The following is a 72,089-nucleotide window of genomic DNA, read 5'->3' on the forward strand; positions in this document are numbered from 1 at the left end:
AACCTGGAGTGACAGTGATGATTCATCATCATCTGAAGCTGATGCCACTGAGTCAGCAAAGATTTGTTTCATGGCTGATGAACTTGCTGAGCCATGTGTTTCTGAGCATGCTGACCCCTCCATTGCATCTGACGATGAGGAACATTCAACTGAGCTAATATCACTACCCTTGCTCATAAATGAAATGGTTAATGCCCTGAGTGACCTCTACACACTTGTCAAAAAGTGTAATAAAAAGGTTAGAGCACTCAGCAGGCGATGTGACGAGGTTGAGGAGGTCAAACTGAGTGACCTTCGATATCTTCTTCAGGGCAACTCAGATTTGCATAGTAACATTGGAATTATGCAAAAGTTTGTCTCTGAGGTCCAATCAGATTCTAAGAAACTGAGAAAGGACGTCACATCTATTCAGAACCAACTAAAGGTTCCAAACAAAAGAAATATTCCTCTAAATACTCAGTACCGAAGTACTGGTCAGCAGAGATGGAATCCTCAATAGAATGTCCAGTGTGGCGTCTGTGGGAAGAAAGGACACACCACAAAGGTGTGCTGGCACGCTCAGCACCCCAGTGCTGACCAGTCAGTGAGACATCCTAAACGGAAGGTCAGATGTGACTTCTGTGGAAAGAATGGCCATACTATCCAAGTATGTCGCCATAAAATGAAATATGATGCTTTACCTGTTGAACCTAACAAGTCAGGACCCAAAAAGAATTGGGTACCTAAAAGTAACTAGTTACATTGTAGGTAAGCCTGAGGTGTGCTGAGAAGTAAAAAATGTGGTATATTAACAGCGCATGCTCGAGGCATATGACTGGTGATGAAACTCAGTTCATCACATTTGAGCGTAAACGAGGAGGAAGCGTAAGTTTTGGAGACAACAAAAAGGGTAAGATAGTAGGGTCAGGAACCGTTGGAGGTAATCCTACTATTGAGTCTGTCTCCCTAGTCAGCGGACTCAAATATAACTTACTCAGCGTAGCTCAGCTATGTGACAATGGGAGAAAAGTTATATTTGATGACACTGGATGTAAAATATTCGAGGGTAAAACAAATGAGTTAATTTTAACTGCCCCTCGTATTGATAATGTCTTCATGCTGAACTTAGAGAAAAAGTTTTCAAAAACTGTATGCTTAGTGTCAAAGGAAGAAAATTCCTGGCTATGGCACAAGAGACTTGGTCATGTAAGCATGGACCTCCTGACCAAATTAGCAAGAAAGCAATTGGTTGAGGGACTGCCAGAACTTAAATTTGAAAAAGATCAATTATGCCACGCTTGCCAAGATGGAAAACAAACCAAACAATCTTTTCATAGTAAAAACATTGTCTCAACTAAGCGTCCATTAGAGTTACTACACTTGGATCTCTTCGGTCCAGTCCAGCCGCTGAGCTTGGGTGGAAGAAGATTTTCCTTGGTCATTGTAGATGACTTTTCTCGGTACACTTGGATCATCTTGCTGAGTAGCAAGGATGAGACCTTTGAGACATTTTCAAATTTGGTAAGAAAACTTGAAAATGACAAAGACCTAAAATTGGCTCACATCCGAAGTGATAATGGTGGAGAATTCAAGAACCAACAGTTTGTTGAATTCTGTGAAACCAACGGCATTGACCATAATTTTTCTGCTCCTAGAACGCCTCAACAAAATGGGGTTGTTGAAAGGAAGAACAGAACCTTGGTTGAAATAGCCAGGACAATGCTGAGTGAGCATAGGCTTCCAAAGTACTTTTGGGGAGAAGCTGTCAACACAGCGTGCTATATTCTTAATAGGGCTCTTGTTAGACCTATACTAAAGAAAACTCCCTACGAACTTTGGAAAGGACGAAAGCCCAATATTGGATACTTTCGTGCCTTTGGCTGTAAATGTTTTATATTAAATACCAAAGATAGCCTAGCTAAGTTTGACTCAAAAGCTGATGAAGCTATCTTTTTAGGCTACTCAACAAACAGCAAAGCATACAGAGTTTTCAATAAACGAACTCAAGTTTTAGAAGAGTCAGTACATGTTGAGTTCGACGAAACTAACCCTGCAGGAAGATATCAGCCGCTGACTGAGGATGATCCCCACTCAGTACCCGCTGATCAAGATACAGCCGCTGAATCATTTCCTCAAGGGTTGACCAAAGGTAAAAGTGAACCTCAAATTGTTTTCACTGACCAGTCTACACCTGCAGAGATTGTTGAAACACAGACAGCACAAGACATCAACCTACCAAAGGAGATAAGGATACCAAGAGGACACTCAGAGAGTGCTATTCTTGATGCCGCTGAGAATACCATGATGACAAGAAATCAACTCAGGAGACACCTCAGCAACGTAGCCTTCGTCTCAGTTCAGGAACCAAAAAACTTCGCTGAAGCTGAGGACGATGAATTCTGGATGAGCGCCATGCAAGAAGAACTTGATCAATTCAGAAGAAATGATGTATAGGAGCTAGTACCACATCCAAAGAGTCAGAAGACCATTGGAACAAGATGGGTCTTCCGCAACAAGCTGGATGAACAAGGGAACGTAGTCAGGAACAAAGCGCGACTTGTAGCTCAGGGCTACAGTCAGCAAGAAGGTATTGACTATGGTGAGACCTTTGCCCCAGTGGCAAGGCTAGAGGCTATTAGAATCTTATATGCATATGCATCTTATATGAACTTAAAATTATTTCAAATGGATGTTAAGAGTGCATTTCTTAATGGAGTTATAAACGAGGAAGTTTATGTTAACCAACCTCCAGGGTTTGAGGACCCTAAGTTCCCAAACCACATTTATAAACTCAAAAAGGCTTTGTACGGCCTCAAGCAAGCACCACGTGCTTGGTATGAAAGGCTTACCAGTTTCCTGCTGACTAGAAATTATGTCAGAGGCAAAGCTGATACAACCTTATTCATTAAGAGAAAGGGGAAAGATACCCTGCTGGCTCAAATTTATGTTGATGATATTATTTTTGGTGCAACTAACGAGTCAATGTGTAAGGAATTTAGCAAAAAAATGCAGACTGAGTTTGAAATGTCAATGATAGGAGAACTCAACTTCTTCCTTGGACTTCAAATTAAACAAGGAAAGAATGACATCTTCATCAGTCAAGCTAAATATGCCAAGGAGATATTGCAGAAATATGATCTTGAAAATTGCAAGCCAATATCTACTCCTATGGGCACTGACACTGTCCTATGCACTGACGAGAATGGTAAGTCAGTAGATAGCAAATTGTACCGAGGTATGATTGGCTCTCTACTTTACTTAACAGCGAGTAGACCAGACATTCAGTTCTCGGTATGCTACTATGCTAGATATCAATCTAACCCTAAGGAATCTCATTACATAGCTGTAAAAAGAATCCTTAGATATTTGCAAAGCTCAGTGAACGCAGGTTTATGGTATCCCAACACGCATGATTTCACACTCGTTGGATACACTGATGCTGACTATGGACAAGACAAGCTTGAACGAAAAAGCACCTCTGGAGGATGCCACTTCCTAGGGAGCTGTCTTGTATCCTGGTTCAGCAAGAAGCAGGCGTCAGTAGCCTTGTCTACCACTGAAGCTGAGTACATTGCTGCTAGAAACTGTGTTGCTCAAGTCCTATGGATTAAGCAACAACTTGAAGACTATGGTGTTCAAACAAACACAATTGAGGTCAAATGTGACAACAAAAGTGCAATTGATCTATCAAAGAACCCAATTCAGCACAACAGGATGAAGCATGTCAGCATCAGACATCACTTCATTAGAGACCATGTACTCAAGGGTGAGATCAAGCTGACCTATGTCCCAACGGATGAGCAGCTTGCGGATATCTTCACGAAGCCACTGGCTCGTGAGCAGTTCAGCATACTGAGAGAATCCATTGGTATGTTCAATCCTCTTCAGTAAATTCCAGTTCTAAATATATATTTATGCTGAGTGTTTAATATTAAATGAATAAATATCACATACTGAGCAAATATGCGCACTGAGTAGTTATCTCAAACTGAGCAACCAATTACTTAAACCATCCGTTTGTATAAAACTGACTACTCAGAATATAGAACGATTAGGATTCTTACACTGAGTAAATTGATCCGTTGCATTGAATGCAAAAGCATGCATATAGCCACCTAGGATGACGTATGAGCCGAATGTGTCATAAATGCCAGGATTCTTGTTGGTTGAATATCCCGAGGGCAAAACTGACACATGGATTCGATAAGATCCATCTCTCACCTCTATAAATAGTGGGCAAATCCCCACCTTTATTTCTTTACGCTTACAGAACTCTCTGCCATTAATACTTCTCTCTCAAAAACTTCAAAACCTTCAAATCTTCTCTGCGAAAATAACGAACGTCTCTGTAAACATCTCCGATGCCGGTCACCAATCTGCTGGAAACCCTAAACCTCCTACCCAGCATAACCAAACCAAAGCTACCACACCGAGCAAGAAAACCCAGACTGAACAAGGTACCTCCTCCAAAGGGAAGAAACCTAAGCAACGAACATATATCAGGGTCTATGAGAACGTCAGGGAATACAAAATTGACTACTCAAGGTGGTTCTCGAACGAATTTGTCGAAAAAGAGCAACCATTCTGTGAGTGGATCTCAAAGAATGGCTGGACCGAGCTATTCTCAATAAGAGATCCTACCTACCCTGACTTGGTGAGGGAATTCTACCACCACCTTCGTGTCGCTGATGACAACCAGGACCACTTAGTCACCAAGGTGAAGGACAAAACCATCTTCATCAATCCCACCTACCTAGCCAGCCTTATGAAACTCAAGAATGAAGGAGCCATTCTGGAGATCAGGACATCACTGGGTATTCCACTACGTTCTGCAAACCTACTGGCCATGCTGGAGAAATCTCCAGTACTTCAATGGGCCAACACCAAAAGATGGCACACTACCTGCTGACCAATTATATCTACCCGAAGATAAATTGCACCAGCTCAGCAACAAACTTTGAGCAATGCTTCATATGGCATATGCTGACCTACAAGCCCATCAACATACCAGTATTCTTAATCGCCAGCTTTCAAAGGAGCACTGGAACTCTAAGGCTGGGCTCACTCATCACCAAAATCCTCCTGGACCACCAAGTGGACCTATCGGGGGAAACTAAGGCCCAAGGATCAGAGATTACTGCCGCTGCCCTTTTTTCTTTGAAGTTTAATCAGCCAATCAAGAAAGCAAAAGGTGCTGCTGATCCGATCGCTGAGGGAACAGTGGTTAAAAAGAGCAAAAGAACTAAGGCCCCCACTGACATGAAGAGGAAAGCTGTGCTAAGCACCTCTAAGGGAGCTGTTCCCCCTCCAAAGAAACTGAGGGTTGTATCCAAAGGAACAGATGCTCATTCCCAACAAGGTCAAGCTGAGCCCAAGTCAGCTGAGAAAAGACCTAGGCAAGATGTGCCCGAGGCAGAAGAAAGAGCAGACACTGATGAGGAATCTCTGCGTAAGAAACAGAAGAACTCTTCGGAGTTAAGTCCAATTGATGCTCTACCTACTACCTTCTTCGTACCCATCAACTCACATTATGCCCAGAGTCAAGGCGTTGACCCTGAGCAACAGAATGATGAAGTTGAACTGGATGATCAGTTCATAGAACAGCTTAAAGAAGAATTAGAGGAAGAAGAGCAGGATGATGAGCAAGAACAATCTGACGAAGAAAGTGGTCAGGATGACACTGAGTCAGAATGTGAAGAGGAAGATGCTGAGCCAACTAACACTGAGTTGGCTGCAGACGAAGAAGCTGAGCACATAGAACAACTCAATACTGATCAAGGAGAACCTTCTCCATCTCATTTAATTCCCGCTGATCCCACTCCTCCAAGGACTCAAGGAAAAAGAAGAAGACTTGTAAAGGCACATCAGACTACAGTCTTGGACTTTACTGACAACCAACCTGAGCTGACCCCTGATCCTTCACGTATCAAGCTAAAGTTCTTCAGAAAAACTTCTACTTCTCTACCAGAGCAAACCGAAAAGCAAGCCTCTATTTCTCTTCCACAGGAACAAGCCGACTTAAATGCTTCTGACAATTCGACCAACACCGAGCAAGTTCTCGATGCCACTGCTAAACCTAGTCCTCAGCTGAATACTAAAATTCCTGCTCCAAGTAGCACTGAAACCATCCCACCTTCACCAACAAGTCAGCTTCAGCCTGACTCTGAACCTATCATCAATACTGTTGTTCAATCACTTCCCAAACCAATAGAACAAGTGCAGGTTGACACACCAAGACCATTCACTAAACCCGCCGGCACTTCAAATGTTGAATTAAACCTAACACCTCCACCAACTGGTGAAACTGATGAAAGATCATTCAACTATCTCACTGCCACTGAGTCTGGTAGAAGGATCATTAACTTGGCGCAGGCTTTGATCCAAGACCTTCATCAGACCTCAGAAATTGTTGCTGGATCTGCCGATAATGAGTCCACTCAGCTCTCACAAGTCACTCAACTTCTCAACGAGGTTCGAGGTCTAAAAGACCTGTTGAGTGTGGTGACCAATATCAAGCTCAACAACCAAGGCAGGATTCCATAACAAAGCTGGCTGAACTCCAGCTGACCATGGTTCAACATATCAACTCCCTTCAGGGACAATTCCAAACCTTGTCAGCTGCAAACTTCGGGTATGCAACTTCTGCCGAAGTTCAGCAATTATTCACCCAGCTTAAGACTGAGCAAGAAAAGACCAATCATCAGCTTTCTTCTTACTCTCAATGCTCAGTTGAGCAGATTGGCGAAGCTGTTCGCTTGCTGAATCTAAACAAGGAAGAGATGGAAACTGACCAACTAAAGCAGAATGAAATTCTCCAGTACTCACAACGTACCTTCACCCATATACATCATTCCAACGTCCAATGTTAGTACTATGACACAGCATTGCTAAGAATGTTTCATCAAGCATTTGCTGCGCTAACGGACACTATCACTTGGGTAGGTAAATCGCAAGAATATGTGCTGAGCATGCTCAGCTCATCCAACATCGAGGTTGATAAAGATGTACTGGAAGAGGGTGTCATTATTTTTGATGGCATAAATGCAAGCACTCTCAAGCTTAAGAACATGTCAGCTAAAATTACTGAAGCTGTCCAAACAAGCTCCTTCAGGCCTCCTCCTCCTCCCGATGCTGCCAAAACGGGGGAGAAAGAACAAGCTAGAAGAACTCAGCAAGAGGATGCTGTTGGGAGTAGTCAGCAAAAGCCTAAGAGTAAAAAGAAATAGAACTAGCTAGACTCAACTTCTTAGTTTTATCTTCTATGTTCTTTTTTATGTATGCTGACTACTTTAACTCAATACAATGCCTGCATTATTATTCAACTTGATTACAATCTTATGTGATGCCGAGTTATTATGTTGTATGTTTTGCATCTTCAAATACAACAACTGTTTATCATTTACAATATCTGTTGATTGTATGCTGTTAACACTGTCTTGCATGCTATAAAACACTGTCTTATAAGACTCATTGAACAACAATATACTCAGCGCTCTCTGATAGTTAAATCTTCCGCTTAAAACTGAGTTAATAGAATATGTTCCATGAGCTGACCTTTATCTGAAAAACTGACATAGGGCTTACTCAATTAAACCTTAAAATGTTTAGAGTAAAACTGAGTTAGTAGCTCAACCCTTACGGGGGAGTTTATTAAGTTATAAAAGGTCAACTATCATGGGGGAGCTCAACACTGAGTTCTTCACTAAATAGTTTTGCCAATATCAAAATGGGGGAGTTTGTTGAAACACCTTTCCACAGGATTTTGATTTGACAAAATTATTTAAGTATATGATTAAAAAATATTCTAAACACACTAAGTTTAAATGCTTTGATTTATTACACTAATGTGTTTGTTCAATGTTAAGTAACTTGTTTATAAGACACAAATATTAAAAGGCTAAAGGCCCAAAAGAAAGTCAAAGGCCCAAGTCAAAACAGATCAAGACCACTCGGCCCGTGCAAGCAAAACGCTGTCGTTGTTGATAAAACGCAGCTCAGCATGAGAAGGATCGAGAAGACCTTCCTTGACTACTTCGGAACGAAGCTGCTGAGTTGAACGACAAAGAGTACAAGACAGCAGCTGAGCAAGAGCAACTTCCAGACAAAGTATTTCCACTTCGGGTAAAGTTCAGAAGACACAGAAAGCTGTCTGGTTGACTTTGCCATAAAAGGAGAGACATTCTGCTGGACTGACTAAAAGCTGCTCAAAACTGACCGAAGACAGAAGATGCAAGAATCTGATTGGCCAACGGCACTGAAGCAGACTGAGTGACAATGACATGAAGTCGTTTCCCTCCAACGGTTATTTCGAAATTTGAAATCACCGAATGCCTCATGTGTCACTATAAATAGGCCTTTCAGTTGCTTCATTCGATGCAGATCTTCAACTAGCCATTACGCTGACCAAATTCACACTTGAAGTTCTGTGAGAAAAAGCAAAGCAAATACTTACACCAATTTCCAGATTATTGTGTAAAAGTCTAGAGTGATTTCCAATCATCTAAAGTGTCTTAGCAATTGTTGTTTAGGACAATCTTATTATCAATTCTAAAAATAGAAAGGAGAGGCTGAGTACTCGGTTATAGTACTCACCGGTAGAATAGGAGTGAGTAGAGGTATGGAGGAAGGTACTCTTGTTATACTCAGCTTCTAGTTGTAAAAGGTTTGGTGCTCTACCTTTAAAGAGCTCAGTAGAGAATTCGAAAGCTCGGAACGTGTTCCGGGGACAGGACGTAGGCATAGAGGCCGAACCTGGATAAATCTGCTGAGTAACATCTTTCTAACCTTAAACTCATTTGATATATATATTGCTTGCTTAAAAACTGACTAAGTAAAGAGGTCACGCTGAGTTGTGTGCATTGAGTATCTGAGTTCAGGAATAGACTCAAGTGCTATCTCCTGACTCAAAGAAAGAAGCTGACTTAGTCACCAGTTGACTAAGCTAGTGTCTTAAGTTCACTCAGCGCGCTGTGTAAACCTTCTTCTAAGAAAAAGAAGTCAGCCTCAATGTACAAAATTTTAAATAGTTCCTATCCCCCCCTTGGAACTAACTTGTTACGTTATAAGGGACCAACAAGTAGGGCATGAAGCTATCTTGACAAATGAAAACAGGGTCCGTCGTCATATCAGTTCGGACGCCAGCTGCATATCGTGCGGTGACATGGAGGATATTGTTCATCTGCTTCGTGACTGTAGAGAAGCTAGGAGGATTTGGCTTTTCATTATCCCGATTGCTTGGCAGAGTGCGTTTCTTCTCAGGGGATTTCAAGACTTGGTTGCAGATAAATCTTAGGTCGAATGAGAGATGGTGTGGTAAGTCGTGGTCCGCGGTTTTCGCTACAAGCTGCTGGTTCATCTGGAGGTGGCGTAATGAATTGATTTTTAAAGGCTTGGATCGTGGGGCTCATGAGAAACTTGAAAGCATCTTGCATTCTGTTGAGGAAATGACGGTGTTGTCTCAGACCGTGGGTGAGAGGCATCAGGGCCAGGATCGGTTGGTGCAGTGGGTTACGCCGGCGGAGGAGTGGGTCAAGATCAATTGTGATGGGGCGGCGAAGGGCGATCCAGGCTGGGCGGCGTGTGGAGGCCTGGCTCGCGACAGTACAGGCAATTGGTTAAGGGGTTTTGCGTGTAATCTGGGGATCTGTACTGCCCTTCTTGCTGAGCTTTGGGGTATTTATTACGGGATGGAATTAGCCTGGAGGATGGGTTGGAAGAAAGTCATCTTTGAAACTGACTCACAGCTGGCAGTGAACATGATTAATGAGGTAACCCCGAGTTCTCATAGATTTTATTGGCTGATAGATAAATGTCGGAAGAGATCAGGTTAGGATTGGGAGGTCAAAGTCGTCCATACCCTTCGTGAAGGGAATAGGGCGGCGGATTTTTTGGTAAATTTCGCAGGATCATTGAGCTTAGGGCATTACGAGTGTGAAGAGCCCCCTGTAGGCCTTAAGGACATCCTTATGTCGGACAAATCTGGTTCTAGTGTTATCAGGAGAGCTCGGGATCCCCCTGAGCCTTTTTTCTTGTCTTTTCTTTTTTGGGATGCCCTTCCCTATGTTCAAAAAAAAAATTATTAAAAAAATACTCATATAATTAATATGTAGAATTAAGATTACTGTATTATTATATATATATTTTTATTAATAATATTTTTGTTATTATTTAATTTAAGAATATTTGAAGTAATTTCTATTTAATTTAAGAATATTTAATAAATTAATATATATTCCATTCAATTTGTATTATTTAGATTATTGTTTTATTATTGAAATTATTATTAAATTTATTCTTATTTATTTATTTATATTTCTATTAATACTTTATATACCTAATTTAATCGGTTTTATGATTAATAGAAAAATTTGATTAATATTTGAATTTATATATATATATATATATATATATATATATATATATAAAAGAATTTGAATAATTGTAATATTTACATTTTTTATCAGTCTATAAAAAAAACATAAATTTTAATATATAAATAAGTTAATAATTGGTGTAAGTTGTTTTTATAGGCACTTACCCTAATGATATATTATTAGCATCATTCCTAGGTAAAAAGAAAGGATGCTAAAGACCCTTTCAAAGGTCTCGAGGATCTTTGGCAGTTGTTTATTACTTGTAAACGAGGCCAATGAGGTTATTTAACATTAGCCTTTTACAAAACCGTCACAAATATTGTTATTGTCGTCGATTATCACAATGACGTCGTTAATAAAGCGTCATTAAAGACCATTTTTTTTCTAGTGTTTAAAATTTGTTCTTTTCCTTAATCAATTTATCTCTTAATAATTTATTAATTCATATACATTGACAGATGTATAACATCGTAAGTTAGAAAAGAAATTGGGAGTTGCTAGTGAATTGGCTTGGGATAACTTTTTTATTAATAGACTATGTATTTTTTTTCTCCAATTCACTATCTCATTTTCTCTTTCACATGACAGAAGATACATGACAGAGATTTGTTTTCGTATTGTCTGATTATTTTTCGTGACAGTATATTAAAATTCTGTCATCTGAAAGCGTAAGTTTAAATCAGTTCAATTCAAATGTGGTCTTCCGATGGCACAACTTTGTCATCTATAAAAAGTGCACGTTTAAGTCAAAATTTATTTAATCATTAGATGACAGTAGTTAATAAATAACTATCATTGTTTGCGGAAAACAAAAAAAGCGACAATGAAATTTTCACTGACGCGGCCGACGAAAATTATCGCACTCAATATGTTTGACTGAAATTTCAGCTCATATATAAACCCCTCTCTCATTCCAAATCCCCATCTAGGTTTTGCGCAGCTCGTCTTCATCTCTCTCACCCCTCTCTTTGGCTATCTCCAGTCGGTTGCTTTCTCATTGGATCGAAACAAGGTAATGGTAAGCCATATTTACTTCGTTCCTGGATGTATTAGAGTTTCATTGTTCCTTACTATTTCTTTTCCTCATCCGATTTACTCTTGTGTATGTTGATTTCAGCAGCTGGAAACGATATCTATTATATCGTTGAAAATGTTAGATCTCTGGTCTTTATCTTTTTTAACCTAGGGCAATATATACTTCGTGATGCTATTGTGGGTGATGCTGACATAGGTAAATATTGCTCTTTTTATTTGCAGGGATAATTCTATCAAGCTTCCTACGTATCCTAAACGTCTTTTAATCATTAAATCGGGAATCAAAGCCACGTAGTTCTACCTATTTTAGGTAGTTCTAATACGTAGTTCTCTTAACTTATTAACTCGTTTTAACTTTGTCCCAACCGGAATTTTTCCGAGCGCGGACGTCGGGCGATGAAAATCGAAGTTAGTTAATAGTTTTGTCATTTTTAAACTGTTTTTTAGAGCCGCCACCAATCAAAATTAAGGCGTGATTGGACACCGAAATTGGGTATATTTTAATAGATAAGGGGGTCTACGAAATAGAGATTTTTGGTTCGTTTGTCGGTTACGTGTAGGGAAGAAAACTTTGAGTAATCACCCTACCCCGTCCAAAATTGGTACTAAAAGATGTGATTTTTATATTAAACTTACTTGATTTATCTGATTCATTTCTCTTTATTTTTATATATTTTTTATAATAAAGGTGTATAATTTTGGACCGTTTAATTCAACCGAATTCATACCCCTATAGCATAGATGTATGAATTGAGCTGTTTTAGTTTAATTAACTTTATTTTGACTGTTTTCCATACTCCTATGACATAGGCGTAGGAATTGAGTTGTTTCATTTCGATTAGTTTTATTTTGACCGCTTTCATACCCCTATAGCATAGATGTATGAATTGAGCCGATTTATTTTTTTTTATTTCCTTTTTAACTATTAAATAATGAATTTTGAATTATTACATTTGATGTATAAATATATTAATATAGTTGACATCAAAACAGAATTAATAATCAGATAGACACAGAAGGCACTTGGCTGTATCTGGTGCCTGTAGCAGATGCAGCGGCCATGTGGAAACCTTGTGCCATGCTTTGAGGGATTGCCCGAATAGTAGAAAGGTTTGGGAAGGGGTCCTTCCTCACCACATCCTTCCTTCCTTTATGGGGTTCTCTGATATTGACTGGTTCTCTGAAGGCGTTAATGGGAATTTGTTGGCCAGTATGGAGCACGGGGCTATTCTCTTCGCTATTATTTGTCACCAAATGTGGAAATGGAGGAATGAAGAGTTATTTGCTGAGAAGACTGTCTTTATTCCTGACCTCCGGTTTTACTTCTCGAAAAAACTCTCTGTTATTACAAAGAGTTTTGAAGGAGAGCCCCTGGTTCACCCCTCCTCGGTTAAAGATGTCCAGTTAGTTGGTTGGAGGAAGCCCAGGGAAGGGGTTGTCAAGTTGAATACGGATGGCTCCTGCCTTAGTAATGACAGAATTGCTGCTGGTGGAGTTCTTCGGGATGCTGGTGGCGCCTGGCTGGCTGGGTTTACCCATAACTTAGGTACGGGCTCCTCCTTTACTGCGGAGCTCTGGGGGATCTTGTCTGGCATTAAACTCGCCATTCGCATGGGTGTTAAAAGACTTTCGGTGGAGTCTGACAATTTGGAGGCTATCAACAGGATTTCGGATAGACAGGCTGTTTGTCTTAAGAGTCAGAATCTCATTAAAGCCATCTTGAGGCTTCGTCCTGCCTTCGATTCTCTTACCTTCTCCTATATTTATAGGGAGCAAAATCGCGTCGCGGATCGCTTGGCAACTGCTGGGCATGGGGGGATGTTAGGTGTTTCTACCCTTTCCGTTCCTCCTTCTTTTCTGTTACCTTCTCTTCTCGAGGATATGATTGGGGTCAGTCTTCCTAAATTGATCCCGGGTTAGGTTTTTGTTTGTTTGTTTTTTTCTCCCCTTCTTACCAAAAAAAAAAAAAAAAAAAGATAATCAAACTCTCCACTTAATATATTTACATAGTATTTTAATTAATCAGAACAATGAGAAAGGATAAAAAATGACAAGCAAATTCTAATTCGGATTGGGCTTAAGCCTAAGTAAAAGCCTTTTTCCTAACCAATTGCGACCCTATTTCCAATCTAAGTTATCAAAAGAATTCATCCTAATCTACTTTCTAACCCTAACCTTCCTTTCATTGTTTCAGCAGCCCTTTTCTATCTCCGGAAAACAAGAACTCTAGGGTTCTCCCATGGCGGACGATTTCCTCTCTACGACAGCCTCTCAAGACACTCGATTCTCTCACGATGGTGGTTCGTCCATTTTCTCTCGTCACCTCACTACTAGCAGGCCCCTATTCCAATGACCCTCTCTCTCTCTAGTCTAGCGATTCAGCTATATCTATAACCAAACGACGACCTTGAATCTGGAATGAGTAAAGGAGACAGCGGCGCCGGACCTCCAAAGGAATCGTAAAAAGGAAAGGATGGGCAGGATGACGGTTCGACGGAGTTCAGGAAACAAGTGCGGGATTTTCTTTAGGTATATTTCGATCTTTCCATCCGATTTTTCTCTATTTTTTCTAATTCTGCAATTTGTTTGATAAAATCAATTGCATGTTCCCATAAAATTGATCAACTGCATGTTCCGAATCTGGGGAAAAGGTTTCATCCTGTTTGGGTTTCTCTGAGTTTTTATGATTTTACTGTTTTATGTGACGTATATGGGTCTTGAAGTCACAAGACTTTGAACTTATTCACTTTTGTGAGGGACAGAGTTTAAAGGGGGACTTAAAGGATTTCTAATTTAACTATCCTGCTTACTCATTGAACCTTAATTTCTTCTTAGTTCTGTTTTCTGATTATATAAAAGAACCGTTTGATCTATAAGTATGAGTTTTTTCTTTAAGATTCCTGTTTTACCCTTACTCGTTTTAAGAACAACGAAACCTAAGAAGATCAATGGAGCTGAAAGATAATTTCCCTTTTATTGTGTGGAATGGTTGGGTCCATCTATATTGTGTTCATTTGGGCATATGGAAATGTCAGCACCTCTGTTTAGCTATAGCTTGTTTTAATTATTGAAGGGAGTCCTGCTTTATTGTCTAATAACTACATATTTGATTAATTAGTGTTAGATAGATAATTGATAGGATTCAGGGCTTAATGATGCATCTTGATCAGCCAACAGTTTAGGAATCAGCCAACTATTTCATGTTAGATAGAAATAAATCTATGAAGGAATTACAAGTGTTTAGATTGCACAGTCGGATGCCTTTAGATGATGTGAAAGAATGTAGCACATCCTTCCATTCATTTACAGGCCTCCTAGAAGAGAAAACTCAGTTGTCCCTATAGCATAGGCACCCCTCAAAATCCTCTATATCGTGTTTTCTTGAAGATAGGTGATGAACAAATGTTACAAAGACTTGAAAATAGAGTTGTATATTAGGAAGAAATTCTACCTGAGGAGACGTTTTCCTGTGCTTTCAACCTTCTTTTTTATTCTTTGTTTGTACCCTAGCTTGCTTCTGTCTATTATTTTCTGTTTGATGCATCTGGTTGGATTTTCTCTGCTTAGTTATTGATGGTCTTTGCCTGTTGATGTTGAAAAATGGTTTTCTTTGACAGGGTGAAGTTTAGTGAAGTAAAACTTTGATGAAAGGAAATTTAAGAAGAGGGAAGAAGAAAGGTATTCCAACTTCATCTATGACTGAGTAATTTTGAGTCTCTGCTCCTCAAAACCATAACATGGCCTAAAGAACAAAAGACCAAAACCTCCTCAAAACCATAACATGGCATGAAGAAGTCATTAATGAAGAAGAGGAAGAGAAGAGTGGGACTGTTTTTATTCCGTTGGCTCCTGTTTGCAGTCTTGGAACTTAGAAGAAGTGAAGAGGGTAAAGGTGAAGGTGAAAAGTGAGAGGGCTACATTGGAGAAGTGTCCAAAAAAATCCCCCCTTGCTGTCTGTTTGTGGCTCTCTAAATAGAGAGCCAACAGACCTGGTGGCAGTGTGGCGTGGCTCTCTAAATAGAGAGCCAACAAACTCAGTGACTGCCGACCAAACAGTGTGGCGTGGACACTGCCTTGGCCACCATGATTTTTCTAGTTTTATTTATATTCTGTATTTCTAATTGCATTTTTGTTGTAGTATTATTTAGTTGTTTGTATTTCAGATTTTAGGGGCCTACTGGAATGGGTTTAGGCCTCTTCAGATTTTATTTTGTAATTGCTGAAATTTATTAATAAAAATTATATTTTTCCCTTATCTTAAACATTACTACTTGTTACCAATGTTTCTATTATTTCGAATTATTTATTTAATGTCTCTTTTTAACATAACTTAATTTACTAAAATTTAATATCATTTCATACATATTTAACCAAGGACATAAAATAATATGTTTTTAAAATTAATAATTAATATTCTAATCCATTACACTATAAACATTTAACTAATTCTACAAAGTAATTCATGACAATCTATAGTGAAATATCAATATATCTAGTAAATATAACAAAATATCAGTATATTTAACGAAACATCTGCAATATAAATATTTACGATATTTATTGTCTAAAAAGGTAAAATTATAAAAAAATAAAAATTTACCCCGGACAAAATGGGTATCTACAAACTTATTGACACGTTGAATAACACACTAATATACTTAAATTGTATATTTCACTTTGTTATAGTTTTTATATACATAAAAATCATTTTATCAAAACGAATCGGATTAAATAACCATTTTATCAAACCAACTCATAAACAAATAAACGTTTTATCAAACTAGTTCGTAATCAAATAAACGTTTTATCAAACCAACTCGTAATCAATTAAACGCTTTATCAAACCAATTCGTGGTAAAGATAAATTGTAGCTGTCATTTGCGATGTGCATTAAGAAAGTGTGTTGCAATGACAATTTATTTATCACTTGCGTCGTGCTTTCATCATTTCAGTCCACAAATGATAAATGGCATTTGCGATGAGCATAAAGATAACTCACCACAAATGTACGTGAATTTTTCATTTACCACGCTAGTTAATCATGAATTTGGTTTTAATACTATGTCAAACCACAAAGTTTATTTTTGTGGGAAAAGATGAGACGCCCTAGCCGCCGAAGCTTCTGAAATCACAATTCTTCCGCCATGGCCACCGTGGTGGATTCTATTTCTCCTTCTATGTTCCCTCTGGACGATTTCCTCAGTATAAGAACTTTCTTCAATTCAAAATTGAGGTTCGCCTTTTCTGAACGACCTCCCAAACATGTCTCCTATTGACAAGACCATTTTAGTCTTGTTGTTTTCTATCTTATTTTATGTAATTTGGAAACATTTGGTGTTTAATTGATGTTTTTGTTTCATATTTTGTTTTGGGAGAAAGTTTAGATGTTTGGTGAAAAATCTGGAAATTAGTGGCCTTTTGGAGCATTTTGGAGTGTTTGCAAATCAGAGGCCAATTTCAGTTAAGGCGTGGGCACGTCCTGTCTCAGCTGTAATTGAAAAACAGTAGCCAACTTCAGTTAAGGCGTGGGCACGTGGCTGGACGAATTTGGAAGAGATAAGAAGATATTTTCAGATTTGATTTTGGGCTATTATCTTATTTAATTGTATTCTATTTTAGTTAGGATTTGAATATTTCCTATTATCTCTATTTAATCATTAATTAATTAGAGATTTAGTTTCTTTCCTTATCTCTTCAGGATATTTTAGTCTTTCTTCTTAGGGGTTCCCCCCTATAAATAGAGGTTTAACATTCCTTAAAGAAGAGAGCTAGGTTTTACAGATTTTCAATTGTATTGATGAATTGTTTTCATTATGAGTAGCTCAGTTCCATTTTCTGATTCAAGAGGGATTTCATTAGGTTGAAAGTTGTGAGGTTTCATGTACTAATTTCTTCAAGTATAAATTCAAGTTCTGATTTTCTTCTTCAATTCTTTTTATGATTATTGAATCGTATTCGATCTTCTATTGCTAAGTATTTATTCTTGATTCGTAATTGTCTTGAATGAATTACAACAAGTAGCAAAAATCGATCTTGAGTAATTGAGTTTTTGCTTGAGATTGATTGGGAAGCAAATTCAGTCAATCTCTATTGTTTGTCGACGTTCCTCTCAATAGGAATTGATTTGATAAACTTTTTTAATCCTAATGCAGTTATTGAGAAATTGGATATGGTTCATTCCCTTTTCTTAATAACTAGGTTGATTTAGATGCTTCATTTAAATTAATAAATTAAGGGAAAGTGAAAGAGTGAATTAGGTAATCCTTATACTCTTTAATCAAAGATTTGAATTTTAATTTGTTTATCATTTAAACCAAGGATCAACGAACACCCAATGAACCCAATCTTTTGAATTAGGTTTTTTCTCATTATTGAATTCCAATTTACTTGTTTAATTTGATTTAATCAATCTATCAAAAATCAAAACCCCCCTTTTTATTTTATTTGATCATTTGAATTAAGAGGTTAATTGTTCTCTTGGGATTCGACCTGGTCTTACTATTACTACAAATCAAATTGTAGTCCAATAGGGAAATCAGTAAAAAACTATTAATCAATTCTGTCGGGCTTCGACAAACCCGTCAAAATTTGGCGCCGTTGCCGGGGAACAATTTAGTTTCTTGATTCATTTTCCTTTGTTTTTGATACTTTTTATGACCCGCACCTCCCGTGGAAGTGAACGAATATTTATTTCTGAAATAGAAAAGAAATACGGAGGTTAAGAAAAGAAACAAAACAAAGGAGTGTTTGTTCATCGTCTTTAGAAAATTTTGAAGAAATCGGAGAAAATTTTGTTTTTCAAAGTGAGGAAGAGACGATGGCTGGAAATAGAACATTAAGGGATTTTGCAGCACCTAATTTAATCGCCAATCATTTTGCATTGAGTTTCCAAATCCAGAGGTACCTTTTGAACTTAAATCTGGATTAATTCACTTACTCCCTTCTTTTCATGGTCTTACAGGTGAAGATCCTCATAAACATTTGAAGGAATTTCATGTCGTTTGTTCCGGTTTGAAACCCGAACGAGTAACCGAAGAGCAAGTTAAACTACGAGCCTTTCCTTTTTCTTTAAAAGATAAGGCTAAGGATTGGTTATACTATCTTCCATCGGGATCTATCACGACATGGACAGAAATGCAAAGGTTATTTCTTGAGAAATTCTTTCCATCTTCACGTGCAGCAAATATTAGAAAGGAGATATGTGGAATTAGACAAGCTTGTGGAGAAACCTTATATGAATATTGGGAAAGGTTCAAGCAACTGTGCACTAGTTGCCAACATCATCAAATACCCGAACAACTCCTTATCCAATATTTTTATGAAGGATTGGCTCCAATTGATAGAAGCATGATTGATGCAGCTAGTGGAGGAGCGTTGGTGAATAAGACACCCGATGAGGCAAGACAATTAATCTCCACTATGGCTGAAAACTTCCAACAATTTGGAACAAGATCAAATAGCACCACCAAGCAAGTTAATGAGGTAAACAATTCTAACATTGAAAATAAATTTGCTGAATTAGTTTCTTTGGTGCGTCAAATTGCAGCAGACAAAGTGCAACCCGAAAAGGTATGTGGAGTATGTTCAAGTGTGGGACATCATACTGATGAGTGCCCATCATTACAAGAAGATTTCCAACAAGCAAATGCTATTGGAGGATTTCCAGGACAACCACAACGCAATTATGATCCTTATTCTAACACTTACAATTCAGGATGGAGGGATCATCCAAATTTTAATTATGGAAATCAAGGAGGACAGGCAAGGTTTCAAAATCAGTCATATAGTAGACAGCCTCAAGTGCACGAACCATATAAACCTTCAACCTCTAACTCAGGTATGCCTTTGGAAGACATTGTTAAAAGCCTTGCTGAAAGTACTTTTAAATTTCAACAGAAAATGGAGGCAGAAATTCAGAATTTGGGAAGCCAAGTGGCTCAATTAGCTACATCAGTTCACAAATTGGAGGCACAAAATTCTAGAAAACTAACTTCCCAAACTTTGGTGAACCCAAAGGAAAATGCTTGTGCAATCACATTACTAAGTGGGAAGGAAGTTCAATCAAGTCCACCTCCAACAAGAGAAGAGAAACAAAAAGAACCACCCACTGTAGCTAAGAAAGATCCTAAGGTAAACTCTAATCCCATTCCATTAATTCCATCTAAATTGGCTCCTTTTCCTTCAAGGTTCGCAAAATCAAAGGACGACTATGAGAAAGAGGTATTGGAAACCTTTCGAAAGGTAGAGGTAAACATTCCACTACTTGATGCAATAAAAAAAATTCCAATGTATGCTAAACTTTTGAAGGAATTTTGCACAAATAAGAGAAAATTGAAAATTGATGAAAGAGTAAGGGTGGGGGAAAATGTTTCAGCTGTGATTAAAAAGAGTCTACCTTCTAAATGTAAGGACCTAGGCATGTTTACAATGCCTTGTGTTATTAGGGAAATCATTGATTGTAACCAACATCTGCATCAATTGCCTAAATGTTTCCAAAAAAAAAAAAAAAGAACTCAAAACAAGTTTTGGAACCCCATTTATCTTTTATACAACTGTTTTGCATTGATTTTTAACGTGATATGCATTCTTCAAATTTAAGTTTTGATGAATGATGAAGGCAAGTATCAAAGTAGTTTTTCCTCAAAAATTTGGGCATTTTTGCTATTTTTAACACTGGAATTGGATGAAAAAGTGTAAGATTTAACTCTATAACATATGTGAGCTTTTGAGCCTTTTGAGCAATTCATCACTTATTGCTCCATATTTCTTGTTGTGTGTTTAATCAAACATAACTTGTTCATTCTAGAATTTGCTCTTTGATGCATTTCAAGACCACATAGATGATTGTGTGCTTTCAAAATGATTTGGGCATTTAGGTATAGCCACTTTTGAATTCTTAAATAGCATACCCTACTCTTGTCCATTAGTTAGCCCTTTTCAGCCTCTAGCCTTTTTCCTTCATTGACACACCTCATTTCATCCTTTTCCCTTTCACTTTTATCCTTATAAATCACCCCATTTTTTTTAAGAATTAGTAAGTCGAATCCTTTCTCTGCAATTATCAATATTTTCAATCAACTATTAGCATAGGTGGGGTGAACTTTTACCACCCCCGTCTTTTAATGTTATGTCAAAAAAAAAAGAAAAAAAAAGAAAAAAATAAATAAATAAACAAAGTTCATCCTACAAGAACTTGTTTCGTGTTACTCTTCCTATATTAAGTGTCAAGCATTCAAACGTCATTCCAATATCCTCATTATGCTTGAACACTTGTTATCAGTAGCTTATTTATTAAAGCTATCTCCTTATTTTAGTTGCGTCTTGTTATCCTAAAAAAAAGAGAAAAAGAAAAAAAAGGGGACTGAATTGTCATTTTCGTTAATTGCAGACTCACGTTATTTACTTTGGCTTACTATTCTTATTTTCGCCCAAAATTTCCTTTCTCTTCACACCCTTACCTAAGCCTTGTTACAACCTTGAACAAAGACCCGTTGATTGATTGTATACTTTCATTTCAAGTGGTGGCGATTTGATCTTTGAGCAAACTTATGGTAATGACATGTTTATGTTTTGATTCGAGTGCTTATTGATTACCCTAAACACTTTGAGTGAATAGAGTGAATTCCCCTTGTGAGAGAGTTAAATTGTGTGCTTTGATTCTAAGGAAAGTGTTGAAAGAAGTTAAATGCTTGTTTTCTCTAATAAAACCAAATGCTTAGATTACTTGCCTATGAGTCATTCTTCTTAATGGAAATTCTTGATGCATACTCACTAGTGAGATTGTGTAGATAGTTCTTAATTGAGTTTTGGATGTTCTATATGCTTGAGGACAAGCATAGTTTAAGTGTGGGGAAGTTTGACAAGACCATTTTAGTCTTGTTGCTTTCTATCTTATTTTATGTAATTTGGAAACATTTGGTGTTTAATTGATGTTTTTGTTTTATATTTTGTTTTGGGAGAAAGTTTAGATGTTTGGTGAAAAATCTGAAAATTAGTGGCCTTTTGGAGCATTTTGGAGTGTTTGCAAATCAGAGGCCAATTTCAGTTAAGACGTGGGCACGTCCTGTCTCAGCTGTAATTGAGAAACAGTAGCCAACTTCAGTTAAGGCGTGGGCACGTGGCTGGACGAATTTGGAAGAGATAAGAAGATATTTTCAGATTTGATTTTGGGCTATTATTTTATTTATTTGTATTCTATTTTAGTTAGGATTTGAATATTTCCTATTATCTCTATTTAATCATTAATTAATTAGAGATTTAGTTTCTTTCCTTATCTCTTAAGGATATTTTAGTCTTTCTTCTTAGGGTTTTCCCCCTATAAATAGAGGCTTAACATTCCTTAGAGAAGAGAGCTAGGTTTTACAGATTTTCAATTGTATCGTTGAATTGTTTTCATTATGAGTAGCTAAGTTCCATTTTCTGATTCAAGAGGGATTTCATTAGGTTGAAAGTTGTGAGGTTTCATGTATTAATTTCTTCAAGTATAAATTCAAGTTCTAATTTTCTTCTTCAATTCTTTTTATGATTATTGAATCGTATTCGATCTTCTATTGCTAAGTATTTATTCTTGATCCGTAATTGTCTTGAATGAATTACAACAAGTAGCAAAAATCGATCTTGAGTAATTGAGTTTTTGCTTGAGATTGATTGGGAAGCAAATTCAGTCAATCTCTATTGTTTGTCGACGTTCCTCCCAATAGGAATTGATTTGATAAACTTTCTTAATCCTAATGCGGTTATTGAGAAATTGGATATGCTTCATTCCCTTTTCTTAATAACTAGGTTGATTTAGATGCTTCATTTAAATTAATAAATTAAGGGAAAGTGAAAGAGTGAATTAGGTAATCCTTATACTCTTTAATCAAAGATTTGAATTTTAATTTGTTTATCATTTAAACCAAGGATCAACGAACACCCAATGAACCCAATCTCTTGAATTAGGTTTTTTCTCATTATTGAATTCCAATTTACTTTACTTGTTTAATTTGATGTAATCAATCCATCAAAAATCAAAACCCCCCTTTTTATTTTATTTGATCATTTGAATTAAGAGGTTAATTGTTCTCTTGGGATTCGACCTGGTCTTACTATTACTACAAATCAAATTGTAGTCCAATAGGGAAATCAGTAAAAAACTATTAATCAATTTTATCGGGCTTCGACAAACCCGTCACCTATGCGGGAGTTCTTAAGAAAAACACGGTGGATACTCCTCGCTCAGCCGCAATGATCTCCAACATCGGGGGCATTAAATCGGTCCGAATATCTCAAGTAGCTTATGAAAAACGAATTGCGATGTGTGCAAACTCGTGGATTGGTCGACTCATCCTCAATAATGGGGACAAACCATGGAAAGTTGTTGATTTAAAAGCAATTTTGACTAAAATTTGGGGCTTACAGGAACCTTGGCGCCTGATCTTGATTGGAAAGGGTTATTTTCACGTTATTGTTGGCTTTGCAGCCGCAAAAGCCCATGTCTTCGCAAAAGGAATCGTTCATATGAGGCCTAGAACTCTTCGCATGCAGCCATGGGTGCCGGATTTTGACCCAATGGGTAAGAAATCATCAAATGCACAAGTATGGGTCCGACTATACTCTCTCCCTTGGGAATATTGGGATACTCAGATCCTCTCAGACATTGCTAAGGGCATCGGAGGACTTCTTCGATTTGACAGGGCTACTCTAGATGAGGATTTTGGTCATTTTGCAAGGATGCTTCTGGATGCTGATCTAGCCTCTGAACTACCAGTAAAGCTTGGCATAAAAAGGGATGGAAAACAACTGTGGATTGAAGTTGTTTATGAAAAGCTTCCCAATTTCTGCAAGGTCTGCTCGTCGATTGGACATATGACCTATGACTGTAAGCGTAATCGGACGTTAGGGGTAAAATTGATCTTGGCTTCCGATGTTAGGGGTGAAATTGCACCATTTTAGACGTTAGGGGTAAAATTGCTCCTGACCCAAAATTTTAGGGACAAGGTGGAAACACCCAAGATGGAGCACAAGGGACGACTGTTCGTGGAAGCTAAGATCGGAGACTGAGTGACTAAGGCATTAGTGGACATCGGTGCGACGAATAACTTCCTCGAAGTTAAAGAAGCCGATAAGTTGGGTGTAAAGTACAACAAGGAGCGAGGATCGCTGAAGGCAGTAAATTCGGAGGCGAAGTCCATCCACGATGTGGCCAATGGGGTACGCATTCAGCTAGGTACGTGGACGGGCCTTGTGGATTTTTCAATTGTGCCTATGGATGATTCTTCAGTAGTTCTTGGAATTGAGTTCTTTGATCGAGTGCAAATGATGCTGATCCCTTTCGCGGATGCGATGTGCATCCTAGAAAAGGGAAACACGTGCATGGTACCACTAGCACGTGAAAAATTATGCAAGGCCAAACAACTATTGGCCATGCAACTGTTGAAGGGGATGAAGCGTGATGAGCCGACGTTCCTTGTCGCAATCAAGGAAGAAGAGAGCGGGGATGTCACTCAGGATATGCCCAAGGAGGTTGCCACTGTCCTTGAGGAGTTCGAGGATGTTATGCCACCAAAATTGCCTAAAAGACTTCCGTCGGAGAGGGAAGTTGACCGTAGAATCAAGTTGCTGCCAGTATCGTCACCGCTAGTGGAAATGCCTTACAGGATGGCACCTCCGGAGCTTGTAGAATTACGGAGGCAGCTCAATGAGATGTTGGATGCGGGGCAAATCCAACCTTCTAAGTCACCTTATGACGCGCCAGTTCTGTTCCAAAAGAAGCACGATGGGTTGTTGTGGCTGTGCATCGACTATAAGGCGCTTAACAAGATAATGGTGAAGAATAAGTACATGATCCTTCTTATTGCCGATTTATTTGACCAGCTCGGAGGAGCAAGGTGGTTCAAAAATCTTGACTTACGATCAGGCTATTATCAAGTGAGGGTTGCACTAGAGGACATACCGAAGACGACATGTGTGGCGAGGTATGGCTCTTACGAATTTCTAGTAATACCCTTCGGATTAACGAACGCACCTGCTACATTTTGCACCTTGATGAATCAAGTGCTTCGTCCGTTCTTGGACAAATTTGTCGTAGTCTATCTCCACGGTATTGTGGTGTATATCGATACGTTAAAAGATCATGTGCACCACCTACGACAAGTTTTTCGAGATCTACGAAGGCACAAATTGTATGTGAAGAAAGAAAAGTGTGCCTTTGCTCAAAAAGGAATTCCATTCTTGGGGCACATCATTGGCGGGGGCAAAATTCGTATGGACAAGGCAAAAATTCAAGCAATCACCGATTGGGAGCCGCCTAAAAAGGTCACGGAGCTAAGATCCTTCCTAGGCCTCGCCAATTATTACCGAAGGTTCGTGAAGGGCTATTCCGCAATTGCATCCACACTTACCGATTTGTTGAAGAAGCACCGACCATGGACCTGGGACGAGAAGTGCCAAGATGCCTTTGAGAATCTCAAGAAGGCGATGAATAAGGAAATACTCACACATCGACGGGTCAATGCATGTGGGGTCCACCCGGGATATACGGAATATTTTGTGAAATGGAAAGGTCTACCCAACAATGAGGCAAGTTAGGAACGGGACATAACTTTATGGGAAAGTCGGGACATGGTGGAGCGATACCACCGAGAAGCAACAGGGTCGTTGCTTAATAGAATGGGGGAGGATGTCACAGACCGCATAGTTTCCCCAACTCCGAGCCAATTTGGATAGGCAACGGGCTTGTGGCAGCTAGGCAGGCTACCGATGCCTGACAGGCGCAAAGATACTCCCTCATATAGTGTGTCTTACACCGAGTCTGGGCCTTGGGGGACTGGACACTCGTATGTTCCATTCACCACTACCCCCATAATAGAGGTTAGGCTTAACCAATGGCTGCCAAACTTTGAACACCTTAATTATACGTCTAAAGGAGTCCATAAGCATTTAGAAGGCACGAGAGAAGTCTTCTAATTTCGAGAATTGGCTAAGAGGTTCTTACTTCCCGCGGATTTATCCTCAGTTTGTGCCTACGGTCCAGGAAGCTGCCAGACTACCCAGCAGTTTCTAGAAGTGCCCAGGCAGCGCATAGAAGTGTCCAATTTAGTCTAATTTAACTTTTCCTAGAACTTTCTTGATAGAATTGCCTTGTAAATTTCTAGAATCTTCTTAGGAGACTTGGAGGCCTATAAATAGTGGTGAGGGGTCATTTGTAAATCCAACTTTCAAAAACTCCAAGCTCTTAAGCATACTTGTAAAGCATTCTTTGTGCACAATACATACTTGTTTATTTTCCTCACTTGTGCATTCTTCTTACTTGTGACTTTAATTCGCTAAGGCAATGATAGCTTGCTAAGTTGAATCGTGGGAGGCTGAACTAGTAATTACAGGAAAATTGCTAGTGCCGCACGAACGACAATTGACGAAGGAATTGTGCCCGTGACAATAGGCAAAGGAGAGAATAGAATCCTAGTGTAATAAGAGATTAGAGTCCTAGTACAATTAGAGTTTACAAACAGAAGAGATAGAGAATGTTATCCATTTAGGAGAGGATAATTACAATAAAAATTAAAACAAAAATAATGATAAAATATTATCTCTAACAGCCAGCGCAAGGCGAGGACAATGGCATAACTTCAAACGATCTCGTAGTAATGTAAAAGGCGCACTCATCAATGGCTTGCTAAAATATCAGCAACCTGGTCCTCAGTTGGGATAAAGCAAATAGTACGAAAACTGGTGGATACTTGCTCGTCAATAAAATGATAATCAAGTTCAATATGTTTCATACGAGCATGAAAAACTATGTTGGAATTTAAGTAGATTCTAATATTGTCACATTAGAGCTGAATAGGTTGTAGAATCGGATAACGAAATTCCCGAAGTGGTGAATGAATACATTGAAGCTCAGTTGTAGCATTAACAATGCTTTGTATTCACTTCCGATGTAGGAGCAAGCAATTGTCGGTGGTTTCTACGTATGCCATGAAATTAAACTCTTGCCAATATATATGTAGTATGGTCTAATGAACTGACACAGTGGCGAATACATGATTGTTCAGTTGGGGGCCTGTTTTTACATATAGTGTGTAAAAGAATTGCTAAATCGAACTTGTTCAAATTTTTTTCGTATATATATGTCATAATCTGAGTGTTTATGAACCAATTTTTAAGTATCCATGTAAAACTTTCCAAAATTAAGCTATATTGTGTTTAAGATTCTTAACATGTGAAAAAATTGTTTCTAATAGAAAAAATCGGATTTAGGGAGGGTCTAATAAACAAAAAAAATTTAGAAGTTTAGATTTAAGAATGACATAACAGACCAAAAAAATTAGAAATTTGGATTCAAGGAGAGCCTACAGGGCAAAAAAAATTAAAATTTTGGATTTAGATAGAGCCTAACGTGTCAAAAAAAAATTGGAATTTTGGATTTAGAGATGGCTTAACAGGACCTAGCTAATTTTGAGTTGCTAATTCAGCACACGATCTAAATTTCTTGGACACATGGAGGCCAAAACCACCATAGCTTCAAATTTTGTAGAGACAGGGGACTGAAACTACTCGTGGTCATGATGGTTCCAACCGTCGGAGGGATCCAGGCCTTTTTCTGTCTCCGCCCCTGAACCGACAATCATTAGGATAACCACCTAGTTATCCAACTAAAAAAACAAATTACCTAACTCAGATTACCTAGTTCATTAAAGGAATCACTAACTTGAAAATTTTCTTACCCCAACATTCTCATAACAAACCCATGCATCTCCTTTTTTTAATTATTAATAAAAAAGTGTTGACACATGGTAGCCACATATTATTTAGGGTGTTACCGTACACCGCCTCCTTTTTACAGTCCCGCCCCCCTACATACCCATTATGCCCATTCCATTATTTTTCAAAAAAATTTGAAATCACCCTCCTCTCTCTCTCTCTCTCTCTCTCTCTCTCTCCCGAACAAAGCACATAAGCAAAAATTATGGATCCGAGAACGTCGAAACACGAAAACTCCGAATACGAGGTAACAATCTAATGTATTTTTAAATTTTTTAAATTTAATGTATTTAAAATTTTGTTTTTTTAAAACTTTTGTCAGGGGCGGGTCACGGACCCACCCCGCTAGAGACGAGGGCGGGTCCAGGACCCGCCCTGTTTCAAGTAAAGACGGGTCCAGTGACCCGACTATACTAAAACAAGGCGGGTCCTGGACCCGCCCTCGTCTGAAGCGGGGCGGGTCACAGGGAGGCGGGTCCTGGACCCGCCTCCCTTTACATGTTGGCGGGTCCTGGACCCGCCTGCCTATATGCAGGAGGTCCACAGACCCGTTTTGCGCCTAATCTAAATATAGTCCTTTTTTGCATGTATTTTCAGGAGGCAGTTAGAGTTTGGGTTGGAGACGGAATCGATTATAGTCCTTATTTCATAACGAGCACGATATTTCAAACAAGTATGGAAGCAATGCAATGGGCAAAAAACATTGCAATAAAAAATGGTTTCGAGCTCGTTATTTCTTCGCATAAACACGGAGGTAAACAAACTCTTATGAGATGTTCACGTGGCGAACGGTATAGAGGATTGCCTATTCCTTTAGAAGATGGTTTAAGTAGGAAAACAAAAACTAAAGCGTGCGGCTGTCCATTTCGGCTAAAAGTCAGGCAGTTGCAAGATTATTCGGGTTGGCAGATCGTTGCTAATACTGGGGAGCAGAGTACGTATAATCATGAAATGATGGTTTATGCGGAGGGACACCGACAGATAAGCGGGCTTAGTCCTGCAGCGAAGCTAACTGTGCATGACATGAGTTCGTATCAAGCAAAGCCGTGTGCTATTATGACGACACTTCGTAAGAAACATCCAGAAGATAACCCAACAATTAAGCATGTATACAATTATAGAGACCGGTTGAGGAAGGATGGGTTTGAGGGTAGAGATATGGTTAGTCAGTTTTTCCATCTTGTCGTCACGAACAAGTATTATCATGCTTCGCTTGCTGATTCAGAAACTAATGTATTAACACATGTATTTATGGCACATCCAGCTTCTATTGAATTACTACGGACGTACCACTGGTATATTGGCATGGATTCAACCTACAAGACCAACAAGTACAGAATGCCATTCTTTGAAATTGTTGGGATGACTCCATGCAACAACAATTTCAAGATCGCTTATGCGATTTATGTAGGATGAGACCGAATCTAGCTATCGTTGGGTTATGGAGTGTTTGAGGAATTTGATTAGGTTTGACATGAACCCAACAGTTATTTTGACTGATAGAGAGTTGGGATTGATGAGGCCTGTTAGAGAGGTTTTTCCAGATTCTGCACACATGTTATGTACTTGGCATATTAACAAGGATGTAGAAAACAGAGTCTACAAACTCATGGGTGAAGACATGAAATTTGCTTTAAAATTCAAGAATGGAAGATGGAAGAAAATAATAAATTCTCAAACAGTAGATGAATATGAGTTGGAAGTGGCCAAGATGAAGGATACAATGGGAAGGATAGGTAATGTGGTAGCTTATGTTGAGAATACATGGTTAGTCCACAAAGAGAAGTTTGTTGTTGCGTGGACTAAATATTTCTTACATTTTGGCAACACAACAACCTATAGAGTGGAGAGTGAGCACTCTTCTTTAAAGAAATGGCTGAATTCCTCTACTGGATCCCTCGATACAGTTTGGGCCAAGGTTCACCATGAAATTGATTTGCAAGTCATCAAAATCAAGTACAAATTTATTCCATTTCCTTATTGTTATTACTATATTTGAATTTAGTAATATATATTTTGATTGATACTACATGTTTATTCGTATCAGGGGCACTCTTGAATCTTCAAGACAGAAAAAGCTTATATCGCACTCCGGACCTCCATTCGAATTGTTGACGTGCAAAGTGTCCCACCACTTTTTGGAGTTGCTTGGTGCTGAATATTTGCGAATGCAAAAGTTGAGTTATGAAGTGGATGAACGTTGTGATCATAGGTTGAGGACCTCTTACCAGATTTCGTGTGCATGCGAGCTTAGCCGAGCGCATCGTTCATGTAAATCGGTAAGTATTTCCAAGATACATCCATTTTGGAAAACACTTGTCATTGGTCAACCTAATACAAGTGAAAATTTGGAGTATGTTCATGGGACCGAGGAGCGGGAATACTTTCACTCTCTTGTTGATGAGGTCGATAAAAGCGATCCAACCTTTATACGTAATGTTTCTCAATTTATTCACCGGCAACTTCATCCAGACGAAGCTAGATATGGTGAACCGGAAGTCAAAGCCGATGTTCGAGGATGATCGAAAGGAGCGTTATCAACCAAACGTATGCCTAGTGCGTGGGAGTACCGTGACAGTCGTCGTGGATGGGCTCGGTCTTCCAGTTCGGTTCGGAATCGTGGATGCTCTTCTAACCGATCAGCAGGTATTTTTTACCATTATTTTTAATTTACGTAATACTTTTTGTATAGAATCAATTGTGTTCCTTTTACTATTAAATGTTTATTAAGTCCAAAGTTATATTATTATGGGTACTGCTGCCACTGAATGTGATATTACTGATTACCATAATTATGACAAAATCGTTGAAATCATAAAGCCTTATATTGAATCCTATCTCGATGTCAAGGGTGATGGTAACTGTGGGTTCCGTGTTGTGGCAGACCGAGTATTCGGTGATGAAAAGAGTTGGTATTTTGTTAGAACGGCTATAGTGAATGAAATAATTGCTAAACGTACTTTATACGAGCCAATTTACTATGATGGGATTGCAGCGGCAGTTAAGCGGATTGCTTGGGATGGTGGGAATTGTACAAGGGAACATTGGATGCTAACTTATGATGACTTGTATCCGATTGCGTCATTATACAATGCTGCTGTATTTTTTTTCGGATATGGGAATGGAGGGAGCTTATTTTCATGTGGTACTGTGCTACCGTTGTATGCACCGGCAACTGCTACACGACCACAACGAGAAATTGTTATTGCTCATTTAGGTAGTGGGTACGAACATTATATTCGGCTGGATTTATCCAGAGATTTTCCAGTGCCGCCGATATTAATTAACTGGAACATATGTCGTGACAGTAGCGTTGAAGGATGGGACCTTTTGTATGCAGATCGACAAGCATAGTGGGATAGATTATCAAGAGCTGCAGGATATGACGTTTAGTGTCATTACTTTTTAGTGAACTTACTATTTAAGTGAAAGTACTGTTTAATTTGAATTACTGTTTACTGTCATTACTGAACTTCAGATTACTGTTTAATTGGAATTACTGTTTCTTATCATTACTGAACTTCAGATTACTGTTTAATTGGAATTACTGTTTCTAGTAAAACTGAAACAACTAAAATAAACATACTAGTAATACTGTTTAGTACAACTGAAACAACTAAAATAAACATACTAGTAATACTGTTTAAACATCACTAATCATTTGGCCAAATGCCAATCATGCATAAGCTTATCCACTTCCTCCGCCCACACCTCTACCATCTCTTCATCTACGCGTCGAAGAGCTGCTAACATGCCAGTGCCCACAGTAGTCCACCGATTAACCCACTGCAAAAAAACAAAAAACAAAACAAAATGTTATTAATTAATATTACTGTTAAAAACTCGTATTAACAGATAAAATCAATATTACTTACAAGCTCACTGTTCGAACGAGTGAGAACTGTCTGTGGGTGTGCATCCATGTCGGGCATGATGTGTGGATGTGAATATCTAGTGTACCACTCCATGTACGTCTCATCACATCATGATGGAATCTGAGCAAGAGTGTATATCATCAACATGAGCGTCGATGCTGCTGGGAAAAATCCCCAATTGTCGTCAGCAACCACAACTGGATGCTCTAACCGATACCGACTACTATTCCAAGGACGTACAACCTTCGTGGCCCTGAAAGCCGTCATGGGTACAATCTGGATATACCCCAACTGACGGAGACATCTATCAGGCATATACGGCTCCATGACATCCCAGTATCGTATCCATCCTCTATAAATAGTCCTAGGAGTGCGGGTCACTATGTCAGGACCGTATGGCATCCACATCACCTACAAATGTAACAAGTTAATTATTATAAAAGTAAATTAATATATTTTAAACAATTTATTACTGTACAAGTAGAAATCGTACCTCCACCGCTATCAATCTATCAAGACGGCGACGCAAATCTCTCAAACGAGTCTCTATCCTAGGCTGCTGTGTTGGGACCCAGATACGAGCTCGGGGAGCATCCAGATGGGGTAAGAGTCCCTGTCGCTGAGGTCTGAAACACGGGAAATACTCGTATATCCACGCCTGCAAAAGAGTCAGACAACCCGCTATCTGTCCATAATCTCCTCTACTAGCAACACCTAGCTGCCGGTATAGGTATGCTAGTGTAGCTGTGCCCCAGGAGTATCCAGCCACATCCTCTACCCCATCCTGCACCTCTAGTACGCACGCGGGTCGGATGCGGTCGCCACTCTTGTCTATAAATAAGGTGGAACCGAACATTAAAAAATCCACCCGATAGCCTCAAACTCAGACATCCGACCTACAGAGCATAAAGAGACAACTGAAGTGCAGAATACCCCGCCACCTTTCCAATGGGAAGCAAGCAGCACATCTCTAGTGACCCCAAACAACTCCATCACTACCGACTGAAGCTGTTCCCCACCAATGCTATCAGACACCGGTCGCCCCTCCACTGGGATACGTAGAATCTCCCAGACGTCATGCAGCATAATCGTCATCTCCCCAAATGGCATGTGAAATGATGACGTATCTGGCTGCCACCGCTCCACAAAAGCACATATAAGGGGCATATCAATGTGTGTGTACATGGTAGATGGGAGGTGTGCTAGTTGTGATCCCCGTATAAACGCCCTGACCTCTGGACGAGCGCTCTTATACCACTCATTCAATCTCCTGCAGAATGTCCCTCTAGTGTGGCCCCTGAGCTCCGACCTCAGCTGTCCGATCCATATGGTAGAAGCGACATGTCCCAAGAAGCTGGGAAAGTCACAACCCAGTCATCGTCTACAACATTCCTCGAGCGCTTACTACTCCCTACAATAGTATTAAACGTATAACATTTAAACAATTTTTCTATAGTAAAGTAAATTAATAAAAAAATTATGAGAAAAATGTAAATTATTTACTAGATGACTCGGCACGACCACCCTTCCCCTTCGCCGCCCGACGAACTGGGCTAGGGTCGCTCTCGGGAAAATCCTCAGCATCATCCATGGTAACATAGTCCTCATCGTCACTCATGGGCCGCTGCACTGTCACGTGCGCCCTTTGAGCATCCGCCATGAGCCTCTCTGCTCCTCGTTCCCTCCGTCGAGAGGCTGTGACGCCACGTTTAGAAGGATGGTGATGTCCGGAACCCTCTCCAATGTCATGCTGGAAAATAAACATTCAACAGCAAGCTAATTTTGTAAATATAATCCGCTAAATATTTCTAAAAACAACACGCTAAAGTTCTACAAAAAAATTACGCTAAATATTTCTACAAACAACACGCTAAAGTTCAAAAAACAATATGCTAACTACTAAATTTTTTTTTTAGTTTTTAGTTTTCTGTCCCGAAAATCGGGACAGAAAACCGACCGGGTCTCGTAGCGACGGATCCAGGACCCGCCGTCAAGCAGACCATGGCGGGTCCAGGACCCGCCATGGCGGATCCTGGACCCGCCATGAGTAGAAGCATGGCGGGTCCAGGTACCCGCCATTATTAGCACGGCGGGTCCTGGACCCGCCATGCTCTTACTCATGGCGGGTCCTGGACCCGCCATGATTCTACTCATGGCGGGTCCAGGACCCGCCATGAGTAAATTCAAACAATTTTTCTATCCCGATTTTCGGGACAGAAAACTTAAAAAAAAAAATTTAAAAACACATTGTTCAAACACATACCGGAATGAGCCCTATTGCTTTTCCTTTACCTCCACGTCCAGCCATAATTAGTTCGGGTTCTTTTTCGGGTTTAAATTAATGTGTTTGGGAGTTAGAATGTCAATTTGAACTTAATTTTTCAAATATAAAAGGGAAGGGCAAAATTATAATTTGAGGGCGGTATGTGGGAAATAAGGGGCGGTATGAAACAAATCACATTATTTAGGTGGCAACCGTATAAACTGTGAAAGTTGATTATTATTGATATGATAGCCACACATTACTTTTCTAGTGTGTGTTTGCTTATGAATCCCAAAAGTAATTTTATTGAAATAAAATTTAAATTATATAATTTTTTTTGAGATAAATTAAAGTTAAATGACTATTTTGAGATAATCATATAAGTTTAGTCATCAAAGATATATTTAACCCTAAATTCGGACATAAATTGATGAGATAAGGTACCAAAATGGATTTATGGTTTCTGAGGATGTATTAATTTAGGTTTCACATATAAAATAATGGGTAAATTCCAAAAACAACCCCTGTGGTTTCATGTTGTTCCAAAAAAACCCATGTGGTTTGTTTTTACAAAAAAAAAGGACTGTGGTTTACGCCGTTACCCGAAAAACGGAAAAGGGCTTAACACCGTTAAAAATGCTGACGTGGCAAGGGGTAGAGTTGGAAAAAAAAATTATTTTTTTAAATTTTTCTTCTTCTTCTTCTTCTTTTTTAAATTTCTGAATTTTTTTTTTTAATTTTTCTTTTTATTTTTTCTTTTTCTTTTTCTTCTTTTCTTCTTCTTCTTCTTCTTCTTCCTTCTTCTCCCCTCCTCCATTCTTCTTCTTCTTCATCCCTCTTCTTCTTCCTTTATTTTTTTAAGTTTCGAAAATTTCCAGATTTCTTCGGAAATCTGGAAAATTTCCAGATTTCTAACTGAAATCTGGAATTTTCCCGATTTCGGAAAAATTCCAGATTTCTTCGAGTAAGGGAATTTAAAAAAAAAGAATAGAAAAAAAGAAGAAGAAGAAGGAGGAAGAAGAAGAAAAAGGAAGAAGAAAAAGGAAGAAGAAAGAAGAAGGAGGAGAGAAGGAAGAAGGAGGAGGAGAGAAGGAAGAAGAAGAAGAAGGAATAAGAAGAAGGGAGAAGGGAGAATGAAGAAGATGAAGGAGGAGAGAGAAGAAGAAGGAGGAGAGGAAGAAGAAGAAAAAGAAAAAGAAAAAAGAAAACTAAAAAAAAAAAAATCGAATTTCCAACCTTACCCCTGTGCCACGTCAGCATTTTAACACCGTTAAGGCATTTTCCGTTTTTTGGTTAACGGCGCAAACCACAGTCCTTTTTTTTTGTAATAACAAACCACAAGGGTTTTTTTGGAACAACATCAAACCACAGGGGTTGTTTTTAGAATTTACCCTAAAATAATACAAGCTTAACGTTTGAAAAAAGTACCAATTTAGGTCTCAATAACGGAATTCGAAATAGAACTTAACTGAGCAATATAAATAATGTGTCATATTTCATTATCGAAACCTAAATTGATATTTTTCTTAAATGTTAAGACTATATCAGTACTATTTTATACGTGCAAGGTAAATTGATACTTTTCCAAAAACCTAAACTTTATCCCTAAATTGATTAAGAGAGTGTTTGGTAGCTATTTTTCGTGCTTATGTTTGCATTTTCACTTCAAAATGGAGAGTTCTAGATGTTTGGTTAGTAATTTTCTGTTAAACTTTATCCCTAAATTGATTAAGGGAGTGTTTGGTAGCTAATTTTCGTGCTCCTGTTTGCCTTTTCACTTCAAAATAAAGAGTTCTAAGTGTTTGGTTAGTAATCTTCTGTTTGTCTTTTACTCCTGAAAAGTAGCATTTTACAAAAGTAGAGAATCTCTACTTTTTGGAAAAGCATTATTTTCCAACAGTAAATAACAAACTGTAACAGCAAACTGCAACAGTAAACAGTAGGTAAAACAAACGGATCCTAAGTTTATCGCATCTTTTTACAAACTAAAAGTAAAATCAGATAAGGTATCAAAATAAGCTTATGGGTTTTGGGGAAGTATCCACTTAGGCTTTACGTACAAAATAACATCAATATATGCTTAACGTCTAAAAAATGAAATCAATTTAGGTATCCGTAACGGATTGGACACGTCATTCCTATTACTATATTAAGGGCCCGTTTGTTTTACCTACTGTTTACTGTTGCTGTTTGCTGTTACGGTTTGCTGTTTGCTGTTGCCATTTGCTGTTACGGTTTGCTGTTTGCTGTTACGGTTTGCTGTTTGCTTTTTGAAAAAGCTCCTTTTCCAAAAAGTAGAGATTCTCTGCTTTTATAAAAAGCTGCTTTTCAGGTGTGAAAGGCAAACAGGAGGTCACTAACCAAACACCTAATGCTGCTTTTCAGATTTAAAAGGCAAACATGAGATCACTAACCAAACACCTAAAACTCTCCCTTTTGAAATAAAAAGGCAAACATGAGTATGAAAAGTAGCAACCAAACGGACCCTAAGTTCTAATTTCTCCCTCCACCTATAATTGACAAAATTTATCAAGTAATATCAATAACGTGTCTCATTCCGTTATCAAAATCTAAATTGGTATTTTTTTAGATGTTAAATCGATATTGGTACTATTTTATATGTGAAACCTAAATTGATATTTTTTAAAACTATAAATCTATTTCAGTACTTTATCTCGTAAATAAAAAAATAAAATAAAAGAAAAGATTGAAGAGGTACGCCGTTACGGTCTTTAACTCTTATCCAAATTCCTTTTCACTGGCGGTATCAAATGTCCGAAAATTTGAATCTACTTCTTCTATCTATCTACCAACTCCAATCCTGATCGTCCAAATTGCGAACTCAATCACCACCGTCTATCCTTAGTACCCTGACAAAATCTAACCATCCTACGGCGGATCATGGCGACAACACATTGAAGCCATACATCTTCCCACACGTCCTCACATCAGTTGATTTTTAGCTAAGAAGAAAAATGATGTTTTTCTTTAAAAAGAATGTTTATTTTACCTAAATGTCATTTTATCACACAAAATACATGAATTGAATTTAAGATGATAGACAATATAATAATACATATCCACGTGCTACAACCAGTTCGAAAATGATTCCGATAATGAAGATTATACTACAGATACTTCGCTGTAAATTTGAAGTTACAATAAATATATGTTTTAACTATTATATTTATGTTAGTTATACTTTTAATGACTTTTTTTTTTTTTTTTTTTGCTTTTTTATAGTTGTTTTCTTATTCCAATGGATCATATATATATGTGTGAGATTTTATTGCCGATTGCTTTTATGATGTACTTGCAATCTTAATACTTAATGAAAATATAACATTTTCATCTATATATATATATAATAAAGAAGAAAGTGAGAAAAATATTACAGAAGAAAAAAAATTTTCTAAAACTTTTTGAAATCCTATTTTTTTTTTCATTTTAAGAACATTAGTCATTTACTGCTTCTTTCTATATTTGCTTATGCAAATTTTCGTATGCAAACTTTTCGAATAAAGGTTGACATTCGCTTTTAAAGTTGATATGAATGGTCAATTTAGTCCAGACCAATATTTAGGTATCAACTAAGTCCTTAAAATTTGTGTGAATGGTCAAATTAACCCATAAACAAATCGGATAAAAATTTGTTGTCCCTTATTGAGTGTCTCATTCCCTATCCCCCATTTATTTAATTACAAGTGTCAATTTAATCAGCACTTAATTCTAATTTCTGAATTCTGTTTACGTTCAATTAATATTAATCCTAACTTTGTTAATTCCCTTCAGCAGCAACCTTTCTCCTTCCTTCAGCACCAACGCGTCTCTTCAAGTTTTTCTTCAATTAACAGAGTTCTTCCTCTTCCGGTTGCGATTTTTTCTCGATTTCGATTACATTTTCATTCTCTTCCGATTACAGGTGATTACAGGTTTATTTCTCTTCTAATTTCGTACTTTTATTGCTGAATTTTCTTTCTCTTCTCCTCCTAGTTGAACCCAATTCTCTTCCACTTTTTCTCCAGAAAATTATTAGTTTGAAACGACGTAATTACAACTGTTTTTTATGTTAGTTTTAGGGGAAGTTGTTCATTATGCTTCTTGCTAATGATTTCTGAATCGGAGAAATAGGAAGGAAAAACTCTATTAAAAATCAGAACTTGGGGAAAAGTATAATCGGAAGAAATTGGAATTAAGAACTTTGTAAAAATTCAGAACCTGGAGAAAACAGAATTTTAGAAGAAATCAAAAGGAAGAACTCGGTTAGATATCAGAATTTGAAGAAAGCAGAATCTGAAGAAATCCGAAGGAACAACTTTGTTAACGAATAGGAAGAAAAATTCAAAAGAAAATATGCTGAGGAGAAGAGACCTTTTTGGTGCAGAAACTTAACAAAGATAACGTTAGAGTTGGTTAACGATTGATAAAGTTGGAATTAAAATTAAATGCTTATTAGGATTAAATTGACACTTGTAATTAAATAAATGGGGTCAGGGAAGGGGACACTCAACAAGGGACAACATATTTTTATCCGAACAAATCAACGCTGAAAATATAATATATTTTTGATACCCAAACTTGAACATGTTAACATTTAATCTGAAATGTATTTTTATACTAAAAAACTATTATATTCTGCGTAGCCGCATAATGCTTTGACGTGGGCTCATTACTTTATGCACCGATGCAAAATATGAATGCAATAATACATTTTGTAATTATGAATTCTTCGTTTATTTCTTTTAAATAATTTTGTTTTCTAATGCAATAATTATATTAAGTGATCAAATATGAGAAAATAAATAGAGGTAAAAAATGTACTAATAAAGAAAATCTCTAAACATCTCTCGAAATAGAAGTATGGATCACGAACAATTAATTCTGATAGACACTCCTCGAAACAAAGATAAAATAAAATATCACTAAACCGCTTAAAATATGCATTGATATTATGCAGTGGCGTATAAAGTAATGCACCGATGCCAAATCGTCCTGCGACAGCACAGAATATAATAATTTTTAAGTATGAAAATGTTGATAAAGTTTGAGTATTAATAATATACTATAAAAATAAATTTTGGGTATGAAAATATCAACGTGATAAAGTTTGGGTATTAAAAATATATTATATTTTTAGGAGGGATTTGATTATGGCTTCATGCCATTTTAAGAACTGGATTGATATTCAAAAATTGAAATGAGCTAAATTAACCTTCATGCCAACTTTGAGGGCGAATTTAAGGGGTTTGTTTGTTTACCTAATTTTTAAATGTTTGGTTAGAAAAATATTGTTTTGTCTTTTATAAATGAAAAATAGATTTTTACAAAATTATTGCTTTTTGGAAAAGCAGTTTTTTTCAACAGTAAACAATATGTAAACCAAACATATTTTATGGCTTAGATGATATTTTAAGTGGATTGCTATTCATTACTCCCAAATTACTTATCATCGCTCTCTCTTGGACACTTTTACCCTTTTCATTTTTTAAACTCAAAAACTGAAATTCTCTCAAATTTTTTTGAAATTCAAAAACCCGAACAACATTCATAGGACTTAAACACGGTAGAGGAAAAAGACTAATGATTCATCGGATAAATATTTTTATTTGAAAATCGAATCGAAAACACAAGTTCCGTCTACGGATTCGGAGACAAAACTCATTGAATATGTGCTAAATGAGTGATTCACACCACCTGGCCTAGGCAGAAACAGATGAACCACCCGTTTCTTCCTAGGCGGAAACAGATAGTTCATCCGTTTCTGCCTACGCCAAGTGGTGTGAATCACCCGTTTAGGCCAATTTGGATGATTTTTTTTTATATATACTGGGATCAGTTAGTTTTCGGAGACGAATTTCAATTAGTGTAAATAGGAACTGTAGTTATTCGATTTTCTCAACGTTCTCGGGTCCATTTTCAGAAATCCAATTTTTGGCTTGGGAGAGAAAGGATATTAAGTTTTTGAATGAAAAAATGAAAAGGACGAAAATATCTAAAAAGGGGCAGTGATAAGTAATTTGAAAGCGGTGAATAGCAAAACCCTATTTTAAAGTGGGTGAGAGTAAATGTAATTAGGTAACCTTGTGTATTTTAAGATGTAATTAAAAAGTATAGTAAGTGAGGATAAATTTTAGATAATTTTCTTTACACCCTAAATTAGTGATAAAAATCTTTTTCTATTGGCCGACTAATCCGGATTCGGGACGGGTCCAAAGATTACAGTATTTAAACCCCTCCCAATCGCTGTTGTGGGGGATCGATCCTCAGACCGCCCTACCAAGCGCAACCACATGCTACCACTGCGCCAACCAACGATTGGTTACATTAAATAATTTTATATATAAAATAAATAATTTTATTTTAATAATAAATAATTTTATTTATACAAATAAATAAAAAATAATTTTATATATAATTATATTATTATAAACAATCACATATCTTATCTTATTATCTTATGTACAAACGCAATAAATTATTTCACTTTAAATTACCCACTTGAGTTACACTTGATTAAAAAATGTCCAGACAAACGCAGGAGTTCTATGAGTAATATTAACGTAGATTCTAAATCTGTTCTACACGAGGCTAATTTCGTACTTTACCCACCTATTTTCTTACCAAACCCGCTAATCTTGCGTCTCCGAATTTCTCTCTGTCAATGTTCAAATAACCAAATTTCGGTTAAGAGTCGTTTTATCAGTTTCATCTTCTTCCTTGTTTTCTTCTTCGTTCGTCTCTCAGAATTCTCTCACATTTTCTCACCGTTTCTCGCTTCATTTTCTCTCTATCCAAACAGCTTAGAATCCTTTGGTTTGTCGTTCTGCTCGGGCGCATATGGAGATGTCAATGGAGGATTCATACGCCCATGCTCTTATGCTCTCCATGGCTCGCGTCTCGCTCTCTGTTTCTGTACGTACTCGACGGTCTCTTCCGAATTCTCCTATACCGACCACGATACGAATATGTAAAGTTGGAAACTAATTGTAGCGCTTTGGTTTTAGTATTGTTTCGATTTTTTTTTTTTGACTTATTCTGGAGCTGAATTTCTGTGAATTGAAGATTTATTAGGGCTTTTTTTCATTGGGTTCGGTGCTTTTAGACGTTGATTTATAGTTTGCACGGTGTAATTTAGCGAAATTTAGGACTTAATTTAGGGTTTCCATGATGTTATTCTGTAATTGGAGATCCTTAGGGTTTGGTGATCTGCCTGGAATTAGATTTGTTTCTGTTGTCAGTTTAAAGGGGCTTAGTGGACCTATTGGAATTTGAATTGGGGTTTGGGGAAGTAATTTCGAGAATTTGCTAATCAAGTAGTGGTGGTATTTGTTTCGATATCTCAAAAGACAAGAACTGAATTTTAGAATTGTGGTTTTGTGCATTTGAATTACCTGCTTTGAGAGTTGTTTGGTGGAAGTTCCCGGATGGCGGGAAGGTGGGATTTGGGATTGCCAAAGACGGGTGTCGGTAGTTTAAAGGAGCAGTTGGCTAGAAGTACTCTGCACAATGTGAGATTGCAAGGACACCCTTATGTGGAACTTCGTGAAGATGGGAAGCGGTTCGTTTTTTTCTGTGCTTTGTGTCTTGCACCATGCTATAGTGATTATGTGTTGTTTGATCACTTGAAGGGAAGTCTTCACTCTGAAAGGTTATCAGCTGCTAAGCTTACTCTGTTGAAGCCAAATCCATGGCCCTTTAGTGATGGTATTCATTTCTTTGACAATTCAAGTGAGGATGCACGACAAGCAGACATACGAAATGGTAACCCGAGTCGGTTGTTGGAGTCTCAAAGTACTGGCAACAATCGAGCTATTGTGAAATATGGTGGCAGTGGAAATGTTGAACTTCATAAGCATTTGACAGGCAATGGAGGAACTAATGGTCTAGTAATTCCTAACGTAGTTGTTAAGGATGAAATTTCGAATTTGAAAGCCAGGTTTGTCGGTTCTGGACAAATTGCTGCAAGGTTCACTAAGAAGGGTAAAGCGTCAACTGAGATTATTAGGATATGGTGCGAATGGTTAGGGGTAAATAGTTCTGATGATGAGGACAATGTTAAGGTTCCGGAGCATGACTTTGCAATTGTTACATTTTCTTATAACTATGATTTGGGAAGAAAAGGATTGCTTGATGATGTAAAATTGTTGCTGTCATCTAGTCCTGCAGTAGACTCAGAGAACGGTGAGGGGGCTAATAAGAAAAGAAAGAAATCTTTTTCTGATCCAGGGGATGTCAGCGAGTCTTTGAGTCGTCAGTATGATTCATCTAGTGAAGAATCTTCTGCTTCAAATAGTGGGCATAGATTGCTATTGGATCAATATGATGATCAGCTTCTGCATTCAAGGTTTATCACAAGCAAGACAGTAAGGCGAGAAGTGAGACGACAGCAGCGCATAGCAGCAGAAAGAATGTGTGACATTTGTCAGCAGAAAATGCTGCCTGAGAAAGATGTAGCAACTCTTGTAAACATGAAGACAGGAAAACTTGTGTGCAGTAGCAGAAACATCAATGGGGTAACGATTTCCTATAACGCCTATGGTTCAGTTTGTGTCTTCTGTGTTATCTTTCATATTTGGTTGAACTATTTGCCTCCATGATCCCTTATTTTTTTTCTGGGGCATGAATTTATTTTCTCTAAATTTATTGAAAACAGAACTTCCAAAGCTTGTTTAATTCTAAATATAATTTATCACATGTAGGCATTTCACGTATTTCATACCTCCTGCCTCGTACACTGGATACTTTTGTGTGAATATGAAATGGCGAAAAATCAACCAGTTGGTCTGAAAGGGAGAAGGAGATCTAAGAGAAAGAATGTAATTAAAGCCAGTAAAACAAGAAAGATGAAAGCTTCTAATAGTCTAATTGAGACTGCATTCTGCCCAGAGTGCCAAGGCACGGGTGCCGTCATTGATGGAGAAGAGATGGAGAGGCCAACTATTCCTCTTTCAGAGGTTTGAGTTCCATCTTTTTATTCAAGTGATTCAATAATTATATGGCACTGGCATCAACTTCCAGTTTTTGATATCATGTTCATTCCTTTGGTTCAATAATCAAGTTTGAGTGCACATTTATTTGTGCCAAATTTGCAAGGGGAAAAAGACATTATTTCAAACTTCTGGCAAATAAAATTTGAAAAAGTAGCCGTAATTTCAAACTTCAGGCAAATAAAATTTGAAAAAGTAGCCATAATTTCTATGTGTGCTAGAGGTGGCAATTGTGTACGAGACCTGAAACAAGACACGTATTTAGTGGGTTGGTGTTTCATTAAAAAGATAATGAATGGGTCATTTTTGGGTTGATATGAAATTGATTCCCAATTTTTTTGGTTGGGTTAGGACTTGATTGAGCTGCTAATACGATTCGAACTTCCCATGTAAATTTCACATATTTTTACATGTCTTTCTTTACTGAAATAGTCTAATTACATGTGACTTGTGCACCCATTACACGAACTAACATAATATAAACGGATTAGGAGTTTGTTAAATAGATTTTGGGTCAAACTTTTGGAAGGTTAGAGTTAACCTACTAATCCAAAAATGATCTAAATATTTTAGAAGTACTATTATATCTTCCTATATTTTTAAATGTAACCATTAACAAAGATAGTAATTACTTGTATTCCGCAAACACAATGCAAAAACGATACCAACTGATTGGGTTGACATGATTATGACATGGAATTGTTTGGATTGGGTTAAAGTTGACTCATTTGGTACTAATCCGATAATTGACACGACACAAACACGACCCAATTACATGAATTGCTACCTTTATTTGTATGCATGTGCAAAATTTTATTCATCCGCATACAATCAATCAAATGGTGGTGTTTTTTCTTATTTCAGATGTTCAAATATAAGATAAAAGTGAGCGACGGGCGCAGGGCTTGGATGAGAAGTCCTGAAATGTTGCAGAATTGCTCCATAGGTTTTCATTTCCCTCCCCAGTCAGAAGCAATCATGCAGGTCCTTGAATCTCTTCCTCTGTACATTTGCAGATATATATATATATATGGCTTAATACATCAAGAGCTCCCTGAACTTGTCCAAAAAACTTATTGGCCCCTGAGCTTACATGGTGGCTCATTAGCCCCATCAACTTGCTTAAAATAACCTATTGGTCACCTGGATTTGTTTAAAGTGAACTAATTGGCTCTCTAAACTTGCTTAGAGTGATCCATTTGCCCCTTGAACTTAATCACGACACTTTAAGGTCAATGAGCTAATCAAGCTTTTTAGACAAGACTCGAACCCGTGACCTCTTGGTCACAAGACAACAACGTTTACCGTTGCGCCAAGGCTCGAGAGGGCAACTGACATATTAAGCCTATATATATATATATATATATATATATATATGTCTATATGTGCCACGCTTTTGAACTTTCTTCTGAATATATTGTCTGCAGGAAAAGGTTTCACCTCTCAAATTGCTGCATTTCTACAAAGCCAATGAATGAACAGAATATGGACAGAAGGTATAGTTGCTCAACCTTGCAATTAGGATGTAAATTTTTCATCTCTAACAAAGGTGTGTAACCTGCTGTGAAGTTAATTTCCATGACTCTTTTGAAGAACATGATAAATTGTAGCTTTGTCTATACACCTGTCATATATGGAACAAAGAATACACCTGTTGTCTAACTTGGTGTGATTAAATATAAAGTTGTAAATTGCATTGCTGACTGGCATTTTGTCTGCTTTGTAAATGAGTTTTAGTTTATGTTGGAATAACGGCTAGCTGTTGCCTTGAAAACTATTTTTACCTTTGTCCCACATTGAAAAATTATTAGTTTGTCTATGAGTTTATTTTGTGTTTCAAGTGTGTTAAGAGAAGTTTAGAAGATAAACAGCCCGTACCACCTGGCTGGCCGTGTGCCCAAATTATAATTATTTTTTGGGACGATTAGACTTCGAGTGTATGAGTTTAGGGGATTGTTATGTTAATCTTGGAGAGCATTGGAGATTGTAATTCGGTTTACCGAAAATGACTTTCATACCCGTGGTTTATCCGGAACACAACTTTTCTATTCGATATCATTGTTCAGAAATAGGCCGCCTAGGCCCCGTCTAGACGCTCGAAATCGAAAATCTGTCCTGAATTTCTTTGACTAGTTCCTCTGGGTGTTTTTTTAGCCCATGGCGATTTTTAGGCACTTGGGCTCCGCTTAAGCAACGGTACAAAACCGTTTTTTATTATTAACTTTTTTTCTCTTTATTATAATTCACTTTTGAACATTATCGCATGGTTATTCGTGAATTGTGTTTATTATTTTCGGATATTTTGGTTAATTACGTTCTCTACTTGTTTTCATAGTATAGATCCATGTTACAAATATAAGTGTTTTTCTATATATTGTTATTTTTAAATAATATAATACATATTTTAATTGAATTTATATAACAATTTGTTGATTAAAATATAATCTCCGATTAATCTTAGAAGGGCCTATCCGCCTAATTAGCGCTTATCGTGTTTTACAACCTTTGGGTTTTCCTAATTTATCTTTTTGTTCTCAACAGTTCTTTTTTTAAATGTTTGATATTTTCTACTATTACATTCTGCTTTTCAGAACATCTCTTCATACCGTACACAAATATTATTAATTATTTCCAACTAGTCATGTTGAATAATTAATTATCAGGCTAATACTTAATTCCAGGATTATAATTAAGGTGTGATTGACAGTTGTTCTGTTAGCTGTTACTGCTTATGCGATCATGGTTAACATGTTGCTTTCTTAATATGATTAGTAGATATAATTAATTGGTTAACTGGTTGCTTTCATAATCCTGTATTTTCCATTTTCTTAATATATAATTAGTAGATTTGAGGTTGCTTTCTTAATATGATTACTGTTACAATTCCTGTATTTAGCACAACTGGTTATAATTTATCATTCTGGTTCCATAAGGAATCTGAGCTAAATTTGACCCTAACTTTTTAACGAACAAGATCAACTTTAGCCACACGTTACTGAAAATTTGACTATTAAATAATAGTCAAACCAGTTTTTTCAAATTTCCAGTAATGTAGGGCTAAAATGGATTTTATTTGGAAACGTTACGGTTAAATTTGGACGAGAGATAAATCTGCAATTCACTAAAAACGTTAAAGTCAAATTTGGCCATTATCCTTAAGGAATAAGATATGCCCTATCTTTTTATTGTTGGACAAAATGAATAAAATTATGAAATTAATTTTAAATACCAACAGATGCTTCTCTTCATGAATAGTTATATTTCTTCGTGAACAGTCGTGTTTGTTTGTAAAGAGTCATATTCATTCGTGAATAGTCGTGTCTATCTGTGAACAGAGCCGTGTTAGTTCGTGAACAGACATGTTCTTTAGAGTTCTATTTATATAGAATAGAATTGTCAAAATTTAGAGACTAGAAAAAATAAAAATATTTTTTGAACTGTATGTTTACATTGTTTTTGTTTTCGTACTCCGGTGGTAATAAATTCACACACGGTAAGAATTTGCTTGCCCATACTGCTGTTACAGATCTTAAATTTGTCTAACTCTTTTACTTAATTTTCAATTTTATTGTTCATATATTTTGCTATAAAAGAAATAAACCAGCTCTCTTCATCCCTCTCAAAGAAGCTCTGTTGAATGAAGCAGTAAACACTGGATTTTCGCACTGAAAACATTGTCACGCAAAGTATGAGTCAAAGTCTCTGAACTGCATTTACAACTTTGGCAACAATTAAAAGGCGTTAAGTGCCTTCAAACTCTTTCCACGTTGGTTTAGTGATGTTCGAAAAGCATAACTAGCAATCTAGGATAAGCGCATTCTATTGTGACGAAGTAATAAAGTGTAATAAATATCCTAATGCAATACTATGTAGATATTGTTCGTTTTGGTCTAAATCCAACACCTTGGGCCTCGCGGTTTTAAAATGTGTCTACATGTATTAGATTCTCATCTTACCACTCTTTCTCCATTTCTGATGTGAGATCCAGTTCATTCCTGCTTCCATCATCATCTCTTAGAATCGCTACTTGCTCAGATCTTCTACTTGCATAGATTGTATTTATAACTATTGATTGTCTTGAAACTACTATTACATAAACAATCAAAATTTGAGTTGATTTTGTTGTAAACGAAGTAAACTAAAAACGAGCAATTAAAAAATCAAGACTTCTTTTATGGAAGACATTTGAGCAATGGTTTCACCTAATCTTTAAGCTTAGCTTTACTAACAATCCTATTCATTTTCTTCAAATTTATCTAGAGACGATGATTATCTACTAAAACGAGCTATTCAAGTTTTGTTCTAGTCAAGAACAAATCTTATTTCATGTATCAATTATACTAACTTTGGTTCCGCGAAGAATAAAAAAACAATGAAAAACATTATGTTTGATTAAAAAAACTAAAATTCAAGTGCTAGAACTATAAACCAAAAAACTGCACTGAATGGTCTTCAGGTCTAAACTATGTTGTTTTGTTAGGTATGCCAGTATCTATCAGTCAAAATTACTAACTAAGACTTCTAAATGTTAGCCACATATTCAACCAGTAAATAAATTCTCATAGTTTAATTCTATAATTAAGTTTATTAAACTAGAAATTAGATTGCAAGCTAATTATTTATATCGATTGGGATCGGTGATAACTCTTGCTATGAAGATCTATTTCATGGTGAGTATGAAACTAACAATAAAGTAAATAGATAGCAAGTACGAAACATAATAAAATTGAATATCAGATAAATAAGAAAAGAGAAGGTGAGGAGAAACGAGAAACTTGGAATTAAATTGAGCTGAGTGTATATTGTCTTGAAGTCTTTTTTGCAGATGGTTGATGCAAAAATCATTCTAACATTCGTAATCATTCTAACGGAAGCGGATTTTATTTTCAAACTGACTTTTCCTACCATCAAGAGCTTAATGTAATAAAAAAAATAAAAAATTATGTGTTCAATTTATTGAAATAAAAGAATAAAAAACTCAATTCCTAAAATCAAAGATCTTTGGATGTTTTTTTTACGTAATTTAGCGAAATTGATAACATTAGTTTTAATTTAGTAGGAAAAAATTATTGTCTAATTATATAATACAAATTTAAGTGTTGTGAATGTCAGAGCTTAATATAAGACTTATGATTGTGTCTTAACTATGAATTCAGTTTTTAGTTCAATTGGTTCCATGGCAATGAACACCATAAAATAATATATTCAACCGATAAAAAGATAAAAAAAAATGGAGGTATATTATCTTATTAGAAAATGATTGATATTAACAATAAAAGTATACAAATGACTAGACAGAATTTCTTTTAAAAAAGATTTGGGAGAATTTTTTTTGATCTTTTATTTGGATACATTAAATCCCTGATTATTTATTTTTGGTCTCAGTAAGTCTTTGATGTCCAAATTAATAAGCTGTGAACATGTGATTCTATAAAAATGACGTTATTAACTTCATCTGTATTTGAAATTATTAAAAAAAATATATATTTTTTAGAGTTTAAAATAAGGTTTTTACAGTTTTTCTATAGCCATACCAAAACTGTTTTCAAACAATGAAAAATGCAAATTTCGAATCCAAAAAATGAAAGATCAAAGGCCTAATGATGCTTTTTGCCTATATTTTATGTAAGAATGATTTTGTAAATGTTTAGAGGATCTCAAAAAGACTCTTAATCTGGTCTCTGAAAATAATATATAAACTATTGATTTTTAATGATTAGATGAGTCACTAATACATATCATTTTCAATAATACTCCTCATATTTATTTCTTATTTATTATTTTATCATGAAAATTGTTAAGTATTGTTATATTTACCAATATTGAGAAAAGAGAGACACGTCAATAATAAATTATTAATAAAAAATGAAATGAGAGGAATAGGAGGGGAGAGAGACTTCAAAATATAGAGAGGATGATGAGACTCCAATGTGTCGTTTGGTTCGGCGAATGAAATATCATGGAGTAGAATGATTATTCCAAAGAAATAGAATAACAAAGTATAGAATAAATATTCCTTGAGAATAAGGATTCCTATGTTTGGTTGGTGAAATAAAAATGAGTGTAATAGATATTTTTTTTATTCAAAAGACAATATTGAGTAATTTCTTATTTCTTTTAAAATTTTAATTATTAATATAAATTATTTAAATATTTAATATATATTATTTTAAAAATATATAAAAAACAAAAAAACAAAAAACATGAAAGACGAAAAAAACACAAAAAATAGAAAAAGAATATTACATTAACGACGCAAAAAAAAAAAAAAACGAAATAAAAATGGTAAATGGTGAAAACGCGAAAAACATATAAACGGGTTAACACAAAAACACACGCAAAATATAAAAAAAAAACACACAAAAAAAAAACGTAAAGACGTGGAAAGCTATGAAAACGCCAAAATAGGAAAAAAAATGTAAAAAAACACATGAAAACAAGAAAATGCAAAAAACACGATAAACACAAAAAGCGTGAAAAAAATGTGGAAAACATGAAAACGTAAAAAACATTAAAAACACGAAAACATGAAAAAATATGGAAAACAGAAAGACGTGAAAAAACGCAAAACCAAAACAAAAGATAAAAATGTGAAAAATTGTTAAAAACACGAAAACGTGAAAACACAAAAAGTGAAAAAATACCAAAATCATGAAAGTAAAAAACTATTAAAAAAGGAAAACAACAAAAACACGAAAACGTGAAAAAAACGAAAAACATGAAAAACGTTAAAACCACAAAAATATGGAAAACATTTTTAATGTTAAAATTACGAAAATATGAAAAATGTAATTTTTCACGTTTTCGTATGTTTCTTTTTTTTTTAACTTTTTTTTTTGTATTTTTCAAGCTTTTTTTGCCTTTTGCGTTTCTTCATATTTTCGTATTTTTTGCGTTTGGTCATGTTTTCGTGTTATTCACGTTATTGTGTTTTTTTATGTTTTTCCTTTTTTTTTGCGTTTTCACGTTTTTTTTTTTTGGGTTTGTCCCGTTTTTGCATTTTCGTGTTTCTATATTTTTCACATTTTGTTACTTTTTCGTGTTATTCATGTTTTTTTCACGTTTTCATGTTTTTTTTGCATTTTCTCACGCTTCTGTGTTTTGTTTGCGTTTTTCACATTTTCATGTTTACCACGTGTTTCATGTTTTTGTATTTTTGTATTTTTATATTTTAGCATTTTTCGTGTTTTTCTTATTTTTTCATGTTTTCGTGTTTTTCGTACTTTTCACGTTTTTGTATTTTTCGTATTTTGTCACATTTGCGTTTTATTTTTGTTTTGTGTGTTTATTCACGTGTTTGCATTTTTTCGCGTTTTCATGTTTTCACATTTTTTTTTGTGTATTTTCGTGTTTATAACATTTTTCGTGTTTTATAGTTTTCACATTTTTATATTTTTTAACGTTTTCCCATTTTTTTAAGATATAAATTATAGATTTGCCAAAATTAAAGGATTTGGGAAATTGGTTAGAGAGAAGATTAGGGATTTAATGAAAAATATGTTAGTAAATTAAAAAAATACAATATTAGGAATAACTGTTTCTCGGATAAATTGAAGAATAACTATTTCATAAAAATAAGAAATACAGATTCCATGGAATAGCTATTCCATAAAAAAAATTTGAACCAAAAGTGGGAATAATTATTCTGTAGAAATATCTATTTTATTTCTCTTCTATTCCGCGAACCCAACAAGCCCTTAGTGATATGAGGAGTCACTAAGAGGCTGTTTGAGTTGGTTTTTAACTCTTCTTACTCAAATTTTAACTTAAGAGCATTTCCAATACACACTTAGTCATCTTTCTAAAAATAAAATAAACAATTGACTATTCGTGATTTGAGGAGTGACTAAGAGCATCTCCAACAACCTCTTAAGTTGGCTCTTAAGTTAAAATTTGAGGAGAAAGAATGAAAAATCAGCTCCAACAGTCTCTTAAGGGCTCCTCAACTCACTAAGAGGTTCTTCATCCTCTCTATTAATAGAGAGTCTCTCTCCACCTCTTAGTGTCTCTTAATTCATTTTTTATTAATAATTTATTATTGAGTAGTCTCTCTCCTCTCACTATTGGTAAATAACAACAATTAATAATTTTAATAATAAAATAATAAATAAGGAGTGAATATAAAAAGTATTGTTGGAGATGATATGTCTTAGTCACTCTTAAATCACTAAGAGTCTCTTGGAGATGCTCTAATACATATCATTTTTAATAATACTTCTTATATTCACTCATTATTTGAAATTATTAAGTATTGTTATTTTATCAATAGTGAAAAGAGAGACTCCTCAATAATAAATTATTAATAAGAAAATGAAATAAGAGGGACTAGGAGTGGAGAGAGGCTAAGAAACTGTTGGAGTTGGTTTTTAACTCTCACTCCTCGAAATTTAACTTAAAAACCCAACTAAGAGGTTGTTTGGAATGCTTCAAGTGCATATTTACCTTTATGTACTTGTCTAAAAAAGTCAATTACGTCATCTACTTTGAAAAATTTATATTTATCCCATAAACTTGTTTAAAATGATCAATTGACTCTTTGAAAGGTACCCCTATCACCAAAATAATTCGCACTGACACCGAATGGAATAACATGTAAAACCGAAATAATACTAAACTGAAATATTCGGTTCGGTTTTAAACTGAAAAACCAAATTTAGTTTAAAAAAATAAAAATAACAAATAAAAATCATTATATTTCCTCGTTAAATTTACCTCAAAAAAATAAAAGTGGAATACTTTTGAAATATATTTATATTGGCTTATTATCGCAACAATAATAAACAAATTAAATTTGTAAAATCAAATATATGTGTGTATATATATATAATAATGTATAATAGGTGTAATTCGTTGTGGTTCGGTTTTTATACATTTTTTGTCAAACCGAATCAAATTAAATACCGAAATGCACCTAAAAAGAAAATCGATACTGAACTGAAATGTAAAAAAAACCCAAACCAAAAAACCGAATTCGATCGATTCTGTTCGAATCAATGCACACCCTACTATTAGCTTCCAAAACTTTTTTAAAGTGGCCTGTTTGAACATATGAACTTGCTTCCAAAATCTCTCCTTACAGAATTAATAAATCATTTTAAACAAATTCAAAAGCATAAATTAAAAATTTAAAAGTATTTTCAAAATATAGGACAGGGATTGAATTTTTTAGACCAATACACTAGGTAAAGATGTATTAAGCCTTCTATAAACGTGTTAACTCACTTTTCAATTTTTAAACAAGAAGTCGTCTAGTACGAGTTCATGAATCAGATGTTATCAAAATAAATAAATCAAAGTCAACTCAAAATTTATCAAAATAAACAAATCAAAGTCAATGGTTTTACGTCTAGCAGACAGTGACTTGTTATCTTGATCAATATGAATACTATCCAAATGTTCAAAAACTTAATAAGTGTAACAATTTGGCATAATATTATACACCAGGTTCCAAAAATGAAATTAGCAGACAGTGTCAAAATGGGCTGTTAATAATCGTGTAATATATTCCATGTGATTATATATAATATGATAACGAGTAAATTCTAAAAAATATCTACGTGTATCCACGAGTTGTCAAATGCATGTTTGTGAATTTTTTTTTTTTTTACCATTAAGAGATGACTGAGGTTTCTCATTTAATATGAACCACATTTTTTATTTTTCAAAATCATCATTTTTGGATATTACTCTCTAAACCTTCACTTTCTCTCTTCACACCAAATAACATTTAAATGATTTCGAAATGAAAATTTTCAAAAATTAAAGTAGATTAAAACAACTTTAATTCTTAAAAAATTTCATTTTTAGATCGTTAATAACCATTTTTAAAGTGTCAAACTAAAAAATCCTTATTTTTAGCAGAGCGAGAAACGTCAGTCATTTCTTAGTCCTAAAAAAAATCACAGACATGCATTTCACAATTCATATAACCACATGCTCTAGAATGAACATTCTCTTTTCATACGTCTTTAGAGAATGAAATAGAGTTGCTGATGCATTTGGCAAAGTTTAGAGTCTCTTTCTCAGTGATCAATTTGTGGCATTCAACTCCTGCTTTTTGCTAAAGGTTTATCAATGATGACATTTGTAGTATTTCACACTTGCGTTTTTCTTAACTTTTCCTAACTTTTCACTCCCCCCTTTCTTTTTGTTTGTTCTCTTGTTCAAACACTTACTTTTTTCTTTTATTAATATATTGCGGTTTGACAATTCTTGGGCCATGGGTGCTCACTCCGCTCAAATTCTGTCTCGTCCAAATTTCTATAAAAAAAAAAAAAATCATATAACCACATGATTCTTTTTAGAATTTATTCTAATATAAATGCAAAAAATAATAACTATATTATATCAGTAAAATTGCGTCTATCTACATCTACTATTTACATCTATAAATATTATCGGGTCAGAATTAAACTATATAAATCTTGGAAATAATAATATAGCCGGCTCATGTTCAGACGGATAATTTCTGCCGATTATCCAAGCCGGCCCAGCTTTCATGCATGCAACTCCAGCCAGACTATTTCAAGTTTCACAGCACCAAACCCTTTATATACAACCTTCTTTTCACCCACAATTTCAACAAATCTCCTTCCTCTCTTTTCTTGTGTCAATTCTGTTCGGGGTTTAGTCACAGTTGCGTTATAACTCATCGAGATTAAATTAAACCCGACAGTTCTTCTCACAAATTCAACCTGCATTGCCAACTGACTCGTAACCGAAAAAGCTACATAAAATGGTGTTTTCAAGAAATTTCAAGACCAATTTGGCATGTTTCTTGATTGGTTTAGTTCTTGTTCTTGCTTCGGTTGGGGGTTCTCAGGCGCGACCGCCTCCACCGGAGAAGGTCTCGGGGTTCGGATTCGGAAGTGAGCCATTGGGAGTTAAGGAACTTCTAACAATGCTTCCAAAGGGACCTTTGCCACCTTCTGGACCTAGCCCTGGTATTAATCAAATTTCGTCGCCATAGTTGCAAGTTCTTCCATCATACTATAAGAAGAGGAATATATATTTTTTGTTTTTGATACTTGAGGAATTTACTATAGTGGTGAAATTAGTTCTTAATTAATATTTTGATACATGTACTTATACAAGTGATATATATGATTTGTTCTAAAACTTGATTATATTAAGGGTTAATTACATATCGATGTCATGTGGTTTCTTCGATTTGCAAATGAGTGTCTGTAGATTTTTTTACAAACGCAATTTTGTGGTTTTTTTCATGTTTTCCCCATCTTTCGCGTTTTTTCTCATTTTTTCGGTTTTCGGTTTTCATGTTTCGTGTTTTTTTTTTTCGTTTTGCACATTTTTTCATTTTTTTTATGTTTTTCGTGTTTTTCCGATTTCACATTTTGCATATTTTTCATGTTTTCTCATTTTATGTTTTACCGTTTAATAAGAACTGTGGATAATAAATATAACTCGTAATGAGAATTCATGTCTATTTTTTATGTAATCCTCATTACATAAATTTGTAAAAAAAAATTGGGTGATGTAATTGTGATTCTAATACAACAAAAACAATATGACTAATCCAAAAATGGTAATGAACACCTATTGTAATGGATTCCATTACAACGTTCATTATAACGTACCAAACGGAGCCTAATATTTTGATACATGTACTTATACAAGTGATATATATGATTTTGTAGCTAGCAATACTTGATTATATTAATTACAGAAGAAAGCTTAAATAATAAGTTGTTCACGAGTTACAAAAGAAAGTTTTGAATTCGAATATACATGGATAAACAAACCTTATCAAAACTAAATCAAAGTCTATCACAACTAATTGCCTACTTACTTTATTAACCTTATCACTTCCTTTCAAATTAAGGGTGGAAAGACCATTAATTTGTTGCGTAATAACTGAAAACAAGCCTTGGACAACGGTTTTGTCAAGATATCAGGAATTTGGTCGAGGGTGGAGATATAGCAGACGGGAAGTTCGTTGCGCGTAATCTTGTCTCGAACAAAGTGGAAGTCAATTACAAGGTGCTTGGAGTGATCATGGAATATAGGATTTGTAGTTAAGTAGGTGGCTCCTAAGTTGTCACACCATAAAATTGGTGTTCAGGATGTGCAAAATCCTATTTCATGCATGAGCATTTTTTAACCACAGAAATTTGGATGCAAAAGAAGGTAGAGCCCGGTACTCAGCTTTGGTTGAGGATCGTGAAACTGTGTGTTGTTTGCGTAAGCGCCAAGAAACTATGTTGGGACCAACAAAAAGGGCAAACCCAGACGTAGACTTACAGTCATCAAGGTCACCAATGCAATTAACGTCTGTGTAACCAGCAATTTCAAGAGATTTTCCTGGTTTAAATCGTATACCATGTGTAGTTGTTGAATTTAGATAACGAAGAATCTGCTTTACGGCTTTCCAGTGTTCAAGATTATGGTTGTGCATGAATTGACTAACCCTGTTGACGACATTACTAACGTCGGGATGAGTAATTGTGGCATATTATAACCTCCAACAACACTACAATAAATTATATGCAATAGGTAAAAATTCATGCAAAAGGCGAAAGGATTTTATTATCATCTTGAGGTGTTGCAAAGTCCAATAAATTCTAGAGATAGGAATAAGGATAAATGTTGGGATAAGGATAAGGATAAAAGATGGGAATGAGATAAAAATAAGATAGTTGAGAATTATTATAAGATAATGATATGGATAAAATAATATATTTTACTATACTACCCTTACTTAAACTACATAATATTGATTTGAGGGATAAAATAGACTGTTCCATCTCATTAAAATTGTAGGAGCTTATCCCACCCCCCTCATAGGTATAAGATTTGAGGGATACGAAGTTTATCCTTAATTTATCTCATTGTTCTGTCTCTATACCAAAAATGAGATAATTGACTCTTGGATTTTTTTTATCCCTATCCCACCCCCATTTATCCCTCGTACCAAACACCCAAGACTTCATTGATTGTATCTTGCAAGGTCCAGGACCTTTGTATCGACTGTTTGTTCGAGTTTTGGAGGCTCGTTTCCAACCGGTTATATATGTTGGTCCCGTGTAACTTAATATGATAAGTTCCAAGGGGGGGTTAGGAACTAATATAACTTTTTCGCTTAATAAGGCTGACTTAATTAAATGTTTGATAATTTAACTCAGCTTTAGGTCAGCAAGGCTGAGTGAAGTGTGAGACAGCTTTAATCAGACACTGACTAGAGCTGTTTCAATTGTGAGTTGGGAGATAACACTTTAGGTCAGCTTCCAACTTAGCACTCTGATTACTCAGCGTCGGCTTATACAAATTATATACTGAGTAATTTAAGCAAGCAACACATACATATATGTATATCAAGAGAAGGGTTAGAGATTACTCAGCAGACTTATTGATGTGAGTAAACGGCTAGGTAGAGCTTATGAAATATATATTATGATAAGTGTGTTACGGCTATGGATGTGATCTTCCTAAATGCTCTATCTCTACTAGACGCTACTACTTAGGGGCAAGTGTACCCCGTCGTATCAAGTAATAATCCGGTTAAGACCGGGTATCGAATCCACGGGATTTATAACTACAAGTATTAAACGACTCGGTTTTATACGTTATCTAAGCGGTGAATACTTGAGTTGATTCGGGGAACAACTACAAACTACTCCTAACTACGGGTAAGACAAATTTATATAACAAAAACTCTATGAGGCGATATGGATGGTGATAAGTTATAAATACGATAAACAATGACTCCCAATATATACGGTTAATGATTTACTCTTGCAATGACGACTACGTGTAGTGTGACCGACCCGTGAAGTACTTAGACTACGTGATTCCTAGTCAAGGCGTGTCTAATGCTCGGGATTAGAAATTAGGGCCCGTAAGTTCCGTGGCTTGTCAATTCCTACGGTTTCCGGAGCGTCACTTCCGGTAAGGCAACACCTATATGAATCCCTAAAAATAGCCCGAATGGCGTTGGAAATCGCGTTCCCCTACACAATAATCAATTACGAATATCAAAACAAGTAACAAACATCAACACATATATAGAAAAAGAGATTATGAATCATAAATTATAAATATGGAAAATGTAAATATGGAATACAACCAAGCCTAGTACATAGGAAGAGTACAAGCTAATTAGCAAGTCAAAAGGGAAGAATCCACCCTCGGAACTAGCTAACCGGACTCAAGGCCGTCTCTTAGGACTTGGAGGTGGAACTCTCGAGCTTGGTGAACGGAGATGGAACGGAACTTTGACGGAATCTCGGAATCAACGAACAAGCTCTCAAGGTGATAGAGTTTTGCTATGTAAAGTCTAAAAATAAAATCTAAAACTATGTAGCAAGAACTCAATACATAAAATTCTAGATTCTTGATTCTATATGTCCTAAAATGAGTGCTAGCCATGTTGGGGTTTAGTGTCCTATAGACAATTGTTCTAGGATACGAACTTAATGTAAATGAAGTGTTCTTTATATCGTTTGTTTTAATGAGATATGTTTTCATAACTATATAAAGGCAATCCCTTTTAAGAACTAAATAAAGTCTAATAAAAGGAAATCCGTAAGTTTGTTTAAAGTGATTATAAAGTGTTCATACAAGCATGAAGTGAGACGAAACTTTATAATAAACTAATAAACTTAAAACCACCCCAAGTCAAGTAATATGTTCAGGATTGACATATCACTGTTGAGACTTGCATGTAACAATGTCTTCTGTCCCGACAGAAAGCTGATCTCACAAGCTTCATATATACAGATATCTGGACAGTTACATGGCAGCAACCGCGCACAGCGTCTGGCCACCGCTGCCACAAGGCAGCGGCAGGCCAGACGTTTTAGGGCTGCTGCCAAACGGCAGAGACCCACCCTCGGGCCCGGTCTGAGACCCACTTATTTTAAAACTGTTTTAAAATTAGTTTTAAATATATATATATATATATATATATATATATATATATATATATATGTTTCAGAAATTAATAGTTTTCTGTTTTGGTTATCGAATGAAAATTTATTTAAAAGTTTGTTTTACCTATTTGTAAATCAAAAGTATTAAATGAATTGAAATCAAAATAATTGGGACGTGCATAAATTAAAGTTTCATATAGTTATATTAATCTAAAAGGTTAATATAGAAGATACGAAACTATTAGAAGTAAAATTGGATGAAAGTTAATTTGATGTGTTAATGTGATTAACCTAAATATTACATAAAGTAATTATGTAATCAACCAATTTAATTTATTTAATTGAGTCAATGCATGTTTGGAGTTATGGACATATTTGGACCCTCTTTTAGTTTTTTGGTATTTTTGAAATAGAGCCTGCGAGTCCTGCCTCTCTACTATCTATTGTAATTTCTCCTTTCATCTAATTCCCTTCAAGTTAATTGAAGTTTTCTTTAGTAGAATAGAAATTAATATGTAATTTCAAGGTGCCATGGAGAAGACGGAGGACCTAAAGAGAAATATGTAATAGTTAGTATTTCCCTAGGTTTGGCCTTTTATTCCGTCTCTGGCTCGACGGAATAATTTAGATGATATGTCCATAACACCAATGTATGTGTCTGATGTATGCTAAAGCAAATCAAGACTAAGTTAGATTATGAGACTTAAAATAAAATCCCTCATAAAAAGTTAAGTAAATAAGCAAGTTATTAAAATCGGTTGCCCCTCCCTAATATTATAATTCAGCCGACAGTACTGGGGGCATTTGGGTTGTTAAGTAAACTCAAGCTCGGGGTCTTATGGTAACACCTGAATTATTGAAAATAATCTTTTCATGAATATGGGGTAATACTTAAATTAGATTATGATAATTGGATGAGTAAACTCATGTTTTCATAAACTAATGGGCAATATGGTTGGGATTAATATGAATAGCATATTAGTTACTAATGTGGTTAGTAACCCAATAACCTAGGAATCACATTAAAGATGTGATTGATTACATGAATCTACCTAACGAATGAGACTAGCTTGTTGAGTAAACTCAATGCGAAATCTCAGGAGTTAGGATCCCAGCTCACTAAAGGATTTGTGAAATTCTTCGAATTAATATGGAGGGCTATTAATTTGGCAAAATAGTGGGAGCAATCTAAAATAAACTAAAAGGCCTATAATTTTAGATTGATGTATTTTAAAGCAAATGAATAACATACGTTTACTCTTTCTCACTCCCAGCTTATATTATAACACTTTTAAAATCATGACTAAAACCAATCTGCAAAACATTCTTACCGATAACAAATTGAACGGTTCAAACTTCACCGACTGGTTTCGTAACCTCAAAATCGTTTTGAAGTTCGATAAGATAGGGTATGTACTTGATACAACGATACCCCTTATCCCAGCTGATGATGCTCCCATCGAAGAAATTGATGCTTACCAGAAGCACAAAGCCGATGACGATCATGCGGGATGCATCATACTTGCATTGATGACACCGGAATTACAAAGGCAACATGAGGAAATGGATGCCTATTCCATCATCATGCACCTTAAGGAGCTGTTTGGGAAACAGACTAGGTGCGAACGCTACAAGATATCCAAGTTGTTATATCGTTGCAGGATGCAAGAGGGCACATCTGTGATGACACATTGTGTCAAGATGATTGGCTATATTACCAAACTTTCTAGTATTGGATTCGCGATGGATAACGAACTAAGCATAGACTTAATTCTTCAATCCCTCCTAGAGAGTTATTCACAGTTCATCATGAACTACCAGATGAATGACTTGCAAACCTCTCTTGAAGAGCTTGCAAATATGCTCAAGTCAGTTGAGCCCAATATGAAGAAAGACAAGGCAATACCGGCTCTTGTCATAGAGGGATCAAAGAAGAGGAAGGGGAATTTTCCCAATCCTAAATATCCCAAGAAAGGCAAGGGAGCCATGCCCACTAGAGATAAGGGAAAGGAAGTGAAGAAGCCCAACGGAGAGTGCCACTTCTGTGGTAAAGACTGGCATTGGAGAAGGAATTGCAAGGAGTACCTAGCCTCCCTCAAGAAGGGAAAAGGCAGTGCTTCAACATCTGGTATGTTTTATATTGAAATAAATACAGTTTCACAGTCTGAATCTTGGGTACTTAATACCGGATGTGGATCTCATATTTGTACAAATATGCAAGAACTAAAACGGACTAAGGAACTGAAGAAAGGAAGCATAAATTTGAGAGTAGGAAATGGAGCAAGAGTTGCCGCCCTCGCCATTGGAGATTATGCTTTAAATTTGCCCTCTGGGCTTGTAATAGAATTAGGGAACTGTTTGTATGTTCCAGAAATGTCTCGCAACATTATTTCTATTAGCCGTCTTGTTGACGACGGTTTTCATATTTCAATAAAAGACAAACATTGCGATTTTTATAGAGATGGGATTTTCTATTTTTCAGGAATATCACAAAATGGGATTTATGTGTTAGATGACAAAATTTCTGTTTTCGCAATTGATACCAAAAGACATAAGCTAGATAATTCAACTTACTTGTGGCATTGTCGTTTAGGCCATATAAACAAAAGACGCATGCTTAAGCTATATCAAGATGGGCTTATAAATTCAATTGATCCTGAATCATTGGAAACATGCGAATCATGTTTAAAAGGTAAAATGACAAAGACACCCTTTAGCAATAAAGGTGAGCGTGTATCAGACACTCTAGGCTTAATACATTCCGATGTATGCGGTCCTATATCAGTCCAAGCAAGAGGAGGATTCAGATACTTCATTAGCTTCATAGACGATCATACCCGATATGGTTATATCTACTTGATGAAGCACAAGTCCGAAGCTTTTGAGAAATTCAAATGCTTCAAGAATGAAGTAGAAAATCAATTAGGAAAGAAAATAAAGACACTTCGATCCGATCGAGGTGGCGAATATCTTTCAGATGATTTTCTGGAAGAGTTCCAAGCAAGGAAGCGTAGCTTTCTCTACGACCGAGTCAGAGTATATCGTTGCTGTGAAAGCAGCAAAGGAAGCGGTTTGGATTAGGAAGTTCATTACTGAACTTGGTGTGGTGCCTGACATTGTAAATCCCATTACAATGTACTGTGATAACAATGGAGCCATTGCGCAAGCAAAGGAACCACGGTCTCATAATGCATCCAAGCATTACCTAAAGCGATACCACATTATAAGAGAAATTGTGGCAAGAGGAGATGTGAGAATAGAGAGAGTACCTACTGAGGACAACGTTGCAGATCCGTTGACAAAGCCCTTAACCCAGAAAGTACATGATCGTCATCTAACTTCTACTAGGATAAGTTGTAGAAACAATTGGCTTTAGTCCAAGTGGGAGTATGTTGGGGTTTAGTGTCCTATAGACAATTGTTCTAGGATACGAACTTAATGTAAATGAAGTGTTCTTTATATCGTTTGTTTTAATGAGATATGTTTTCATAACTATATAAAGGCAATCCCTTTTAAGAACTAAATAAAGTCTAATAAAAGGAAATCCGTAAGTTTGTTTAAAGTGATTATAAAGTGTTCATACAAGCATGAAGTGAGACGAAACTTTATAATAAACTAATAAACTTAAAACCACCCCAAGTCAAGTAATATGTTCAGGATTGACATATCACTGTTGAGACTTGCATGTAACAATGTCTTCTGTCCCGACAGAAAGCTGATCTCACAAGCTTCATATATACAGATATCTGGACAGTTACATGGATCCAATGAAAAGAAGTTCATTAGGATTGGGGACCCGACTTGAGATAACAGGATGGGTAGAATCATCCTTGTCACCTCTTCATCTCATTGGTATTAATAGGTATAAGTAATCCTCAGACTCAAAGGAATGTTAATTAGTAATTCTGGATTACGGAATGTGACGCTTTGATCCTGTTGTAACACGATCCTTAACAGAGATGACTCTGGGGTGTGAACAGCAGACGTTGGGTATCACAGGAAGTAATTGCAGGATAGTTATACATTGGATTGAGCATTTATCACTCCCAATAAATGGGAGATATGTCCATGGATCGCTTGTGGAAGACTTGACTCTAAATCCTTGCAAGGTGATAGCTTAAGATTGAAATGCAGATTTCTCTTAACCTATCTAATTGGAGTTGACTCGGCCTGTACAAGTAAAACGAACATCTCGCTATATGTGACTTTACATTATCCATAGTCATAAGATTCAGTTCAAGGATGTAGTTGATAAAGGATCGAATTATACTTTAACTAATACGGAAAGGTCAACGACAGAATTAACCTGTCTTCTTATAGCTCTGGGGGAATGATTACGGACTTGCCAATCACATTTTGCGTACATCATTCTGTTATGCAAAGATTAAATATAATTCTTTGAAAATTAATTTAATAGTTGCATACGGCTAGAAGCAATAAGAACCTAATGGGTCACACATAAGACTTGGAACCCAAAAGAGAAACAGATGTTAATTAATTGATGGAAGCCCAACTGAGCCCAATAGGGCCCAGTAACTAAAAGGGGGGGGGGGGGGGGCGATTTATGTATGTTAAATACATAAATAAATAATTTGATTTTATTAATTCTAATTAGATTAGGATTATGGATTAAATTAATAAAAGGATAATTAAATTAGGAGTTTTAATGAGATTAAAATTACTCCTATTATTATCCAATAAGGTTATTATTATTATCTTTATATTTAGATATATTAATAGATAATAATTAAGAATTCTATTCCGAATTAAATTCTTATTCAGTAACCTAATTCTATCTAACTAGGGATTAGATACAAGAGAATATAAATACCCCCCTACATAGTGGTTTTCGAAATACATTAAGAGCAACCGGGAGAGAGAATTTCGACCCACACCAAAAGGACGAGATTATCCACCGCTTCCTTCCGTTCAATTGATTTTCATCTCTTTCTCTTTATCCTTGATCTTGTGTTGATTAATTAGAGACAATCTACTTTGGTTGTTATAAACGGTTGATTCTAACTTGATCTTCCATTGTTTTGTTTTGTGCTCGGGAACTCGAAGTAAGAGTTGTGGGCACTTCGTTTGCAACGGTAGATAGAACTTCTGAAAGGTATTTCTTTTATCACTCTTTATATGAAATAACGATTAACGGATCTTGGGGTTAATGGAAATAGGTTAAAATTTTTATATTTCCACTGCTATACGTTAGCCTATTTCCTTCAAGCCACTCTTATTTATACACATCAAGCTAGGGGTAGAATTGTAAATTCACAAGATACAAGCATGGAGATAAATTATTTCTGCAGAATTCCCATGATACGCCCCGCGTATGGTAGAGGACGCCCCGCGTATTGACCCATTCCGTCAGAAATCTCCTACATGTGGACCAAATTCAGATCTTATTGTCTCAACCACGCCCCGCGTAGACTGGGGTACGCTCCGCGTGGTTGAGCTCTTGAGATTTAATGGCTCAAAATGTGTCTTTTACGCCTTGTGTGGCCTAGCGGACGCCTCGCGTATATGAGTCCCTGGAACTTTAGGTTGAAGAACTTCCCATATACGTCCCGCGTGTAGGTTGGGACGCCCCGCGTGACACAGTTGACTTGGAAGACCATGCAGTCTGACATTTATGATTGAGCTTATCATTGCTCATACTCCCCTGCGTGTAAGGTAGGACGCCCCGCGTGTTAGTGGTTAAATCCCACGTGGTGCCTGCGGATTGAGCAATCATTTCTGACTTGGTGTTCCACGCCCCGCATAGAGGGTGATACGCCCCGCGTATGTCGGTGGATTTTTGCTCCTTACTCGTACCTGAAATACAATTCTCGAGAGCCGAGTTAGCTTGATGTTTTTATTTCCTAAATTAATCCAAAATAAAGATAATTAACCGAAAGTACGGATTTTATTTTTATTTCGTATTTTATTAAAACATTCTATTTTTGCAATTAAACTTATTTATTTCATCTCAAATAAAACTGTAAATCACGTTAAAAGATAGGGACGAAACGCCCCTATCAAACCTTCTCGGACTTTAAAGTTTTACTTGTCCTCAAGTAAAAGAAATCGAAAGACAAGGGATTGAGATCATTAAGAAACAAACCGTCGGTTGGTTTTACCAAGTGCGAGATTCCGAAGCTAAAGTTTTAAGCAAAGTGTTCGGCAAGTGCCTATGCAAACAAATGAGTAACCAAAACTTGTTTGAGACCTCCATGATCAAATTTAATAGGCAATATTAACGGGGGTCAATTATCTTTTGAGAACCCGATAGTACCTCACCAAAGGATTTCACTCTTACACTCAAATTTTGGTGGTCGGTGTTTTTGCACTCTCCTTTGCACTTACTCGAAGTCACGTTGAGTTTGCATTTTTATTCGGGTTTTTCCTCCTATGTTATGGTCTAGGCAATATTAAAAATGAACCCGGAGGGGGGTTGTAATGTGGGTGGCTTTTTAGTGGTTAATTTTTAGAAACTCGAGTTCAAACACCATTTTGATGATCGCACCGTGTTTTTATTTTGGCCTTAGTAAGTTCGTAAAATATAACTCGAAATTGCTCGGGTGGAGCTTGAGAATGCCTTTTGCTCTTTATTGTGTTTTTCTTTTTCTTTTTGTTTTGAGAGCGGCACAAAAACGATTTCGAAAGCTTATGGTGCTTACTTATCAAGGTCTTGGCTTATTTCGGGTAGTTTTGGTGCGATTTGATTTTGTTGGTATTTAAACAAGAGGAAAAAGGGTTAAATGTTAAAAGGGTATTAACAAAAAAGTCGGTTAATAGGCTCGAGGGGGTTTCCTAGAGGTTAATGAAAACGAGAAAAATAAGTTAAGAAAAGAATTAGCCTAAGTGGGTTCGTTTTATCGTCTATTGCCATTTTTACCAAAATAAGTGTACTTAACCCGGTATTAGGTGCAAACTCTATGAATCGAGTGAAGTCAAAGCTCTCGAAAAAATTGTGAAAGAAATAGAGTTTACGAACTCTTTTAGGCTCAAAAATACCTCACAAAATATTTCGGGTTAAATTGTGTACGTTCAAGCTCTCGTCAAATTTTCAACTATCCCGTTTTTATTGCCTTTTTAAATTTCATTATAGAGATGACCTGTGGGTTAGGACTCAATGTTTTTGTTTAGTACAAACCTAGGCTTTGCATAAATTCTATAACTTCAGAATCAAGACTAAAATTTCTTAATCAAACCGATCCTTTGTGTTAACGTCTTTTCATTTAAGAACAAATAATGGAACTTTTAATTAATATCCGAGGGGGGTAGTGTGTCGGAAAAATTTAAGAATCAATAAATTAGTTTAATTATTTTGTTGCTTATTTGATTTTTATTTTTATTTTTGTTGGTGCAAAACAAACGGTAAGTGCGGGGTTGCACGGCCCTCCACATTATTAAAATGACGTCTATTCCAAGGACGTCGTAAAAGAAAAGAAAAACAAAAATAAAAATAAAGATGGAATTTAAATGATGAAATGGCCCTGAAGGTCAGGTCCTACGCGTGGCGTACCTAGGGGGACGCCCTGCGTAGGAGATGCGTTTTAAGCCAATTTGGGCCAGAGACTCAGATACGCGGGGCGCACGTAGAGGGGCGCTTCGCGTGTCTGAATTTCTAGACCAGTGTGCAAGGCAGAAGGTTAGGCATGCAAGGCGTAGAATGGAGCACGCCCTGCGTGTATACTAATAACGCTTGTATAAACAGAAAAACGAGCACGGAAAGAATTAAGCAAACACAAAGAAAAAGAAAAGAGATAAATATATAAAATAGTACAAGAAAACAGGAAAGATAATACGAACGAACTAAAAACAGAAACACGAAAAGGAAAAACATAAAACAAAGGAAAACATAAAACAAACAAAGAGAAACTAGGGTGGAGGCGGAGGAGGATTGCTGCCATGGGGAGTTGCAATTCGCAACTCCCCTAGGATACGCGGGGCGTGCTCTAGGGGGCGCCTCGCGTGTCCGTACACGTGGTGTTTATTAAGGAGAAGACCCAACGGTCGAATATACGCGGGGCGTGGTAGGGCAGACGCCCCGCGTAACATGTCTTTGATTACGAAAATGGGGACAGACATGTAGATACGCGGGGCGTGAAAGGTAGGGCGCCCCGCGTAAGGTTTTGGATGTTAATGGGATTTGTTTTTCTTTTGATTTATGAGACGGGAGAGAATAAAAATAACTAAAAAGAGAAAAAGAAAAATAACATAAAAGAGAGAAAAATAAAAATAAATAAAAATAAGGTGAAAAACGGTTATGATACATATAAACAAGGGGTTTGAGAAATCCAAACTGATGCTACGTTTAGAGTCGGAGTAGCTCGACTTTCTCATGCGGCGGCTTACTGCAGGCTGTCCGAGTTGGAACTTGATGGGTCCGAACTTCTACCGTTAAGGAGAGTTATTGCTTGTCCGGATTCTATATTTTTGCCCCGCGGGTTTTGCTCGGTGTTTGCCGGGAGAGTTCCTAATGGCCTCTCCTGTTGATGACGATTCAAGTGGGCTACCTGGCGGCTAAGGTCCCTGCAAAACACCTCACTATCGGCAAGACGGGTTAAGATATCCTTTAACAAGGACGTTACTGACTGGCCATGCACGTTATCGGGAGGTGGAGTGTTCCGACTACTGGGCATGGTTTGTGATTGCCCTAGCCCATTTTCCCGATATTCTTGATGAAAGTCGGGTGGGGCCTCAATACATTATTATTATTGTCGTATGACAAGTTAGGGTGTTGGTACCGAGGCCTCCATCCGCTGTCATTATTATTGTGGTGGTGTGAGTAGGAGTTCGGGTTAGGGTTGTACCTTTGATTGCCTCCTATGTAACTTACATTTTTGGTGTCGCCAGGGAAAGGGCTACCGGCTTGGCAATTAAGTCCGTCATGATCTCCACCATAATGATTGCACATCAGGACCTGTGCAACTTTGTTAAGGCTCAACTGGGCTATCAAAGCGTCAAGTTTTTTATTCATTTCCGCCATGGAACTTTTCGGAGCCTCTTTCTCCACGGCAAACGTTTGATGTCGCGAGGGTCCGGCAAGCCGATCTTCTTGCCACTGTACGCTTTTCCTTGCGAGCTCGTGAATGAGCTCATATGCTTCACTAGCCGACTTCCTAAACAGGTCCCCACCTGCTGCGGAATCCACAGTGGCACGATTAGTAGGTGTTAATCCGTGATAAAAAGTACTTACCAAATCGTGCTTGGGGATATCGTGGTGTGGGAAGCTTCGAAGCAACTTTTGGAATCTCGCCCAAGCCGCATGAAGGGCTTCGTGTTCGAGCTGCCGAAAGGTAGTGATGTCGTTCCTCAACTTAACCGTTTTGGAAGGCGGGAAGTAGTAAGAAAGGAACTCCTTCTCAAGCTCCTCCCATGATGTAATCGATCCCGCCTCTAACGAGTGCAACCACTCCAACGCTTCTCCTGTCAAAGAGAAAGGAAACAACTTTAGTTGGACGGCCTCAACCGGAACACCGTTTTGCCGAGAAGTTTCGACACACATAAGAAATTTATCAAGGTGTTTGTTAGGGTTTTCATGGGGTTCCCCTCCGAATTGACCAAGTTGTTGGATTAGTTGGATCATGCTAGTCTTTATTTCATATGTGTTGGCCGGGATGGTGGGGGCAACGATTCCGTTGCGGTTTTGAGGGCGATGCGGAGCAAGAATCTCCATCATCGAGCGCATGTCATTGCCTCCACCATTGCGGTTGTTGTTCACGGGTTGCACCGGCGGCCTTTGGTTGACCTCGGTCTGGTTAGCTTCATTGTTGAGGTTTGCCATTTTCTCTCTCCGAATCCTACAAAGAGTACGTTCAATTTCAAGATCAATAGGAACGAGAGTATCACTCCGAGATCGGGTGTGCATAAAATAAATAAATGGAACAAATTATAAACAAGAAAGAATGTTGTTAGTAAAAAAAGTATATATAAACAATTTATACAGAGATAATACTTAGACTAACAATAAAACGTTTTTGTCTAATATTGCAAGAAATTATAAATCCCCGGCAACGGCGCCAAAAAGTTGATGGGCGAGCGGCGCCTAGGTAGAGCTTATGAAATATATATTATGATAAGTGCGTTACGACTATGGATGTGATCTTCCTAAATGCTCTATCTCTACTAGACGCTACTACTTAGGGGCAAGTGTACCCCATCGTATCAAGTAATAATTCGGTTAAGACCGGGTATAGAATCCACGGGATTTATAACTATAAGTATTAAACGACTCGGTTTTATACGTTATCTAAGCGGTGAATACTTTGAGTTGATTCGGGGAACAACTACAAACTACTCCTAACTACGGGTGAGACAAATTTATATAACAAAAACTCTACGAAGCGATATGGATGGTGATAAGTTATAAATACGATAAACAATGACTCCCAATATATACGGTTAATGATTTACTCTTGCAATGACGACTACGTGTAGTGTGACCGACCCGTGAAGTACTTAGACTACGTGATTCCTAGTCAAGGCGTGTCTAATGCTCGGGATTAGAAATTAGGGCCCGTAAGTTCCGTGGCTTGTCAATTCCTACGGTTTTCGGAGCGTCACTTCCGGTAAGGCAACACCTATATGAATCCCTAAAGATAGCCCGAATGGCGTTGGAAATCGCATTCCCCTACACAATAATCAATTACGAATATCAAAACAAGTAACAAACATCAACACATATATAGAAAAAGAGATTATGAATCATAAATTATAAATATGGAAAATGTAAATATGGAATACAACCAAGCCTAGTACATAGGAAGAGTACAAGCTAATTAGCAAGTGAAAAGGGAAGAATCCACCCTCGGAACTAGCTAACCGGACTCAAGGCCGTCTCTTAGGACTTGGAGGTGGAACTCTCGAGCTTGGTGAATGGAGATGGAACGGAACTTTGACGGAATGTCGGAATCAACGAACAAGCTCTCAAGGTGATAAAGTTTTGCTATGTAAAGTCTAAAAATAAAATCTAAAACTATGTAGCAAGAACTCAATACATAAAATTCTAGATTCTTGATTCTATATGTCCTAAAATGAGTATTAGCCACTCTTATTTATACACATCAAGCTAGGGGTAGAATTGTAAATTCACAAGATACAAGCATGGAGATAAATTATTTCTGCAGAATTCCCATGATACGCCCCGCGTATGCTAGAGGACGCCCCGCGTATTGACCCATTCCGTTAGAAATCTCCTGCATGTGGACCAAATTCAGATCTTGTTGTCTCAACCACGCCCCGCGTAGACTGGGGTACGCTCCGCGTGGTTGAGTGATAGGGGTCAAAAACCCTATCTTTGGGTACGGTTTTAGAACGGTTTTTAGTGTTATTTCATGAATAAGCGAGCAATTCTCGCATTTATATGCTTTTGTGTGAGTTAGTTAGGAATTGGAAATGTTTTATTAACTTTTCGTTGTTTAGGCTCGTTTTCTGATCATTTTAGGCAAATAAGGCCAAAATGGCATGTATGTTATAATTCCGTTATCTTTTATAGCTAATTGATCCGCCAAAAGTCGCACCAAACGGAGCATTTGCTCAAAATGAGCGATTGGCGGGTCAATTTAGCCTTTGGACTAATGCTATTTGGAGTTTTCGTGCATGCGCAGGGATAAGTTCGGGCGAAAATTACATCATGGGACATCGAGCGACAGTGCAGAAGCGTGCAGGGCAAAACCGCTTGTCAGACTGGCCTTTTTAGGCCAGCTCGCCGAGCTGGCTATGTCAGCTCGCCGAGCAGGCCTCCAGGGGCCAGCTCGGGCGAGCTGGCCATGCCAGCTCGCGGCGACCTGGCCATGCCAGCTCGCGGCGACCTGGCCTTTATAGGCTAGCTCAGGCGAGCTGGCTAGGCCAGCTCGCCGAGCAGGCCTCTAGGGGCCTGCTCGGGCGAGCTGACCTGCGGGAATTGGTCAAAATTAGCAGTTTTGACCCCACGACTCCACGATCGGTCCCACGACTTCCCACCTGCATAAGGACACGAAATAGATCAAAAAGAGGGCCCGAGCTACAACTATAATTAGAACTTTTCCATTGTAAATTAGATATCTTTCATTATTGTAATTTACTTTAGCCTTCCCCCCTTGAGAAATCCTCTCCACCTCCTCCATCTCATCTTCTCCAACCTCCATTGAAGAAGCTCCGAAGCTCCGCATCTCCACCGAGGATTATTCAAGGTCCGTCCTTAAGACCTAGGAAGCCGACTGCAGAGTAGATAGGTTCCCTGAAAGGGATTTTCGTATCTCCTTTTATGTTTCCTTGTTTGTACTCTTTGATACAGTCTATGAATCCTAGGCTAATTGTATCCTGTGACATTGTTCTTCGCCTTTAATAATATTTTAGCTCTTGTTCTGTTCTATGATTATTTTTTTAATCTTTGTCTTACGCTTTATTCAATTGGTTTAACTCATTCAAAAGCCCCAAAATCTAGTAGGCACATATTGTGAGCTGAATCTGACCTAGTCAGAGCCTAGGAGATTGACGACCTCTTAGTTGATTAAGCCCAAATTGCTGAGCCTTAGACCTAGTTTCGGCCTTACAAGGGAATCACGCACTAGGAACTTCAGGAGGGTAAGTAGGGTTAATCGCCTTGAATACAAGTGACTTAGATTAGGTTTTTAATCAATAGACCTAATAACCTAACTTCATTATTATCGTTCATACCATGTTCCTTCGGGTAATTGCATTAGTGAAAGATCACTTAGGAGTAGTATAACTTAATTAGGCGTAGAATAACTTAGTTAGAATTAGTATAATTTAGCTAGGAGTAGCGTAATTCAACCTAGGAGTAGATTAACTTAAACAAACAAACTCAAAACCCCCAAAGCCTAGATAACACCTGAGACCAAGTAGCTTGATACTTGTAGAAAGAAATCCTGTGGATGATACCTGGACTTATCCAGAATTTTATTACTTGATAACGACGAGGTACACTTATCCCTTAGTGAGTCTCCTTTACGGGAGGCGCATCAAGTTTTTGGCGCCGTTGTCGGGGATTTATTTCTTCTGGAATATCGAACCAAAGGTCGAATTGTTAGTTTAGGCATTCATTGTGAATATCCTTGTTTATATCGTTTATACTTGTTTATACCTATGTATACATACACTTGTTTATATACGATCCTTTTGTAAATATCTTTGTTTGTATCGTTTGTACCTACGTATATATGATTCTTCTATACTTGTTCATACCTTTGGTGTTTGTTTATAACATGTGTAGTTGTTCATACCTATACTCGTTTATACTTGTTTATACAAACGCATGTTTGTACGTGTTAATATCATCCATACTTGTTTATCTATACTTATTTTTATACTTGTTCATTCTTATGCTTATACTTGTTTATATTTTGACTCATACTTGTACATACTTGTTTATCTCTACTAGTTTGTACCATGTGCACTAATCTATATCTGTCAATATAAACCGACAAGAACACTTTTATAAAACTGTATGACCCTGTATGATAACACTGTACAATATTCTAGATGTTTGTACCTCTCTTCCATAGGAAAAAATTTCTGCTTTCATTTATTTCTTTTATTTATTTCTTCTCAGCATATGCCTACACGATCAGCGGGAATACCGTGTGTCCCTCTTAACCTTGAACTTGAACGTACTCTTCGCAGGAGCAGACAGATTGGAACGCTGAAGCAAGACGAGATCATCGAGCCTGTCAAAATGGCTGAGACTCCTAACAATGACCGGAACACTGAGAACACCGGACCAGAAACTGACACTCGTCTGATGAGTGAGATTCTGGCACCACACCGACACCAGCATTTGTCCGGCATTGCCGCTCCAAATATTCCGGCCAACACATACGAAATCAAGTCAGTCATAATTCACTTGATTCAACATACCAGATTGTTTGGAGGGGAAGCACATGAGAGCCCAAATGATCATCTGGATCGCTTCCCAATGTGCGTAGACACTGCGAGAACAAATGGGGTTCCCCAAGATGCTGCTAGGCTGAAGTTGTTCCCATTCTCTCTAACTGGGCAAGCTTTGGAATGGCTAAGAACACTGGAGCCCGGATCAATCACGACTTGGGCAGGATTGGAGAAGGAATTCTTGTCCTAGTACTTTCCTCCCTCGAAGACAGCAATGCTCAGGGGTGAGATCACATCATTCCACCAACCCGAGCACGAAGCGCTCCACACATCTTGGACCCGATTCAGAAAAATGATGCGCATATGCCCTCATCATGACATACCCAAGCATCAATTGGTGAGCGTCTTCTATCACGGATTGACACCCAGTAACAGGGCTATTGTAGACTCCGCAGCGGGTGGAGATTTGTTCAGAAAGACAGCAACAGAGGCGTATGACATGATTAATGAGCTGGCTAGGAAGAGTGTGCAGTGGCAAGAGGAGAAACTCGCTGGCCCCACAAGGCAGCGGGTGTTTGCTGTGGAAGAACAAGAACAAAATCCGGGTGTTGCGGATTTGAGTAGGAAGATGGACGTCCTGTTGGCAAAATTCAGCCAACCTCCCACTTGTGTGCACTGTGGCGGCGACCACCATGGAAAGGACTGTCAGGCAGGTAGCCCTTTCGCTGGAGATGGGGTGGAGATGGTCAATTATGTTGGGGGGCAACCGAGATACAACCAGAACTATAACAACTACAACCCCAACAACCACAACTCCTACAACAACAACAACAACTATAGGAGGCCTCAGCACCCGAACCTATCTTACGAAAATTCAAATCAGAATGCGCTTCGACCTCCCAGCGGTTTTGTTCAGGAACATAGAGAGCAGGGGCTTGGCATGCCCCCATATCAACAGCAGAATCAAGGGCCAATGCAACCTCCTAAGGAATCTGACGAGGTGGTTACTCTCTTGAAGGAGATTTCGGCTAGGCTCGCCAATAATGAAGCTTTCTGCAAAGATCTGAGCAATCAGATAGCCTAGATCAATAGGGACAGGCAGGAAAGGCCACAGGGTTCTCTCACAAGCA

At 37.0% G+C, this 72,089-nt stretch overlaps 1 protein-coding gene and 1 long non-coding RNA gene across 2 annotated transcripts; both read left to right on the top strand.

The window, feature by feature from the left end:
• The first annotated feature begins 13,532 nt into the window (after positions 1 to 13,532).
• Positions 13,533 to 15,649, top strand: LOC136231319 (uncharacterized). Its single transcript, XR_010689753.1, has 2 exons — positions 13,533 to 13,916; positions 15,005 to 15,649. It is a non-coding gene; the product is annotated as an uncharacterized lncRNA (long non-coding RNA).
• Positions 15,650 to 39,886: 24,237 nt separating this feature from the next.
• On the top strand, positions 39,887 to 43,959 carry LOC136229278 (uncharacterized). The gene is made up of 4 exons (XM_066017957.1): positions 39,887 to 41,782; positions 41,969 to 42,223; positions 43,121 to 43,240; positions 43,684 to 43,959. The coding sequence occupies exons 1-4, from the start codon at positions 40,694 to 40,696 to the stop codon at positions 43,732 to 43,734; spliced, it is 1,515 nt and encodes a 504-aa protein (XP_065874029.1). The 5' UTR covers positions 39,887 to 40,693; the 3' UTR covers positions 43,735 to 43,959.
• The last annotated feature ends 28,130 nt before the right edge of the window (positions 43,960 to 72,089 follow it).

This window comes from Euphorbia lathyris, chromosome 5 (assembly GCF_963576675.1).
Source record: "Euphorbia lathyris chromosome 5, ddEupLath1.1, whole genome shotgun sequence".
Lineage (NCBI taxonomy): Eukaryota > Viridiplantae > Streptophyta > Magnoliopsida > Malpighiales > Euphorbiaceae > Euphorbia > Euphorbia lathyris.

What these genes read in the sequence shown, in the direction of transcription:
- LOC136229278 (XM_066017957.1), top strand. Translation starts at nt 40,694, where the DNA reads ATGGCGGGAAGGTGGGATTTGGGATTGCCAAAGACGGGTGTCGGTAGT. An exon ending in CAACTATTCCTCTTTCAGAG is followed by an intron (nt 42,224 to 43,120) that starts GTTTGAGTTCCA and finishes TTCTTATTTCAG; the next exon opens with ATGTTCAAATATAAGATAAA. An exon ending in AGTCAGAAGCAATCATGCAG is followed by an intron (nt 43,241 to 43,683) that starts GTCCTTGAATCT and finishes TATTGTCTGCAG; the next exon opens with GAAAAGGTTTCACCTCTCAA.